Source organism: Somniosus microcephalus, chromosome 2 (assembly GCF_052327205.1).
Source record: "Somniosus microcephalus isolate GS21.2 chromosome 2, FLI_Smic_1.0, whole genome shotgun sequence".
Lineage (NCBI taxonomy): Eukaryota > Metazoa > Chordata > Chondrichthyes > Squaliformes > Somniosidae > Somniosus > Somniosus microcephalus.
This window is the reverse complement of record NC_140988.1, coordinates 155,227,245-155,299,333: the sequence shown is the minus strand read 5'-3', so window position 1 is coordinate 155,299,333 and position 72,089 is coordinate 155,227,245. Positions and strand designations below refer to the sequence as shown.

Here is a 72,089-nt window from a genome sequence, read left to right as displayed (position 1 = left end):
AATAGCTTAATTTTTTAATTTTCATCCTTGTTTTCAAAACCCTCCATGGCTTCACCCCTCCCTATCTCAATAACCTCTTCCAGGCTTACAACCCTCTGAGATCTCTGCGCTCCTCCAATTCTGGCCTCTTGTGCATCTAATCGCTTCATCATTGGCGGCTGTGCCTTTAGTTGCCTAGGACCTACGTTCTGGAATTCCCTCCGTAAGTCTCTACATCTCTCTCCTCCTTTAAGATGCTCCTTAAAACCTACCTCTTTGATCTTAAATAGCATCGCTTTTCAACTATGAACAAATTATACAAGAAATATAGAGAACCATAAACAAATGTTTTAGAATAAACTAAAAACTATTACTTCAGTTTGGTGTCCAAATCCTCCCTTAGTAATTGAAGGGTTAATAAATAGAATGCAAACAATACCCTAAGAGGGCAGGAGTCTCTTATCTGAGATGGTCATTACCTGCCCTTTGTCAGCCCAAGACTGGGTGTTGTCCAGGTCCTGCTGTAGGCTGACATTGGCTGCTTCATTTTCGAGCAGTTGTGAACTGAGCTAAGCACTGGAATCATCAGCAAACAGCCCCGCTCCTGAGCTTATGACGGAGGGAAGATTATTAATGTGTAGGGGGTGGCGGGTGGCGCGTGTGCCCAGTCAGTTATGCCCCTGACTGTCTGTGAGCGGTTCGAATCGCTCCCACACCCCTGGGTTCTAGACACCGGACTTAGGTACAGGCGGCGATACAGAAAACTCGAGTAGACAGGTGGTTTGGTGTAAGAAAACCAAGATTTTATTAAAACAGAAAATAAAACAGTCTTATGAGAAAGTCACTAGTATAAAATACAGGCAAATACAAAAATTATACTTATACAGGGAATGGGGAACACATGGCACATCGAGGGAAAAACGACATTAACAATCCCCTTATCCTTATCCCACCCCTATACCTAACTAGATTAAGCTATGAGGGGCCAGAATTAATGCTCACCAATCCAAAGCAAAGCCAGCTGTTTTAACGGATGCGGGTTTTGAGGTTTAGCCTTCTGTCCTTTTAGGTACCCCGTCGGCACGTGGTCTCAGGGCGCGCTGCTGGAGCTGCTGCTGCCACACACCTTTCTTCTCCTCAGCTACCGTCGTCTCGTCACGATGGGTTCTCTTCTTCTTCTCCCTCGGGCGGTCATCGGTGGTAACGTTGTGTCTATAGGACGGTTGGCAGTTTTTACTGCTTAGATTTTACTACCCAAGCATCAAACGCCTGTATATTCGTTGTGGCGTGGACACCTGCGTTTATTCGCAGTGTTCAACAAGATTCTTCCCCCCAAGCGCCAGCTCATAACTAGGCACTTGGCCTTTAGCGATACGTTTTTCACTGCACTGCTCTGCTCTTATCGAGTTGTTACCTTCTTCTTCGTCTCAACTCGTCTCGTCTCGTTTCACCTCGTTTCCTCTGCCCTCTCTCGTGGCCCGGGTGTCCTGGGTGACTTTGGACTCGGGTCTCGCCCCCCTCCCCTGCGCTTAGTATGGATGTCCTTGACTGCTGAAGACTTACTGCGGGGAGCGAGGAGAGAACCCGCCACGAGGCCAGGGCACGAGTACGGGCGGCGGCTGCCCAAGGCCCGACAAGAGGTCAGAGTCGAGAGCAGAGCAAGAGTCAAGAGCCAAGAGAGAACGATTCCTACTGAGGGCCTACCGTTATACTCCTTTCGATGGCCCTTATCTGCGCACCAAATCAGGTCGGTTCATTGTTTCAATTTTGGCGGGCTGTTTTAAATGATTATAGCAATCTAAACTAACTTTTTAGATGGCCGTTTATCGCACCTAATGGCCTGATGTCCGGGCTGTATTGTCATTAATGCGTTCTAATCGGTCTGTCCAGCCTTGATGGCTTCCATAAGCTGTTTCCGATTATTTATGTGGACAAACTAATGACCTCATGTATAGGCCTAACTGGGTTTGATCTGTCTACGATCTGACATAATGCATATTCAGTGTAGCTGTCTGGCTTTCAAAACACAAAGTCCTTTTCACAGAAAATGCATTTTAAGTTTCGATTTCCCAAAGCTGCTTGTGCTGCTACAGAGTCCAAGCTTTTTTAAAATCTTGCAGGCTTTTGGTCACGAGGTGCGGACGCCATCTTCTGGGTACCCTTTTTTTTAAATGTCTAGGCAGGGTCCCTTTTATTAATAACCTTGGGGGAATGTGGGAATTTTGCGAATCTTACACTCCCCCCTGTGATACTAAAACTTGCTTGAAGTATCATCCTTACAAGGTGAGCAAAATTTTCTGACCCACCATAGTCAACCTTCCCCTGTAATTACCTATCTAACACACCCATGACACATGCACTCCATTCCGCGAAAATGTAGTGTACATAAGCATACATAGAATAATTACAGTCTTTTACACACATCCAAGCATGGAGGGCGTCCAACACCCCTGCACCACTTGGTACACATACATCTTTATTAACAACGCGTCGTGAAAATCTTTATTAAAAACAACAAACACAAAAAAAAACAACAATCTTTAATCAAAACACAAGGAAAAAAACTCAAACAGGCGTATCTCCCTCCACCTTCACATAATGTTCCTTCCAGATCTTCTGGTTTCGGAACTCTAACAACTGACCTTTTCCCTTGCATTGAATGCAAATTAGATACAACACTATCCCTAACTGGCAAACCATGAGAATGTGGGAAGCCAGTCTGATCCACGAAGGGACATCTATGTTATTGAAAATGTTCCACCAGGGTGGAATCACAATATCCAATATCTTAGGCCCTATCTCTACTGTTTTCTGCTCTAGAGTGTAAAAATGTTTCTGTGAAACTATAACGGCTTTTAGTATTTTGGTAAGGTGTTCAGGAAGAGGGGGGATTTCGTAGCCAAAATGCGCTACGTACTTTTGCAAATTGGTAAAATTCTCCTTCACAGTGAGGTGAACAGCGGAGGGTTCAGAAATGGGGACAATTCGCTCCTGGGCCACTTGAACTTCTGCCTCGGGTTTAAAACAGAAACTGCTGTCACTAACCGGACACCAGCTATGCTGTCCATGCTGGTAGTGGGACGCGCCGGTGGTGACACAATATGTCCCACCTCCTATATATGCTCCCTGCAGGGGAACATGGCCTTGTGCCATTGCCTCCATGGTACAATTTATAGGTTTCGCACCAGCAGCTCTGAACCCGCACTGCGGTTTTGAATAGGCATTCAAGTGCTGGGGGCACAGGATTATGTGTGCTCCCTGTGGTAAACCACTTTTATCGTTCACTACCGTTACACTATGGTTATCACTGTTATATCGTTACACTATGGTTATCACTGTTTACACTGTTGTATCACTACACGAGGTCGCCTCTTGCCACGCTGTTATACCTGGGCTGACCACTGCTGACTCCGCCCATAGCTCCGCCTACTTGCCCAGGTATAAAGGTGGTCGACTGGCTGGTATTCCTCCTTGTTGGATCCGATCACCCACGAGGGTGGGCTCTGTTATTTAGCCAATAAAAACCTATAGTTACTTTCTTAACTCGTCGCTTTTCATTGGATGTATTGATAGGTATATCAATTTTATTGGCTAAATAACAGAGCCCACCCTTGTGGGTGATCGGATCCAACCTGGGAGAATCCGGCGTGCCTCAGAGATCCAAACTAAGAGTGCTGACCGCCCAAGTGAGCCCTAAAGTATTCGCACTCATACAGGACCTTACTACATACGAGGCCGCCATCAACCTGCTGAAACAGCAGTACCGGAGCCCGGTAAATTCTATGTATGCCAGACACCTCCTAAGATCCCGCCCGCAACAGCCAGGAGAGTCTGTAGATGAATTTTTACGGGCGCTACAAACACTCGGCAGGGACTGTGACTTTAAAGCGGTAACGGCTGCAGAAAATACTGAAGAGAATATCCGCGATGCCTTCGTGAAAGGCCTTCGGTCCGACTACTCACGGCAAAGACTGCTAGAATCAAAGGACCTCGACCTGAACACAGCTGCAGCCCTCGCCCGCTCCCTGGAAGTGGCCCATCGGGACCTCGAGGCGTATTCCAGGTACTGTACTGCGCGACCCTGGGACTCCGGCCCGACCCCGGCCGCAATACCCCTCGCAACGCCGCCTCCGGGACCTACCTCAGCGTCGGCGTCCCAGAACCGATCGGGACCGCCACCCCCGGTACCGGCTGCAACATCGGACCCCCGCGATCGGGCCGCCGGCTGCTTCTTCTGTGGCCAGGCGAAACACCCGAGGACGCGCTGCCCTGCGAGGAACGCGACTTGCTCCCATTGCCAGAAGAAAGGCCACTTCGCTAAGGCCTGCAGGGGGAGAGCCACAGACGCCAGCAGTGCCTCATGCGAATTGTGGGGGCGGCCATCTTTCATCCAGGCCACAGATGCCAGTATCCCCTCGTGTGAGTCGTGGGGGCGGCCATCTTTGATCAAGGCAACCGACACCAGCAATGCCTCATGTGAGTTGTGGGGGCAGCCATCTTATTCAACCTCGTAGGCGCCGCCATTTTGTCCACCACAGTCGACCGCCACCTTGTCGCCAGACCCGACCACCGCCTCACCCGCAGACTACAGCAGCTCGCTCAGCCATACACTAGCCTCCGTCACACTGGACCAAGCTCGCCCGCATCACCTGTCCAAGTCCATGATGGACATCAAAGTAAATGGCCACGCCACGACCTGCCTGTTCGACAGCGGAAGCACGGAGAGTTTCATACATCCAGACACGGTGAGCCACTACTCCCTCACTGTCCGGCCAACGCGCAACCGGATCTCGATGGCATCGAGGTCCCATTCTACAGACATCAGCGGCTACTGTATTGTGACCCTGTCGGTTAGGGGCACGGTGTATAAAAATTTTAAACTCCTCGTCCTGCCCCAGCTCTGCGCTGCCGTCCTACTAGGGCTGGACTTCCAATCCCACCTGCAAAGTGTCACTTTGGCATACGGTGGACCCCTCCCCCCACTCACAGTCGACAACCAGCAGCCTTTAAACCGCCCACCGCATACCACCTGCGGCCTATCCACCCTCAAGGTCCCGCCCCCCTCCCTGTTCGCTAACCTCACCCGCGACTGTAAACCCGTCGCCACCAAGAGCAGGCGGTACAGCGCCGGGGACAGAGCTTTTATTAGCTGTGAGGTGCAGCGTCTCCTGAAGGAGGGCATCATCGAGAGGAGCAACAGCCCCGGCGTGCCCAGGTCGTAGTCGTTAAGACCGGCGATAAAAACCGCCTAGTCATCGACTACAGCCAAACCATAAACCGGTACACCCAGCTGGACGCATACCCCCTTCCCCGCATATCTGATATGGTCAATCAGATTGCGCAGTACCGGGTATTCTCCACCATCGACCTTAAGTCGGCCTATCACCAACTCCCTATCCGCCCTGAGGACCGCCAGTATACAGCCTTCGAGGCGAACGGCCGCCTCTACCACTTCCTTAGGGTTCCCTTCGGCGTCACCAACGGGGTTTCAGTCTTCCAAAGGGAGATGGACCGGATGGTTGACCAGAACGGGCTGCACGCCACGTTCCCCTATCTAGATAACGTCACCATCTGCGGCCGCGACCGGCAGGACCACGATGTTAATCTGGAAAGATTCCTCCGTACGGCCCAACGGCTGAACCTCACCTACAATAAGGAGAAATGTGTGTTTAACACCTCGCGCCTTGCCATCATCGGCTGCGTAGTAGAGAACGGAGTCATCGGCCCCGACCCCGAAAGAATGCGCCCCCTCATGGAGCTTCCCCTCCCCCACTGTCCAAAGGCGCTGAAGAGAACCCTGGGGCTCTTCGCCTACTATGCCCAATGGGTGCCAAATTATGCAGACAAAGCCAGACCCCTCATGAAGTCCACCTCCTTCCCCCTGACGGCAGAAGCGTGCGCAGCCTTCTCCCTCATTAAGGGAGACATTGCTAAGGCCACAATGCACGCGGTGGATGAGTCTATCCCTTTCCAAGTGGAGAGCGATGCATCCGACTTCGCCCTAGCCGCAACCCTCAACCAGGAGGGGAGACCGGTGGCCTTCTTCTCAAGGACCCTCCAGGGCCCTGAGATCCGACACTCTTCGGTCGAGAAGGAGGCCCAGGCGATCGTGGAGGCTGTACGACGCTGGAGGCATTACCTGGCAGGCAAACGATTTACCCTCCTCACCGACCAGCGTTCGGTCGCTTTTATGTTTAATAACAAGCTGAGGGGCAAAATCAAGAACGACAAGATCTTGAGGTGGAGAATCGAGCTCTCCACCTATGATTATGATATTTTGTACCGGCCTGGTAAACTGAACGAACCCCCAGATGCTCTATCACGAAGTACATGCGCCAACGTGCAAACTGATAGACTGCAGACCCTCCACAACGACCTCTGCCACCCCGGGGTCACCAGACTTTACCACTTCATTAAGGCCCGCAACCTGCCATACTCCATCGAGGAGGTCAGGACCATGACCAGGAACTGCCAAACCTGTGCCGAATGCAAACCGCATTTCTTTAGGCCGGACAGAGCAAGCCTGATCAAGGCCACCCGCCCCTTCGAGCGCTTGAGCATCGATTTTAAGGGGCCCCTCCCGTCCTCTGACCGTAATGTGTACTTCCTCAACATCATTGATGAGTACTCCCGTTTCCCTTTTGCCTTCCCCTGCCCAGACATGACCAGCACCACGGTCATCAAATGCCTGAACGACCTCTTCGCCTTGTTCGGGTTCCCGAACTATATACATAGCGACCGGGGCTCCTCCTTCATGAGCGAGGAACTTCGCCAGTTCCTATTAGCGAGAGGTATCGCTGCAAGCAGGACCACCAGCTACAACCCCCGAGGGAACGGCCAGGTGGAAAGAGAGAACGCGACTGTCTGGAAGGCCGTTCTCTTAGCCTTAAAGTCTAAGGGCCTCCCAACCTCTCGCTGGCAGGAAGTCCTCCCGGCAGCGCTGCATTCCATCCGGTCACTGCTTTGCACTGTGGTCCTCCTGCACGCCAACCCCCAGTACGCCTACGTGGCATACCCAGACGGGCGGGAGGACACAGTCTCCTTACGAGACCTTGCACCCTCGGGCACCCCTGAGACACCACCGTTACCCCCCACCACCCCCCCAAATCCAGCCCAGGTAGACGGCATGCCAGAACCCCACGAGCCTTCGTCAACCACGCAGACACCAGCATTAACACCAGAGACTGCAACACCGCCGCCGCTGCTGCGCCGATCAGAAAGACTTACGAGGCCTCCGGACAGACTGACATACCCGAACTGGTAGTACACTTCACCCCGCCGGACTCAAATCTAAACAAGGGGTGAATGTGGTAAACCACTTTTATCGTTCACTACCGTTACACTATGGTTATCACTGTTATATCGTTACACTATGGTTATCACTGTTTACACTGTTGTATCACTACACGAGGTCGCCTCTTGCCACGCTGTTATACCTGGGCTGACCACTGCTGACTCCGCCCATAGCTCCGCCTACTTGCCCAGGTATAAAGGTGGTCGACTGGCTGGTATTCCTCCTTGTTGGATCCGATCACCCACGAGGGTGGGCTCTGTTATTTAGCCAATAAAAACCTATAGTTACTTTCTTAACTCGTCGCTTTTCATTGGATGAATTGATAGGTATATCACTCCCCGGCTCCGGCACCCTGAGAGGTCAGTACCTGTCATAGCGTGCTCCCACTTTATGACGTAAGGCGGGACCGTTGTGAAACGAATGTGTGCACCCCCTTGAATGACTCCAATGTTCTCCACCCTGTATACCGGTGCGGGTCGGGCTGTCCTACCCATGACCGGCATCCTAACTACTACTCCCATGATCGTGTGTTGGACTGCCCACTGGGACTGGGTAGGCTTCGGAAGCTAGCCGGAGTTGGTACGAGCTTAATGCATTCTCAAACGGATGGAGGGCTGCAAGGTGCTTGTTGCTTGTTGCAGGAGGGGACTAAACCCTGTTTTAAATCCTCCAGATTACTGCGGCCTTCGCCCAGCAACCACGCCCCATATAGCACGCACACCTCGTTCTGCGCAGCCTGGTCAGAAGAATTTCTGTCCTCCCTTATGAGGGCATTTACCGTCTTTGCGTGCTTCTCCAACTCAGCTATAATCTCTTTTAAATGGTCCGTCATGGCCTGGTCCTCGTGTAACTCCGAACCCACTACCTTGTTCTCATCCATTAATATCTTCCTTAACTGTGTTTTTAAACCATTTATCTGGGTCTGCAGCTCTATGTCATCCAAACTGTTGATGACAGAGGACCCAGTATTAAACGCAATAAAAACATCATTCCATACTCCCCTTCTTTGTCTCCCTGCATTACCCAAAAACTCTCGGTGTGTGGTGTACAGTTCGGTTTTGTCAACATGGGCGAAATCGAACTCATAAAACTTCTTGAACATGTCCTTTAATAGGGCCTGGTATAGCTGCTCTGGTTCTTTGGGACACCACTCCGGTAAATGTACCTCGTGAGATTTAAAATCACGGAGGCTACCGCGTAGTGTACCCCTGGTACAGTACCTGATCCGTAGGCACTAATACCAGCCCATTCCCTGGTCCCTTGGTGGTGATGGGGCACCACTCCCGGCGTGTCCTTGCTGCCTGCGTCATGGGCAAGGGCTTTCGGGCGCGCGCCACTAGCTTGGTGGCTTTAACCGGAGCTGGGTACCGCAGGACTATGCATGTGTGTAGGTGAGAATCCCATTCTACCCCCTTCCCCTTATCCTGCCAGGCTGCAGAGAAGATGATAGATACGCCCGTGGGGCAGGCCCTTTTCGACCCGCACATACAGACATAGATCCCCTGTTCCGATTCCCACCACTTGTCCCAACATACACTAGTCCCTTCTTGGGTCCTGGTGACCGTTCGGTGGGTATCGTTTCCCATCCGTTCCCAGTCGGCGGTGCGATCCCCCATGTCCGTGCTCAGCTTCCTGAGCCACCACCATCTTCCCAGGGGAATCTGTCCTGTGCAAGTCAGGCACACGCGTTTCCCCTCAGTGACCCCGATCCATGAGCCACAACCTGTACGCTGGAGCAGGGGAGGGAGGCCTCCCCGTAGGTGAATCCGGTCTGGCTGGAGTACCAGGTGGAGTTGGATCCCAACCACCCGGGCCATCTTCCCTCGTGGGCGTAGACGGCAGGTCCCTCCGTGCCTTGTTCGCTGCTCCCGGCAGTCACCACTGGAGCCTTTTCTCCCGAGCACCCGTAGATGTGGGAGTCCTCCACATCGCCTCACTTTTCGACGCTCATCCCTATCAGGGCGAATAGGATTACGCCCCCCTTCATCCTGAAATCCTCTCTGCAAAGAGATACAAAAACATGCAGCCAGGTCCCCAAAAGATTCTCTGGCTTGGGTGAAGCATAGTCGAGCCTTGCAGCCTCGACTCAAATACATGCACTCTTAGCAGATTACTACTTAATTAAAACTACCCATCACCTTACTTAACTTAAGCTAAAACACCCAAACTTAAGCTAAATACTTAAACTTAACAATAACCAAAACTTAAATTACCTAAACTATGTACATCCGCCGCCCGTCTCCGGGCGGCCAGGCAAAATCCTGAATAACAACAGAGAATGCTGGAAAAACTCAGCAGGTCAGGCAATATCCGTGGAGAGAAATTTGAGTTGACGTTTTGGGTTGAAACCCTTCTTCAAAACTGGAAAGAAAATAAAAAGATCGAAGGCAAAGCTGCGATCGAACAAAAGAAGAAAAAGAGACAATAAAAGGTATGCAAAGCCAGATGAGATGGTAATGGGCCCGTGGAGACAAAAGGCAGCTGAGATGAGGCTAATTCCTGGTTGGACTGCGGCACACCGCTACCTCCGGCGTGGCCGCACCGTCCTGCACTGTTGGTCCCTCGCCGCCCGTGGCAGCTAGCTGGGGACCTCTGTCCTTGGACTTCCCCCTAACTTGAGGGGCTGTCCCTTTAAACTGGGGAGCTGGTGACCATGGCTTTCTCGGCTGGGGCGTCCGTGGGGACCTTCTAGGGACATTGGCGTGTGGGGCTTTCCTGGCCGATGGGCCTTTAACCCGGACCGCTGTCCCCTCCGGCTTGACCTCTCCCGAACCTGGGCTAGGGGCAGGTAACTCTTCGCAGCCTGTTGCTGCAAGCTGAGAGTCTCCGCCCCCAGGTCCCAAACCTGGGTCCGGGGCGGGGTCTTCACCCTCGGGTCCCTCCTCGTCTGGATCCCAGAAGAGTGGGGAAGTGTCCCAATCGATGGGCGGGATGGCTCCTCCCTTTAAGCAAGCCACAGCGCCTGCCTGTGCAGTCTGTGAACTCGCTCCTGCTGCAGGCTGAGGATCTTTATCCTTAGACCTTACCCCAACTGGCTGTTTTCCCCTTTCAGGTTTAAACAGCTTGCACTGGTTGATATGAAACCATTTTGTACGCCGGGGCATCTTCACAGTGTATACCATGGGGCTGGCTGTATCTACAATACTGTAGGGCCCCATGTACAATGGTTCCAAACTCCCTACTCGGGCATAGTTCCTCACCATGACTTGATCTCCTACCTCCCACTCGTGGTGCCTTCAGGGTTCGAGCAGCAATCGGTTACTCCGATGCTGCCTTCCCATGTTCCCAGCCGCCTGCTCGTGGACCTGTTTAAGGTGCTCGAAGAGGGTTCGGGCGAACCTGTCCCAGTTTACCTCTCTGAGCTGACCCTCCGTGAGCACCGGGGCTAGTACATGGGTGGGGGTCCGTATAACCCTGCCGGTCATTAGCTCGTACGGGGAGTACCCCGTGCTTTTAGACTGGCTGGCCCGGACCCCCATCAAAACCAATGGTAGGACCTCGGCCCATTTACGAGGCGAGTCCACCGTTTCCTTCCTCAACCTTTCCTTTAGGGTCCTATTCATTCTTTCCACAACCCCTGATGACTGTGGGTTGTGGGCCACGTGCCATTTCCCCTCAATGCCTAGCAGCATGAGGGTGTTCTGCATCACCTGTCCGGTGAAGTGACTCCCTTGGTCGGACTCCACTTACTGTGGTAGTCCCCACCGTGAGAACACTACCCGGACCAGGATCCTGGCAGTACCCAGGGCTGTGGCTGTTCTGCAGGGGAAGGCCTCTACCCATTTGGCGAACACGTCTACCAGGACTAGGCAGTACTTATAGCCTCCCTGGGCGGTGGGCAGGGGCCCGATGTAGTCGACTTGTATCGACTGCCATGGTCCCTCTACCCTCCTGACGTGTCCCATGGGTACCTTCCTTTTATGGGGGTCAGGGTTATTAGCAGCGCACACAAGACAGCCTGCACAGAACTCGCGGACATCGTCTCTGAGTCCCGGCCACCATCCCGCCTGTTCCACCCGCTGCCAGGTGGTCTCAGGCCCGGGGTGTCCCGCTCCTGGACCCTCATGGGCCAATTGAAGGAATTCCCTCCGGTGCTGCTGCGGCACAACCCACTGTTCCCGCCGGAACAGCATACCCTCTTTGACAGAGAGGGTTGCTGTGCCGTACGGACCCTCTACCCCTTTTCCCTCAGTTACTGCGCTGAGGACTGCTTTGAGGACGGGGTCTTGGGCTTGGACCGTCTTAAGGTCCGGGGCTAACGCTACCCCTGCACTCCCTTGGATCCCGTCCCTACCTCTGACCGCCGCCATGGGTCTGGACCCAAATGGGTCCCAGAAAGTGCCTGTGCGGGCATCCTCCTTGGCGAGCAAGTCAGCCTGCTGGTTGCCTTGGCCGCGGGGTTCTGTGGAGGAATGGGCCTTCACCTTGTGGATGAAAACTTCCCCTTCCTCCCCCACTGCTGCCAGGATCTTTTCCAGCAGGGGTTTTACTGTGAGGGGTCTCCCGTCAGCGGAGGTGTATCCGCGGTGGGACCAGATGGCCAGGTACTCCATACACGAATTGCACGTGAACATGCTGTCCGAGCAAATCGTGTAGGGGGTGGGGAAGATTTCGGGGTGTGTAACAACGTACACCACCGCGGACAGTTCAGCCTGCTGGGCGCTCATGGTGCTGGACAGCTTAATTGCCAGGGCAATGTTTGCCGCTGGGTCGTAAACTCCACACCCCGTGAGACGCTCGTCAGCAGATACCGTGCTGGAACTGTCTACATAGATCTCACGGCCCGTGGGATGTATCCCGGCCCGTAAACCTATGTTCACTTCCGAAACCCCTTCAATGGAACACCGGTGGGCTGTTCCAGGATATACCAGGTTGGCTGCGAGCTTTGGCTCACAGAGACCCTTCACCTTAAGATCCATCTGTGAGAGGAGCAAGGTCCAGCGGGCAATGCGGGCACTGCTCACTGTTCCATCCTTGATCCTCCCGTCCAGAAGCAACTGGGTGGGTGTGTGATGGGAGAGGATGGTGATGGGAGAGGTGCCTGTGAAGATCAATGATCTTTTCACAGCCCAGTGTGTGGCCAAGAGGTGCCGCTCACAGTTGGAGTAGCTCCTCTCCACATCCGTGAGTATCCGGGAGGAGTAGACCACCGGCCTCAGCCTGCCATGCCGCTCTTGGAGCAGCACAGCACTCAGGCTGTCCCCGCTGGCTGCTACCTCTAGGAAAAACTCTTTCCCCCCATCTATGGCCCCTAGAGCTGGTGCGGTCTGCAAGTCTTTCTTGAGCCTGACAAATGCTGCCTGGCAGCCCTCATCCCAAAGCCACTCCACTCCCTTGTGCAGGAGTCGGAGCAGAGGGGCCGCTGTGGCTGCATAGTCCTCAATAAAGTCTCGACAGTACCCGGTTAGCCCTAGGAACGACCTCACACCCGTGACTGTGTTGGGGACTGGTAACTCTTGTACCGCTTCTCTCCTAGCCTTATCTATGGCCCTTTCTCCAGCGCGCATGGTCAGGCCGAGGAATTTCACCTCCTGCTGGCCGATCTGCGTTTTCTTGGGGTTTACCTTGAAACCCTTCTGCCCTAGCAGCTCCAGCAGTTCGGCCAATAGCTGGCCATGCTCCTCTTTCGAATCGGTGAACAGGAGCAGGTCATCCACATATTGGACCAACTGTCTGGGCTGGCTAAAATCCTTTAAACTGTTTGCCATGCACTGATGGAAAATGCTGGGGCTGTTGTGGAAGCCCTGAGGCAAGCAGTTCCACGTGTACTGTTGCCCTTTAAACGTAAAGGCAAACTTGTACTGATCCTCCCTCCTTACAGGGATGGACCAAAACCCGTTGGAAATATCCAGCACCGTGAAAGTGGTCGCGGATGCTGGAATACTTCCTATCAGGTCGGCAACTGCTGCTACCATGGGTGCACAGGCTGGGATATTACTATTGAGCACTCGATAGTCCACCGTGGCCCTCCAGGAATTGTCCGGCTTTCTAACCGGCCACAATGGAGAATTCACGTGGGTGGCTATCGGTCTCAGAACTCCCTGCTGCACTAACGAGGACATGGCTGCTTCCATGTCTGGCTCTGCTTCTCTGGGGAAGTTATACTGTTTCCGTGGTCGGGCCATGGGGTCCCCGTCTACGCTGACCTCAAACCCTGTGACCCTCCTGCAGTCGTGTTTGTGTGTGCCAAATGTGGCCAGGTGGGCCTGCACAAATGCCTGGAACTCCTGTGGGGTTTTACTGACCATAAGCTCGAGGTTGTAACCCACTTTGGGCTTCATGATGCACAGGGTCCCCTTCCCTTCCTTTCCAGGGATCACTACTACCTCACCGTTCTTTGCTTTACCTGCCCCCCACAGGCAATGATTCCACAAATCTACTAGGATCCCATGGCCTACAATAAAGTCGGCTCCCAGGACCCCTCTTCCACCCTCCACTTCCCATTTCATCAGGACACAGGTCCACTTAGAGCGGAGCGGTCCTAACCGAATGGCGAGTGGGTTGGAAAACGAGCCAGCCTGTTCTTTGCCTGTGAACTCCGACAGACTGTATGGGACTCCGTTAGAGAGAGGTGAGGTGGTGGGGTTAGCTGAGTAGACCACGGTGCAGGATGCCCCCGTGTCTAACAGATAGGTCCCCGTCACCTTTTCTACCTCCATCTCCAAAAGGGGTCTTTTCCATTCATCGTATCGGAGGGAACACAGGTAAACAGGCTGCGCTGGCTCTAGTCATGGCTGTGGGTTGGATGGGGCTGATGGGGTCAGAGCACCGGTGGCGGCTGCTACTCTCCCCATGCCAGTCAATAAGGACCTCATGGTGTCCAAAAGTGACTCGACCTCTGCGGGAGGGATTCCTGCCCCCGCCTTTTGGGGTGGGGCTGTGGAATTCTTTCCCTTGTTATCTTTCCAAGGGTTCTTGCACTCCTTTAGCCAGTGACCATCCTTCCCACACCCGTAACAATCTGTCTTTGTGTTGGGGGGGTTATTCCCTTCCTGGTGCCACTCTTTCCTACCCGGTCCGGGTTTTACCTCATGCACCTTCCCCTTAGGTGGGTGTGCATCGGTTCCCCTACCATATTTATAGGCTAGAGTCAACTGCCTGATCACCGCAAGTTCGGTGGTCTGGGGGTTCTTGGGGTCGAACCAGACTTCTGCCTTGGCCCGGACCTGTGGCAAGCTGTTCGCCACCAAGCAACGGAGCCAATGGGCCAGGAGATCCCCGTTCAGGAACCCCCGGTTCGGCGTCCCCGGACAGGCCCTCCGGTACACCGGCCGCAGCCGGTCTGCGAAGGCCTGCGGGGTTTCCCCTGGGAGCTGGACTGTCTTCACACAGGAGAAAGGACTTCCCTCATTCATCCCCATGGCCTCCAGAACTGCATCCCTGAGCTCCTCGTACCCGCACTGCCCCCTTTTACACTCGTCAGAGAGGGATTGGAGGAGACTACTCTCCAGGGAGAATAGCAGCATCTTGGCCTGCTCAGCGCCATCGCAGTCGTTGAAGCTGGCTGCCTGCTCTATGTCCCTGAAGTGGATCGAGGGGTCTCCCTTTTCGGAGAGCTTCGGGATATGGTTGACCATAGTCCTAAGCTGTTGGGTGCTCTAGGGTAATACGAACTGGTTTTGGAGGGGTCCCTCATCGTCGCCATTGACGGGTGGGCCGAACCTCCAATGCCGTGCTGGGCACATCGGTCCTGGCTCTGACCTCTCTGGCGGGGGTTGCTCTACCTCCGCCTCCACCTCTGGCTCCACCCCCACTTGCTGCCAAACCTCGCTGAAACTTGGCGCTACGGGTGGTGGTCGTGAGATCTCCTCTCTCTCAACTGGGTCGTCCCTGGGCACTACCGGTGACGTTGGAACTGTCCTCCCCTCGTTCCCCATAAAATCTGCCTGACCTGCCTTTGGGCTTATGAGGCATACCCTGCCTTTTGCCTTCCGGAGGGCCCGGCTCAGATTTTCTATCCGCTCTTTACAGGGGCTGTGGTCTGCCTCCTCAAACCCCTGTTCGCTCGCTAGCTTGTAAGCTGCCTTTACCTCCTGTACTTTCTCTTCCTGTTCCCTAATCTGCCTTGCCAAGCGGGCGTTCTTCTCCCGCAACCTTAGCTCATTTCCCTTGGCCTCGGTGACTTGGCACTGTAGGTATTCCAACTGGGCCTTGTGTTCTCCCATTAAATGCACTCTCTCCTGATTCAGGGCCTACAAAGTTACTAATAACTTCTCCCCTGCTAGAGCCTTATCCTGGATCTCCAGGGCTGACTCCCTTAACTCGACTGCCTGTGCTGCAACGAGCCTGTCCAAAAGCTGAACCTGCTTTTTGAAACACATCCGCCAGACTGCCTTCTCTAAGGATTTCTTGTGTTCCTTTCCCTCTGTCCACTTAGCTGCTGCATCTACCGGACGCCCAGCCCTTAACAGAGTGGTGATCCACTTCTTTGTGATATTCACCTTGCTAAACATATAATCAGAAATCCTTTCCTCCATCATGGTTTGCTCATCTGAACCATTGTCTACTGTATCGCAACCCTGTTGCTGGTGTCCTGCCGCGGTCGCCATTTTCTGTAGGGGGGTGGCGGGTGGCGCGTGCGCCCAGTCAGTTATGCCCCTGACTGTCTGTGAGCAGTTCGAATCGCTCCCACACCCCTGGGTTCTAGACACCGGACTTAGGTGAAGGCGGCAATACAGAAAACTCGAGTAGACAGGTAGTTTGGTGTAAGAAAACCAAGATTTTATTAAAACAGAAAATAAAAGTCTTATGAGAAAGTCACTAGTATAAAATACAGGCAAATACAAAAATTATACTTATACAGGGAATGGGGAACACACGGCACATCAAGGGAAAAACAACTACATTAACAATCCCCTTATCCTTATCCCACCCCTAAACCTAATTAGATTAAGCTATGAGGGGCCAGAATTCATGCTCACCAATCCAAAGCAAAGCCAGCTGTTTTAATGGATGCGGGTTTTGAGGTTTGGACTTCTGTCCTTTTAGGTACCCCGTCGCCACGTGGTCTCAGGGCGCGCTGCTGGAGCTGCTGTTGTGACACACCTTCTCCTCAGCTACCGCCGTCGTCTCGTCGCGATGGGTTCTCTTCTTCTCCCTCGGGTGGTCATCGGCGGTAACGTTGTGTCTATAGGACGGTTGGCAGTCTTTACTGCTTAGATTTTACTACCCAAGCGTCAAACGCCAGTATATTCATTGTGGCGTGGACACCTGTGTTTATTCACAGTCTTCAACAAGATTCTTCCCCCCAAGCGCCAGCTTATAACTAGGCGCTTGGCCTTTATCGATACGTTTTTCGCTGCCCTGCTCTTATCGAGTTGTTACCTTCTTTTTCGTCTCTACTCGTCTCGTCTCGTTTCGCCTCGTTTCCTCTGCCCTCTCTCGTGGCCCGGGTGTCCTGTGTGACTTTGGACTCGGGTTTCGTCCCCCTCCCCTGCGCTTGGTATGGATGTCCTTGACTGCTGAAAACTTACTGCGGGGAGCAAAGAGAGAACCCGCCACGAGGCCAGGGCACGAGTACGGGCGGCAGCCCAAGGCCCAACAAGAGGTCAGAGTCGAGAGCAGAGCAAGAGTCAAGAGCCAAGAGAGAACAATTGCTACTGAGGGCCTACAGTTATACTCCTTTCGATGGCCCTTATCTGCGCGCCAAATCAGGTCGGTTCATTGTTTCAGTTTTGGTGGGCTGTTTTAAATGATTATAGCAATCTAAATTAACTGTTTTTAGATGGCCGTTTATCGCACCTAATGGCCTGATGTCCGGGCTGTATTGTCATTAATGCATTCTAATCGGCCTGTCCAGCCTTGATGGCTTCCATAAGCTGTTTCTGATTATTTATGCGGACAAACTAATGACCTCATGTATAGGCCTAACTGGGTTTGATCTGTCTACGATCTGACGTAATGCATATTCAGTATAGCTGTCTGGCTTTCAAAACACAAAGTCCTTTTCATGGAAAATGCATTTTAAGTTTCGATTTCCCAAAGCTGCTTGTGCTGCTAGAGTCCAAGCTTTTTAAAATCTTGCAGGCTTTTGGTCACGAGGTGCGGACGCCATCTTTTGGGTACCCTTTTTTTAAAATGTCTATGCAGGGTCCCTTTTAATAATAACCTTGGGGGAATGTGGGAATTTTGCAAATCTTACAAATGAAGCAGCTGAAGATAATAAGGCAAAGGATGTTTCCCTGAGGATCTCCTGAGCCTCCGATGATTTGTATTTAACAACCACCTTTCCTTGCGTCAGATATGACTCCAACCACCGGAGACTTTTCCCCTTTGTCCCCTTTTGACCTGTTTTACTAGAGCTCTTTGGTGCCACACTTGGTCAAATGCTACCTTGATGTCAAGAGCAGCGACTTTCACCTTTCCTCTGGCATTCAGCTCTTACGTTCATGTCTGGATCAAAGCTGTGATGAGTTCTGGAGCCAAGTGGTTCTGGCAGAACCTGTTACTGGTGAGTAGGTTTTGTTTGATGGCATTGTTGATGATTCCTTGCTTCCTTGCCTTTTTTTTTACTGATGATTGGGAGGAGGCTGATAGGGCAGTAGTCAACTGGGTTAGATTTATCCTTTTTTTGAGAATCACAGAATCGTAGAATTTTACAGCGCAGGAGGCCATTCGACCCATTGTGTCTCTGCCAGCCGAAAAAGAGCTATCTAGCCTAATCCCACTTTCCAGCTCTAGGTCTGTAACCTTGTAGGTTACGGCACTTCAAACATAGAAACATAGAAGATAGGAGCAGGAGTAGGCCATTCGGCCCCTCGAGCCTGCTCCGCCATTCAATGCGATCATGGCTGATCATCCAAATTCAGTACCCTGTCCCTGCCTTCTCCCCATATCCCTTGATCCCTTTAGCCTTAAGAAATATATCCAACTCCTTCTTGAATATATTTAATGAATTGGCCTCTACTGCCTTCTGTGGTAGAGAGTTCCACAGGTTCACCACTCTCTGGGTGAAGAAATTCCTCCTCATTTCTGTCCTAAATGGCTTACCCCTTATCCATAGACTGTGACCCCTGGTTCTGGACTTCCCGACCATCGGGAACATCCTTCCTGCATCTAGTCTGTCCAGTCCTGTCAGAATTTTATAAGTTTCAATGAGATCGCCTCTCATTCTTCTAAACTCCAGCGAGTATAAGCCCAATCGACCCAATCTCTCCTCATACGTCATTCCTGCCATCCCAGGTATCAGCCTGGTGAATCTTCGCTGAACTCCCTCCATGGCAAGAACATCCTTCCTCAGATAAGGCGACCAAAACGGCACACAATACTCAAGATGTCGTCTCACCAAGGCCCTGTACAACTGCAGCAAGACATCCTTGTTCCTGTACTCAAACCCTCTCGCTACAAAGGCCAACATACCATTTGCCTTCTTAACCGCCTGCTGCACCTGCATGCTTACCTTCAGCGACTGGTGCACAAGGACACCCAGGTCTCATTGCAGTTCCCCTTCTCCCAATCTATTGCCATTCAGATAATAATCTGCCTTCCTGTTTTTGACACCAAAGTGGATAACCTCGCATTTATCCACGTTATATTGCATCTGTCCAATCACCCAACCTGTACAAATCATCCTGGAGTTTCTCGGCATCCTCTTCACAGCACACACGCCCATCCAGCTTTGTGTCGTCTGCAAACTTGGAGATATTACATCTAGTTCCCTTGTCTAGATCATTAATATATATTGTGAATAGCTGGGGTCCAAGGACCGATCCCTGCGGTACCCCACTAGTCACTGCCTGCCACTCGGAAAAAGACCCGTTTATTCCAACTCTTTGCTTTCTGTCTGTCAACCAGTTCTCTATCCAAGTCAATACCTTGCCCCCAATCCCATGTGCCTTAACTTTACACGCTAATCTCTTACGCGGGACCTTATCGAAAGCCTTTTGAAAGTCCAAATACACCACATCCACTGGTTCTCCCTTATCTATTTTACCAGTTACATCCTCAAAAAATTCCAGTAGATTAGTCAAGCACGATTTACCTTTTGTAAATCCATGTTGACTTTGTCCGATCCTGTCACTGTTTTCCAAGTGCTCTGCTATTACATCTTTTATAATGGACTCTAGCATTTTCCCCACTACCAATGTCAGGCTTACCGGTCTGTAATTCCCCGTTTTCACTCTACCACATTTTTTGAATAGTGGGGTAACATTAGCTACCCTCCAATCCATGGGTACTGTTCCAGATTCCATTGAATGTTGGAAGATGATCAGCAATGCATCTACTATTTTTAGGGCCACTTCCTTAAGTACCCTAGGATGTAGATTATCAGGCCCTGGGGATTTATTGGCCTTCAATCCCGTCAATTTCCCTAACACCATTTCCCTACAAATACTGATTTCTTTCAGTTCCTCCCTTTCATCAGACCCTATGTTCCCCGACATCTCTGGGAGGTTATTTGTGTCCTCCTTTGTGAAGACAGAACCAAAGTATGTATTTAATTGGTCTGCCATTTCTTTGTTCCCCATTATAAATTCCCCTGATTCTGACTGCAAGGGACCTACGCTTGACTTCACCAATCTTTTTCTCTTCACATATCTATAAAAGCTTTTACAGTCAGTTTTTACGTTCTCTGCAAGCTTACTCTCAAGTGTATGTCCAAGTACTTTTTAAATGTGATGAGGGTTTCTGCCTCTGCCACCTTTTAAGGCAGTGAGTTCCAGACCCCCACCACCCTCTGGGTGAAAAAAGTTCTCCTCTAATCCTTCTACCAATTACTTTAAATCTATGCCCCCTGGTTATTGACCTCTCTGCTAAGGGAAATAAGTCCTTCCTATCCACTCTATCTAGGCCCCTCATAATTTTATATACCTCAATTAAGTCCCCCCTCGGCCCCCTCTCTTCCAAAGAAAACAACCCCAGCCTATCCAATCTTTCCTCATAGCTAAAATTCTCCAGTCTTGGCAACATCCTTGTAAATCTCCTCTGCACCCCTCTAGTGCAATCACATCTTTCCTGTAATGTGGTGACTAGAACTGTACGCACAACTCTAGCTGAGGCCTAACTAGTGTTTTATACAGTTCAAGCATAACCTCCCTGCTCTTATATTCTATGCCTCAGCTAATAAAGGAAAGTATTCCATATGCCTTTTTAACCACCTTATCTACCTCTCCTGGTACCTTCAGCGATCTGTGGACATGCACGCCAAGGTCTCTCTGTTCTTCTGCACTTCTCAGTATCCTGCCATTTATTGTGTATTCCCTTGCCTTGTTAGCCCTCCCCAAATGCATTACTTCACACTTCTCCAGATTGAATTCCATTTGACACTTTTCTGCCCACCTGACCAGTCCATTGATATCTGCCTGCAGTCTACAGCTTTCTTCCTCACTATCAACCACATTGCCAATTTTTGTATCATCTGTAAACTTCTTAATCATTCCCCCTACATTGAAGTCTAAATCATTGATGTATACCACAAAAAGCAAGGGTACTGAGCCCTGTGGAACCCCACTGGAACCAGCCTTCCAGTCACAAAAACACGTGTCAACCATTACCTTTTGCTTCCTGCCACTGAGCCAATTTTGGATCCAAATTGCCACTTTCCCTTGGATCCCAGGGGCTTTTACTTTTCTGACCTGTCTGCCATGTGGAACCTTGTCAAAAGCCTTGCTAAAATTCATGTAGACCAGATCAAACACACTACCCTCATCAACCCTCCTTGTTACCTCCTCAAAAAATTCAATCAAGTTAGTTAGACACGATCTTCCCTTAACAAATCCATGCTGACTGTCCTTGATTAATCCATGCCTTTCTAAATGACAATACGGTTCCTCAGAATTTTTTCCAATAATTTGCGCATCACCAAGATTAGCCTGACTAGCTTGTAATTACTTGGTTTATCACTTTCTCCCTTTTTAAAAAATGGTACAACGTTAGCAGTCCTCCAGCACCACACCTGTAGCCAGAGAGGATTGGAAAGTGATGGATGTGTGGATGTGATGAAATTGTGGATGGTACATTCCTGGTCAATCTTCTATATTGTCAGGTAAATACCACTGTCATAGCTGGAGCAGCTTGGCTAAGAGAGTGGCTAGCTCTGGTGCACCAGCCTTCAACATTACAGCTACGATGTCAGCACCCAGAGCCTTTGCTGTGTCCAGTGCACTCAGCAGCATCTTAATGTCATGTGAAGTGAACCAAATTGGCTGGACACTGGAATCTATGGTGGGGACCTCAGGAGAAGTGCCCACATTGCACTTGACTCAAATGCTGGGCTTCACCATAGTTGGGGTTGGGGTGGCTCCGCCTCCTGTTAGTTGCCTGGTTATCCACCACCATTCTTGCTTTTCGACAGTTGCAATTACACTGCAGCTAAAGCCAAGCCAAAGCAGTATAAGGCTGCCTCATGAAGGTGGTCTTTGCATCACAAACTGTGTCATTCAAACGGGCTGACAGAGCATTCTAAAAGGTCAGTGTGGTCTTGAGTGCATAGGCTGATAAAACTCTGTCCACAGGTAGGTAATGTTCAGTATGTTAACATTCCACCTGTAATGTGGAACTGAATGTTGCAATGATTGTTCTTCCATAAATCACTTCTGGAAAAAACTATTCTTTTAAAGAAATTTAAATTTTATTCGCTACAGTGTGACTAAAATTTTATACAAAAAAAGCTCCACTTGTTTTACAAACATCTGCTGGTTTGATAGATTTATGACCTGAAAGTTGTCACTTCTAGATCCCTGCATATTTTGTAGGAACTGAAGTGTATTCACAGTATACATAACATTCTTTAGACACTCAGATTTATTAAAGATTGTTTATAGAAATTCTACATCTTCCAGCTGATTTGGCTTTGTTGATTCTGTGTGAATTGCTGTCAATAATCAGAAAGCATTAACATTTCATTTCAGATATGCTTCTTAAATGTCTGTGAATTAGTAAAAAAAATCATGTTATTTTTCAACATGTCACATATTAAATAGATAAAAATAGAACTCTCTTGGATCATAAAATTGATATGAATTTAACTTGAAATTAATGAGTTGATCTGTTAATTTTCCAAACCAAAAGCTTCGGAAAAGGTCTGGTAGCGAGCAGCGTAAACTCAACTGCATGCAGGTGCAAAGTATGTATGATATTTGTAAGAGCATCACATTAAGCAGAAAAACTGACAAATATCCTCCGATATTCCTCGATTGCCTTGTCTTGTAATTCAGTGCAGCAGTGTTATTTGTTTGACTGTTGCCTTCGACCTATCAATAACAACATAAAGATTAAAATACACAACACATTTGGGAAGAATACCCTAAGTAAAATTAGATCTCAACTTTACTTACCAACTTCCAAAGTATTATGCTTTATGTCCGAACCAATGTCCTGTAGTCATATGGCTGAGCAGCGCACATTAATGTTGTATAGACAGTCGAACTAAAATTTAAATGTCATTTTAGAAAACATCACCAGTGGTTTCATCTTATTGCACACACTTAATAACTACAACATAGTGTCCAGTTCAGGTATGATAATAATTAGAAAAAGTGATTGTTGGGAGCTTTGGAGAAGCTGTACCATGGTGCATGCATGTAACAGATTTCCCGCAGCCTAATATACACTCCAACAAGTTAACTCTGCAATAAAAAGTCTACATGCAAGGAACAAAAGATGTGTGTGTGTGTGTAGTCAGAAGGTTGTGGGTTCAAATCCCACTCCAGAGACTTTAGTACAAAAATCTAGGCTGACGCGCCAGTGCAGTACTGAGGGAGTGCTGCATTGTCAGAGGTGCTGTCTTTCGGATGAGACATTAAACCGAGACCCTGTCTGCTCTCTCGGGGACGTAAAAGATACCATGGCACGATTTCAAAGAACAGCAAGGGAGTCATCCCTGGTGTCCTGGCCATTATCTATCCTTAACTCAACATTACTAAAACAGATTATCTCGTAATTATCACATTGCTGTTTGTGGGAGCTTGCTGTGTGGAAATTGGCTGCCACGTTTCCTATATTACAACAGTAACTATACTTCAAAAGTACGTCATTGGCTATAAATCGCTTTGGGACGTTTTGAGATCGTAAAAGGCGCTTTAGAAATGCAAGTCGTTCTTTGACAGAAATTAATATACAGCACAAGTGTTTGTTCTTATGTAGGTTAACTTTGTTAAATTTTTACAGCAAATCAAAAAAGAACTGCAGCAGTTAAATAGATTTTATTTAACACACATACTGCAGGGTACAACAGCCAAGCATCTATCACTCCTCAAGGTGGTAAGCCCTCATCAATACTGTATGTTGGGAATAGATGAAATGAATTACATATACGCTTGGCATTATCAGCTGGAACCTGCAGCTCAAAATCTACAGCAGGCCATAAAGTATAACCAAAGAGTTTATGGCCCCAAAATTCCTCGGTGCCTTTTACAATGTAGATTCGCAGGAGGAGCAGAACTTCTGCCTGCTGGTGATGTCCATCACTGAACTTGTCAGAATTCATCGGGTCAGCTCATTTACATAAACCCTATGCAAAACATCAGTAAAGCAGAAGGGGTGGAATTAAAAGCCTGCAGCCACTTAAGGTGGCAGCAACGGGCAAATGTTTTCTCCTCCAGCTTTTGTCAGCATGTAGCAGTGTGCTAAATTCTTATCAAGGTATTAGTCAACCTCCTGTGACATTGTGCATGAAGAGTGAAGTGGGGTTAGAGGCCGGGGACAATTGGACCAAGGCTGTAGATATAATTCAGTCCCCACTTTAAAATCATACATTCTGTCCTTATTTTTATATTTTCATTATAAATTTCCATGTCCATATTTAGAATGGAAACTGCCACTGTAAACTTATCACACTGTAATTACACTCTCTTGCCAGTTGTGGTCCTGTAGTAGCTTCACTGGGGGAGGGTGTAATTACACTGTAACAAGTTAAAATAGGCAGTTGCCATTACAAATGTGAGTGAACATAGGAATTTATAATGAAAAATTGACAGAAAATATACCCAGAGGCAAGGTTTTTAATATATTACTAATGTATGACATGGTAAGTTGGAGAATATGGTCACTCTGCTGCCTGTTCTGCTGTTTGTCTCTCTTTCTCTTCTGCTCCTCTCCCTTACGCTTCTCTTTGCTTTTCTCTCTCTGTCCTCTTCTGCTTCTCTTTTTCTTCTTTTGTTTCAGGTTGGAGGTGGTGGGTGGGGTATGACTTGGTGTGGCGGGGAAAGGAGCCAACAACAGCTGCAGGCTGCATTGCGGTGGGGAGGTTGCAAACTATGTTTTGTTTTTCAAAATTATCACCATAACGTATTTGTACACTTCATGTATCAGCTTGTTTAATGGAAGATTACACTGAAAAAAATCCTCGAGTAAACCTTCCCAGTAACTGGAAAAATGTCCTTCAGTTTGGAGTCCAATGGGCTTTGTTTAGAGCATTCACAGGAAAGACAGCTTCAGGTTTACTGAATTACTGATGCACAGTTTATTACAATCTTACTGAAAAGGCTTATGTTTTTCAAAATTACTCGTGTCATTGTTGATACGTTTGACACTTGTGATGGACTTAGCATGCAGTATATATCACAGACTTTTCAAAAAAAATATGGGTTATAAGGATTTATCCTAAAAATTACTGTAACAGATAATTGAATACAGGTGTAATAAAATACTTTTTTTTAAAGGAACCAGCTGGCCCAGGATGTATAAAGTATTGTGGAGGCCGGCAGTCAAGTTTCCGCTGGCAATAACAACACAGAATATAGACAATAATACAAAATAATATATATGAAACAGCAATAAATAACTGCCACTTGCATATAGTCATTACCAAAAGTGCTTAACCTCTGCCTTCCCCCATGCAGTATGATTTCCCCAAATAATTCGGTGTATGATGAACTCCAACTCTTTATGACCTACAAACATGTCTACACTAAAGGCTTAGAAGGCTAGATTTTACAAATCTCTGCAGTGGGGGCACAAATTTGTAAATTTTATCCCGTCATAATATTCTAAATACCATTCAGTGCCTTGGACAGCATCCCCTTTAACATTCTCCAAATCAAATATGTTTAAAAATATACATTTAAGAGCAATACTCACTTATTTAATACTGGTTTAATCGAGAGAACCTACAACATAAATAACGCTCTGTTAGAACAGATGAATAAAAAAAAGCAAAATTCTACAGATGCTGGAAATCTGAAACAAAAACAAAAACAAAAACAAAAAGCTGGAAGTACACAGCAGGTCAAGTAGCATCTGTGGACTGGAGAGCACAGAACAGACAAGTTAACGTTTTGGATACTGATCCTCCTGAACTAAAAAACAAGTAGTAGGCAGGCATATTAATACCATCAGACAAAGGGGAGGGGAAAATTATATTAGAATAAAAGTAAAACACAGAACAAATTATGAATGAGATGATGTAGCAAATGATCTCCATCAAGTAATAGACTGAAGTATTAAGACATTAAAGAAACAAAGGATGTGCAAATCGCTAAGGAAATGGTGGGCTTGGGCTGTGAAATTAAAAATGGTGTCAAAATAAGAATATAACTAAAGTCTGAAGTTTACTAAAGTCAGTGTTCGGCCCAGAGGGTTGCAGGGTAACTAGGAGAAAGGTGAGATATTTTTCTTGAAGCTTGCATTGAGCTTTGTTGGAACAGTATATGAAGTACAATGACAGAGAGTGGGAATGAAAGGGGGAGTTAGTGGAATGCTACAGGTTGCACAGAACAGAGGTTTTTGGCAAAGCAGTCACCTAATCTGCATTTGGTTTTCCCCAATGTAGAGGGGACCATACCATGAGCAGCAAATACAGTATAATAGTTTACAGGAAGTACATGTAAATTGCTGTTTCACATGGAAAGAGTGTTTGCAGCCCTGGACAACTGTGTGGGAGGAGGTGAATCGGCAGATGTTGTTTCTCCTGTTTGTGTTCAGGAAGGGAAGATGGAAGAGAAGGTGTGGGTGTCATGGAGGGAATGGTCCTCCAGGAAGTTGAGAAGGGAGGGGAGGGGAAGATGCGTTTGCTGGTTGGATTGTGTTGCAGGTGGTGGAAATGGAGGAAGATGATCTGGCAAATGTGGAGGGTGGTGAGATGGAAGGTGAGGGCCCTGGCGTTTCTGTCACAGTTGAAAGATGAGGGAAGAGGGTCAGGGCAGCAGCATGGAGAATGCAACCAGCTCGGTTAAGAGTCTTGGGCCTAGAAATTCAGTTGGGCGCGCCAGCCGTTAGCGCCTTAGGAGGAGTAGATCTCGAGCGCTAGGCGCTTACCGCCCGGGCGCAGCGCGATCTGCGCCTCGCCCCAACTTCAGTACACATTTAGCGCCGGCGCAAAGTCTTAGCGCGCGCTCTGCTGCGCGCGCAGATCATGACGTCATTTACTAGTGCAACGCCCTTTGTGCGCCCCGAACCGGAACTTCACTCGCGCCGCCCCATTGTGCGCCGGGCAGCCCGAACGACTGTGAAGTGGAACGGTACACAGCTGAGGCGGGCCGCGGGGAGCGCTAATTAAAGGGCACTTACCCTGCACTATAAAGGGCAGCCATTTTGCAGCATTCACTCTTGTGCAACGGTTTTTTGGAGAGAGACCAAGGAGGAGAGCTTACTGGTTTGGACCAACACTAGGACAGGTATTTTTGGCTCAGGCCAGAGCTTAGCAATTATCTTTGCCTTCATTGAGAGCTCATTGTTTCCCAGCATATAATGGGGGCTGCATTGGGTGCCAACGCTGACTTTCAGCCTTATGCCAGAAGGGCTTACAGACGCCGTGAGAGAGTGGCAGCCCTGGCTAGACGCAGAGGGGGCAACAGGCGTCGCCAACTGAGGCCTTACCCACCCAGGGTATACCGCCAGCAGTCCTCCTATCTGACCATGTCTGCCGCGATGTGTGTAAGGAGGCTGCGATTCAGAAGGGAGGTGGTTGCAGACATCTGCCAGCTGCTTCAGAGATCTGCAGCCACAGCTGATGCGCAGGACGTCTCTGTCGGTGGCAGTGAAGGTGACAGTGGCTCTCAACTTCTATGCCACCGGCTCCTTCCAATCCGCTGCTGGGGGCATCGCTAACATCTCCCAGTTCGCCGTGCATTGCTGCATCCGCCAGGTGACCAAAGCCCTTTTCACAAGGAGACATCAATTCATCTCCTTCCCCATGACCCTGGACAAGCAGCAGCAGCGTGCAGTGGGATTTGCAAGAATAGCGGGCTTCCCCATGGTGCAGGGCGCCATTGACTGCACGCATGTGGCTTTGCGGGCACCTCTGGAGCATGCCGAGGATTACCGCAACCGGAAGGGCTACCATTCCCTCAACGTACAGCTGGTGTGTGACCACAGGCAGCGCATCCTAGCTGTCAATGCCCGCTTTCCAGGCAGCAGCCACGATGCCTTTATCCTGCGACAGACAACTGTGGCTGACATGTTCCAGGCACAGCCTCCCCCAAGAGGATGGCTTATCGGGGACAAAGGCTATCCTTTGTGTACCTGGCTCATGACCCCGCTCCGCGCGCCCACGACCCCTGCTGAAGAGGCATACAATGAGAGCCATCAAGCGACTAGGAACATCATAGAACAAACAATCGGCGTCCTCAAGCAACGGTTCCGCTGTCTCGATCGCTCCGGGGGAGCCCTCCAGTATTCGCAGGACCGAGTCTCCCAATTCGTCGTCGTTTGCTGCATGCTGCACAACCTGGCTATCCGCAGGACTCAGGCACTGCCACCTCACGTTGGACCCCCACCTCAGGAGGAGGAGCATGAGGAGGAGGAGGACAAGGAGTACCAGCCCAGGAGAGAGGCACAAGGTCCAAGGGCCGCCCGTCGGCGGCTTATTGAACATCACTTCTAGGCCCCCTGTCAGGGAATGGCTTGTGCCAATGAAAGAACATGATTGCAGCCGCTCCGCAAGCCCTCAGCCGGTTAAGGCAACAAACACTTCAAAGATCAAACATGGACAATGTTAATAAATAAAATGCTTTATTGTACAAACTCAGGGCCCTTCCCACATGAAAACCAAAAACAGACGAAACCCCCAAAAAACACTCAAACACATTACTCGCTCCCACAACCTGGAGAGGATTAACAAAACAGTGCAACTAAAATGGCCGTCATCCTCGGACTTCGTAAAATACAAACATCACATCCTCGGCCTTCAAAAAACACACATCCAATTCTCGGCCTCAAAAAACAAACACAACTGGCCACACATTCGACTTTTTGGCCCGCTAGGTTGATGCCTTGACAATCTTTGTGTGGCCCCTGCCCGCCCTGCTGCTCCTCCTCAAAGTAAGGCCATTGGCTGCTGCAAGGCTGGGGGCAGGCTCCAGAGGGGCACATGTCGTGACGGCAGATGCCCTTGGGGGTCGGCCTAGTCGAGGTCTGGCCGTCGAGCGGGCGGCTGTTGAATGCTGCAGCTGTGGCTGGCCAGCATCAGTCGCTGCAGCAGCTCCTGGCAGCTCCACTGGGGGAGTGGCAGTGGCGGCTGGAGGAATGGGGGCAAGCTGGCGGATGACAGGCGCTCGCTGGTCGCCTGAGACACTGGCACTCGCCCGGGCCAGCACTGCAGCATGCGCACCAATCTGCCGAGGGACAGACCGCTGTGCTGCTGCAGCGCGCCGGGTGCCCTGGCGATGCCTGGCTGACACAGCGAGTGTGGCAGCAGTGAGTGCCCGTGTTGACCTGTTCAGTGACCTCATCAGAGCACCCAGTGACTGCACGGCACCACTGATCAGCTGCCCACTCGCTGCCTGAGCTGCCCCGAATGCCGCACGACTCGCTGCCTGATCTGCCCCGAATGCCGCCCGACTCGCTGCCTGCTCTGCCCCGAATTCCGCCAAACTGATGGCCTGTGAGGCCCCGACGTCGGTGACACTCCGAGAGAGGGACTCGATGGCCTCAGGCAACCGTGCCACTACCCCCATGAGCTCCGTGTGCCGGCGCTCCGAGTCCGCGGACAAGTCCTCGAGGCGTTCCATCTCCTCGGCGAAGACCATCTCCGGACTGGAGGCCGGACTCTCCCTCTGGGGAGAAGGCCGCCGAGCTGGCCGACCCTTTCTGCGTTGCTGGAGGCCGCTGGGCCCAGCAATTGGACTCCCCTCCGACCCTTCCCCCCTCTGGGGAGAAGGCCGCCGAGCTGGCACACCCCTCCCGCGTTTCTGCAGGCCGCAGGTCCCATGAGCTCCCCTCCCCTCCGACACTTCCGCGACGCTCCCCTCCAGGGAAGACGTGTCCCCTACATTGGCATAGGTTGCCACGGCTGAGGGTTCCCCTGATGGGCCGCCTTCCTCTTGCTCCTCCTCCTCCTCCTCCTCTGAGGGGCTGTCACTGGCAAGTTCAGGGACCTCCTCCTCACCATCTGAAACCAGGAAGGCACAAGAGTAGCTTTAGAGTGAGGAGAGGGCGTCAGCGAGGGATGCATGAGTGGTGGCATTCAGCGCATTAGTCGGACAGTGGCAAAGGATGTAGATCTGATGCGCAAGTGGGATGAGAGAGGTCCAAACGTGGATGTCCTTACCATTGGTGCCCAGAACAGGGTCGGCATCTCCACATGCAACGGGGCCAATCACCCGGGCACCCATGATGCGCTCCACGCGATGTTGAAGCTCGGTGAGCGGCTGGATCTGGGGTCGGCCTCCCCCGGTCGCAGTCCGGCTCTTCCAATTATTAGCCAGCTTGGCCTGCAAGAGAAAGGACAGCCTCTAAGTAGTGTGTCGCCCTGATCTTGTGTGCACTGCCTCCCATGGTGGAAGAGCCTGGCCAGTGTGTCGCCCTGATCTTGTGTGCACTGCCTCCCATGGTGGAATAGCTTGGCCAGTGTGTTAAGTGCAGAATGTGCAATTGACGTTCATGCCTGTTCCATAGCTGCTGGATGAGGGCTGGCCATTAGGGCTTTCAGGTCCCTTTGCCCATAATGTGAGGTGCACATGCAAGGATGAGGAGGTCACTGGAAAGGGTACTCACCCTGACAATCCGCGTGAGGTCATTAAACTTTTTGCGGCATTGGACACCGGTCCTGGGGACCTCGCTGTTGGCTGACACCTTGCTGGCGACATGCCTCCAGGCTCTCTGGTAGGCGCGGAGCGGCGCCTTCCTGCCATTGTCCGGGTACAAAATATGGCGCCTCTTCTCCACACCACCAACCAGCACACTCAGATCACGCTCTGAGAAGCGCTGCGCTCGTTCACGGGCCCTCTGCATGGCTTCAGGCGCTATTTGGGTCCAGCAGCAGTGTTCAGGCCTAGCTGGAGGGCTCCACTATCCAGGGCGTGGCAGCAAAGTCGGCCCTTCCCCCTTAAGAGCTGGCCAGCGCCAGGGTGTCTGCTGTCAATCACGAGATGGCCGCACCTGCGCTGCGCCCGGCCTGGGCGCTCTCGCTCAGCACCTCCGGCTTAGCGCCTAAAGAGAGGCGTCCAGCACCAGTTTTAGCGCTCAAGCAAACTCTTAGGGCGAAGCTAATGAATATCGCAGAAGTGGCCTCGATTTGGCGGCGGGCGCAAACTTTAGCGGCCGCCCGACTTTAACGCCCCAAAAGTGGCTACAATGAATTTCTAGGCCTGGTTCCCTACATCAGAGGGGAATCCTTGGCTGAGGAAAAAGGAGGACGTTTCTGAAGCTCTGGTGCGGGAAGTAGAGATCTGCCATTTTCATCACCTACAACATGATCTCACCACCAAACACATCTTCTCCTCCCCGCTCTGTTTTCCAGAGGGACTGTTTGCTCCATGGCACCCTAGTTCACTCTTCCTCACCTCTACTTCCAGCTGCCCTTCCATTGCAAATGAATGAGATGCAACACCTTCCCATTCACCTCCTCTTACAACTCCTTCTATATGAGATAGTGATTGACATGTACTTCCTCTAATCTATTATACCATATTTGTTGTTCACAGTGCGGTCTCCTCTACATTGGTGAAACCAAATCCAGATTAGCAACCACTATGAGAAGCATTTCTGTTCTGTCTGCAACCTTGAGTTACCTGTGGCTCACCACTTGAACTTCCCCCTCCCATTCTCACTCAGACCTCTCTTATCATTGGCTCTGTACACTGTTGCAATATAGCTCAACATAAGCTTCAAGAACAATATCGAGTCATTCTCCTACACAATCACAACCCTCTGGTCTGAACACCAATTTCAGACTTGAGCCATATCATCATTTTCAAACCCGTTTTATTTCATATCCCAGGCTATTTACACATCCTTTGTTCATTAATGCTTCAGCCTATTTCGGAGATGACCAGTTACATCATTTTACTCTTGATTCCTCGCTGCATTGTCTGTTTATTTTTTCTTCTCCATCCCCTTTTTCTGATTGTATTAACATGCCCATCTGCCTCTTATTTTTCAGTTCTGAAGAAGGAGCCGCAACTGAAACACAAACTTGTCTGTTCTTTCCACAATGCTAACTGACGGCTGTGCACTTGACATCTGGTTTTTGTTTCAGGACACGTGAATTACTGGTTAAAATCATTACCGTGTAGAAATGACTTAAAAAAACAGCTTCCTTTTTTCCCCCCTTAGAGCAGCAGTTTTAAATTGTAGTTTTCACATTCATCAATCCTCTCTCCTATGCCTGACTGAACACATTAATCCTTTGGTATTTCCCTTTCTGGTTACAGGTAATTGTGACTGAATTAAATAAATATTCCCCCCAAGTATTGTGTAGAAACATTTTTCAATGTGATCTCAAAAATAAAAGCTCAGGAAATAGTTTGGGAGCTACCTGAAATCTTAGTATTACTTAATTTTGTAAATTTATTTGCAGTATAAACAGCAGTGATCATTAGAGAGGTGCCACAATTGGTCTTAGCAATCTTAGTAAAGGAGGAAAAGAAATTGGCCAGGGTTCTGATAATGATCCCTATTGCACTACCCTTGCTAGAAGTACATGTGGACCAATAGGGGCATGGTAGTTATGTTACTGGATGAGTAATCCAGCAGCCTGGACTAATGATCCATAGAACATAGCAGTTTGAGAATTTGCATTCAGTTTGAAAGAAAATCTGGTGAAAAACAACTGGTATCAGTAAAAGTGACCATGAAGCTGTCGAATTGTTGTTAAAAACCCAACTGGTTCACTAAAGTCCTTTAGGGAAAGAAACCTTCCGTCTTTACCTGGTCTGGCCTATATGTGACTCCAGTCCCATACCAACATGGTTACTCTTAACTGCCTTCTGAAGTGGCCTAGAAAGCCACTCAGTTAGTATCAAACCACTATAGCAGTTAAAAAAAAGGCCTGCCACCACTTTCTCAGGGCAACTAGGGATGGGTAATAAATGCCAGTCTTGCCATCAACATCCATATGCCAAGAATGAATAAAAAAATTTAATTGGTCTCGGCTCTGAAGTTCACTGTGAATAATGGCCACTTGGGTAAGGTACCAGAGGATGCTTGGTGCCTGTGGAACAGTAGGCCAGCATGCAGTTAATGCCTTTCATCGAAGAGAGAAAGATAAAACCAATTGGCAAGAAGAAAATTATACAGCTAGGAGAGTAACTTGTACCACAAGTACGCCCCTTGCCCCTCCCCTGCTTTCTTTCCCCTTTAATTGACATTTACACGTCATCTTTAGTGTCCATTGCAGCTGCTGTTACCCCTGTCAAGAAAATAAATTAAGTAGCAGAGTCAGATTCCACTGGCACTCACCTTAAACAGTGCATGTAGATTGATGTTGTCTTGTCCTGTAGCATTGAGAGCGCGGATAGCTGGTGTTCTTGAGAAAAGAGCGCAACATACAAAAACTAAAGCATTATGAAAAGCAGAAGTAGAAATGATATTTTTTGTTATATGGAAACAATTGTATAGACTTAAAGGTGTGAGAATGTTCACCTTCGGTCATCGGATGGAGGTGGAGTTGTCCAGTGATCATAGTTTGTCTCCACTCTGTACCACCTACGTAAATGAGGAAAAAGCACAATTCACCACAATATACAAAAGCAGGTGAATGAAAATAAAAGCAGCACAGCCGTCAACCTGCCTAGAAATGGAATATGAGCATAGAATTATCGAAATACTACTATCTAAACCCTCAATGCAACATTTATGATTCAGCCAGAACAATGAAATACATTACCCTGATCCAAGCATACATTATTCCTCACATACTGATATTTTTCAACATTTGGTACATTGAATATTGAGTGCTAATCCCACTGAATGTGGTAACACACATTTTTACTCACTTAATTAATTCTGATTCCCTTTAAAATAATTTAAAATGTCTCCACAAAATATGGCACCTCTAGCATTTACTTTTAGAAAACATTACAGGCTAAAATATTACATTTTTCTAGTGGCTGTTTTCACTGGTAAATAAACAATTTTAAAAAGGAGCGTTATTTATACATTCTCTACTTACTGTCCTTTCATAGGTATCAAAGGCCAGATGTCAACAGGCCCATTGAGGTTTCTTGTTATAATCACGCCTTCATTTGCTTTGACTCCACCTAAAATGTAGTACACATTTGCAGTGATCGGATTATTAGCCAACATCTTCAAAGCTGCTTGAAAATCCGCAGCTTGTAGGAGAGTCTGAGGAAATGGGAAACATTGATTGTTCTTTATTAGTTTAGTTTGACATTTTCCCTTTTATTGCCATTTCACTTCCTTTCTCTCCACCCCCGCCCCCCCCTCCGCCCCTTCCACCCCCCGCCCCCCCTTCCACCACCCCGCCCCCCTTCCACCCCCCCGCCCCCCCTTCCACCACCCCGCCCCCCCGTCCCCCCTCTTCCACCCCCCACCCCCCCCCTTCCACCACCCCAAACCCCCCCGCACCCTGCCCCACCCCCACAGTGCTGGAGCATAGTCCAGTTTTTGAGTGGACTAGTTGGAAAGTCTAAAATGTAAACTTGACATTAAAATGCTTGATTTTTAAAATACAAGTCAACTTTTTCCCATTTACTTCAGGTTGTCTTATGCTATTTAGGTTTCGTTATATAAATCTTCAATAAATTTTTACCCTCGTTAAAACAAATATGAGAACGTAAGCCATAGGTATCAGCCTTGGCTCAGTGGCGGCACTCTCACCTCTGAATCAGACGGCTTTTGGTTCAACTCCCACTCCAGAGACTTGAGCGCATAATCTAGGCTGACACTTCAGTGCAGTACTGAGAGAGTGCTGCACTGGCGGAGGTGCCACCTTTTAAATGAAATGTTAAACCAAGGCCCCGTCTGCCCTCTCAAGTGGATGTAAAAGATCCCATGGTGCTATTCACAGAAGAAGTAAGGGAGTTCTCCCGGCGTCCTGGCCATTATTTATCCCTCAACCAACATCATTAAACAGCTTATCTGATCGTTAATATCAGTGCTGTTTGTGTGGCCTTGCTGTACGCAAATTGGCTGATGGACAAAAAAAACAAAAATTACTTACATCTCTAATCAGCCAGCTGGGAGGAGGACTTCTCTTCAGAAGGGCAGCAATCATAGTTTTCCACCAATCGCCTCTAACTTTAATAAAAAGACAATTATATACACACGACTCTGGATTCTGTATAAAGGAGTCCTGTTTGAACCATACAGCAAGTACACCAGACTAATACATAATGAAGTGCAGGCAAGTTGCAAGAGATTTACACCAGGTCCTCTCTGGTATTAAATAACTTGTTTCGTGCTTCTGTAAACATTACATAGGAGATACAGCACAGAAACAGGCCATTTGGCCCATCCAGTCCATACCGGAGTTTATGCTCCATTCGAGCCTCTTCATCTAAATCTATCAGCATAAGCCTCTATTCCCTTCTCCTTCATATGTTTACCTAGCTTCCTGTTAAATCCATCGATACTATTCACTTCAACCACACCCTGTGGTAGCGAGTTCCACATTCTCACAAGCAGAAGTTTCTTCTGAATTCCCTATTGGATTTCTAGCTATCTTATTATATTGATGGCCTCTAGTTTTGCTCTTCCCCACAAGTGGAAACACTCTCTACTTTATGCCCTTGTTAACCTGTGTCGCTACTTTTAGTGATTTGTGTATTTGTACTCCAAGATCCCTTTGCTCTTCTGCCCCATTTAGATTTGTATTTTCCAAGTAATATGTGACCTCCCTATTTTTCTTACCAAAATGTAATACCTCACATTTATCTGTGCTGAATTTCATTTGGCAATTATATGCCCATTGTGCAAGTTTATTAATGTCTTCTTGTAATTTGTTGCAGTTCTCCTCAGTATTGGCTATCCCCCCCCCCCCCCAATTTGGTGTCATCTGCAAATTTAGAAATTGTGTTTTTGATTACAAAGTCTAAATTGTTAATGTAACTTGTGAACAACAGTGGTCCCAGTACTGATCCTTGTGGAGCACCACTTCCCACCTTCTGCCACTGTGAATAGCTACCCTTTACCCCATTGCTCTGCTATCTGTCTTGAAGCCAGCTAGTTATCCATTCTGCTACTTGTCCCCTGACTCCGCATTCTCTGACCTTATTCATTAATCTATTATGTGGTACTTTATCAAAGGCCTTTTGAAAATCTAGATAAATTACATCTACTGCATTACCCTTGTCTACTCTGTCTGTTACGTCTTCAAATAATTCAATGCGGTTGGTCAAGCAAGACTTTCCCTTTTGAAATCCATGCTGACTATTCATTATTATATTTTTGGTTTCTAGATGTTCTTCTATTTTATCCTTTAGTAAGGATTCCATTATTTTTCCTACCACCGATGATAAGCTGACTGGTCTATAATTCCCTGGATATGTTCTATCTCCCTTCTTAAAGATAGGTATTATGTTAGCTATCTGCCAGTCCTCTGGCACTACATCTTTTTCTAATGAATTATTAAATATGTGTAGTAATGCCTCTGCTATCTCTTCCCTAGATTCTTTTAAAATGCGCCGATATAATCCGTCCGGACCAGGGGTTTTATCCTCTTTGAGTTTGATTAGTTTTTAAAAATATTTCTCCTCTTTTTATTTTAAATGCAGTTATCTCATTTCTAATCTCATCATCCAATGTATTGTCCACCTGTTCTGTCTCCCTGGTAAATATTGAGGCAAAGTAATTATTTAATATTTCTGCCATCTCTCTATTGCTGCCAGTGATATTATCTTGTCCATCCCTTAGTGGCCCTATTCCCATCCTGACTTTACTTTTTTTATTTATGGGCCTGTAAAATATTTTACTATTTTGTTTTATGTTCCTTGATAATTTAATTTCATAGTTCCTTTTTGCCTTCCGAATTGTTTTTTTGACTTCTCTCCTAATCTCTTCGTATTCTCCCTTGTCATGCTCTCCCCTGTCATGCTCTCCCCTGCTGTCCATGTGCTTAGTGTATGCCTTTTTCCTTACCCTCAATTTTTCCCTTGTGTCTTTATTCATCCATGGTGCCTCATTAGTGTTTAGCTTGTTCTTGTTTTTTAGCGGAATATATTTTTCCTAAACTCTGTTGAAAACCGTTTTAAATATTTCCCACTGCTGTTCTACATCATTATTTGCCAATATTGTTGTCCATTTTATTTTCCCAAGTTCTATTCTCAGCCCCTCAAAATCGACTTTTCTCCAATCTATTACCCTGGTCTTCGTCATACTTATGTCCTTCTCAATTATTATGGCCCAGAAATTCAGGTCGGAGGCTTCCCGCGGGTGCAAGCCTCCGACCTGCACTTACCTAGCGCGCTGGCCGTTGAGCTGTGGGCCCACGTGGGATTCCGATCCTGGGCCTGCTCCAACTGCCGGCGCGCAGTACTTGCGTATCCCAGGGGCGCAGTTAGTTCGATGCGTCCCCTGGGATCACGTGGGCCATGGAGAGCCAATGGTAGCAGGGAAATGCCCATTCATAAAATTGATAGGAAGAGCTGTCAAAACCATAAATACTATAAGCCCCAAAACATAACTAAAACTTCAAATAATTTTTTTTTTTTAAATCACATTTTTAAAATAACTATAAATTATATAAAATAACTATTTTAAACAATAATTTAAATTTTTGAAAAAATTAATTACATTTTTTAACGGGGCTAAAAATAAACTTACCTTTCTTTAAAGTATTAAAAATAATAAACCTGTGGAAAAAATGTTTTAATTTTAATTAATTCACCACTTACCTTGTTAAAAGCAGGCCTTGCGCCTGCTTTTTATATGTGTAACTCCTGGAGACTTACCCTCCTGGAAAAAAAACGTAAGTTCAATGCGCACGCGCTGCCACTCCGGCACACGCGTTCCACCTCTGAACCCCTTCTTTCAAGGGAACGGAAGTTCCGGTTTCCCGCGCATGCACGAAACCGGCACTTCCATTGGGCTTACGGGCGAGTACCTGGGGAAACCCGAATTTCTGGGCCATTATCTTAAAGCATATTATATTATGATCACTATTCCCTAGATGTTCCCCTACTTTTACTTCTTTTATCTGCTCTGGTTCATTCCCCATTACTAGATCCAATAGCGAATCCTCCCTTGTTGGGCTTCTTACATATTGGGTTAGAAAGGTGTCCTTTACACATTGTAGCAACTCCATTCCCTTTTCCCCTTTACCTACCTCTTCTGGCCAATTAATACTGGGGTAGTTCAAAATCCCCCATGATTATTATTCTATGTTTTTTACTCATCTCCCTAATTTGTTTACATATTTCTTCCTCCACCTCCCTTCCGCTATTAGGTGATATGTAGACTACCCCTATTAGTGTGATTGATCCTTTATTATCTTTTATCTTTATCCACGTAAATTCCATTTTTGTCTTGCTGATAGCTGCATCACTTTTTTCTACTGCCATTATGTTATCTCTAATAATTGCAGCTACTCCACCTCCCCTTTTTCCCTCTCTATCTTTTCTAAATATGTTATACCCTGCAATGTTTAATTCCCAGTCCTAATGTTCCTGTAGCCATGTCTCAGTAATCCCTACTATGTCTGGTTCCTCGCAACGTATTATTGCCTCCAGTTTCCCTGTTTTATTACAGACACTGTGTGCATTGCTGTACAGACAGTTTAACTAATTTTTAATAGCAGTTCCTCTCACTTTATTTTTAACCATCTTTTTACACACCTGTTCTGTAACTCTATTTATTCCCTGGCCATCAATGTCCTCCCTTACTTTATTCTTTCCTATACTCTCCTTTCCTGTTTTGTTTATATTTAGGCTGGTTTCATTTCTTGTAGATCCATTGTAATTACCCACAGCCAAGTACTAAAATATGATTGCACTCTATCAGCTGCTGATATTTGAAAGAGCTTGAAACTGGGTAGTAATGCTGCACAGGGTTCTATTCTGGGACTGCTTTCCTTCACGGTCTACATTGAATTCAGTATCAGTCAGTGTAAGCTGGTATGTTTTGGTTAAAAAAAGTAATACGAACAATGATGGACAAGTAAAGACCCTCTGATCCATCGAGCCTGTCCCACACAATTGTGGATCACAATATATATATACAGGAAACTTTCGATTAACCGGCCACTAAATAACCGGAATGCTCTATCCACCGGCAAAATTCAGGAGTCGGTTCAGATAACTTTTTTTTACTTTTAGTTACTTTTTTTTACTCATTTGTGGCTATGCAAGCGTGTAGCTGAAGCTGTTGCTAAGCTACAGAGACGCTTGCAAGTTGTGCCGATTGTTTTGAAGCTGTTGCTACAGGGTTTGTTGCTTTAGATGGAGCTCTGAGCTCCGTATGTTTTAACTATAGCGTTCGGTTATCCAGCATTGTTGATGGACCGGCACCAGGTCGGTCCCGTCCGTGCCGGATACCAGAAAGTTTCCTGTACTCCACCCCACCTGAAATCATGTGATCTACTGGAAGAGGCAAAAAAAATTTTTTTTTTTTATTTTTTTTATTTTTTTAAAAAGGCCAATTTGGGGAAAAAATCTGGGAAATTCCTCTCCAACCCATCTAGGCAATCGAAACTAGTCCAGGAGATCCACATATAATATAATAATCATATTTTAAATAGGAAAAGGTTGGATGATGTAAAAAAGCAGAGAGATTTTGGGCTTCAAGTTTACACGACATTAAAAGCAGTACCTCAAGTAACATTTAAAAAATCTAATGGAATCCTGGCTAATCAAGGCACATCCACTAAGAACAGAGAATTATGATGTTGGTTGCTCCAAATGAGCATAGTATGTTGTAAAAATACCCACTAAAGACACTTGATTGGTTTGCTGACATTTTTGACACAGCTACATTTAAAGACAATTGTGATTTTAGCTGAGTTCAGGAGACCTTTTTACGGCAACCATAACTACCATAGTAATTGTGTTTGGTTGCTTTGGGAAACAGAATTGTTCTAAACAATTAAGTCAGTTCAAGCACAGAGGAATAGAATATAAAAGTAGAGATGCAATGGTGAATACATCAGTAAGTAAACTTCAGGAAGACCACAATGGAGTACTGTATGCAGTTTTGAGCTCCACGCTACAGAAAGGATGTTGAGGCAATAGAGAGGGTACAGTGCAAATTCACTAGAATTCTGCCTAATATCAAGAAATACAAATATGAAGATAGGTAGTTGAAGGAATGGGAGATAAAGAGTTATGGAAACAGGGAGGCACCTGCACCAGGACTATTGCTCATGTGAAGGATAAACACCAACATTGACTGGTTGGGGGCGATTTTCCAGTTTCTGTGTTGTACTTTCTACTTAATTGTATATTACTGCAAATAATGTAATATTGCTCCAATAATATGCAGTGGAAAGAACAGGGAGATCACTGGAGTTAAATCACATGATCCAACACCACTAGAATTCAAATCATGATTTAATCAAACAAAACTGCTGCCCACAAAACAAAGAAAACTTGTCAATATTAACTTCACTCATAAATATTTTTTTCCCATTCGTTTGTGGGATGTGGGTGTCGCTGGCAAGGCCAGCATTTATTGCCCATCCCTAATATTATGCAGGTTACAGATGTGTGTGTGTTTCAAAGATATCATGCTCTTCAGAACTGAGGCAACACTGGTAAAAGCTTGACAAACAAGTTCATAAAGCATTTATACAGCGCCTTTCATGACCACCGGACATCTCAAAGCGCTTTACTGCCAATTAAGTACTTTTTGAAGTGTAGTCACTGTTGCAATGTAGGAAAAAATATTCATTTCTCAGTGTGTTTCTGCCTTGAAAAACACCCAGCCTATGTGCTACTCGTTTTGTAAGAGGCCTATAGGATTAGTGCGACTTGAAACACAAGAATAAAACTTGGATGTCTGCATAGTTATCAGATATGCACATTTTTGGCCATATGTTGCAATGCACACATTGCATACATAGATTCATGAGGCAGAAGGAAATTCATAGGGCGAAGTTACATCTTAGCAAATGCTAATGAGATGCATTTAAAATGGGTCACTCTAATTTTCAAATGAGTTTGAGTTTTTTTCAAATAGTGTGTACCAGGCCTTGTTTAGTCATATATGACACAATGTTGTACATAGTCTCAATGGTATACTTTAACTGAACTTCTGACACGGCCCCGATTTTAACTCCAGGTGGAATCCCCGCTCAGACCCGAGTTAAAATTACAGTTGAGTCTCAATGATGTCATCGGGCCGCAAAATGCACATGTAAAGAAGGACCCTGTTGGCTCCGGGCGCGTGTTCTTGCTACCTGCTCAGGAGAGCAGGTTAAAATTGCAGATGTTGCGATCATGACGGCTTTTGGACAGGTAAGAGCCAGGACGATTTTAACTGCCCACCCGCCAGGTTTCTGCTGAGCGAGTAGGGTTAAAATTGTCCCATCCTTTTTGCCAGAGTAGCACTGCCATGGTTTGTACTATCTACCATAGGCTGCAGTGTCTGGGAGTATCCCATCATTCTTATTTTGAGCAATACTACTAATATTGTCATGGCCTGGTATGATTCTGTTAGTTAGAACCTGTGGAATTCCTCCCATGCTGTGGTGGAACTAAAGAAGATATGTTTTTGTAATATAATGTAATTAAATTTGTTTTACAGTCTGAGGGGCTAACTCACATCACTCCAAACATTTGAAAATTAACTACTTGACATATTTATCAAGTCCCAAAGGTAGCTTGCAGAGTCAGGTTTAAAATGTTATAATTGGCAATATGTCTAAAGAGTAGCGCAGGTATATTACTGTAACTCGGAGAAACATAAAGTTCAACATACCTTTTGCATTTCCAGAAATGGTAAACTTGTTTGCACTTTGCCCAGTCCATAAACCTACAAAACCAATGAATGTTGTTCCTGTGTAGACGATCTGAATGAAAAATTTAAATTAAAATAGACACACAGTTCAGATTTCAGCAGTGTAAAAACAGCATTTCACTGCAGAATACGAGCAATCAGCCCGACAAAAAAAACTGAACAGCTCATCTGCCAGGAGATAAATGTTCTAATGCAGTGAATGACTATTGGCAAGGGAGAGGAAGTCTAAATTAAGACAAAATAGTTAACTGTTAGATTTTACATTGTCCTGGTAAAGTGTGTTCCCTGTATTTAATTCCATCTCTGCCTATGAAAGTATTAAATACTACATTTTTCACTAAGAAAAATAATTCATACTTTAGAGCATTTTCGCAAACAAGAACAACATTTCAATGTTATATACACATTATATATAATATGTAAGAATGCTAGAGTTAACTATGCAAAGCAGGTAAAATAAACATGAAATGATCATGGATATAAAACAGATTACCAAATGAACATCAATGTGATATCATGCACTGGGATGATCAGATAAATGCAGGTTAATAATTTAGACATTATTTAGGCTTTTCAAAATTGCACTCACTCAAGCCCAACTGGAATTCAGTTTTCTGACTCAAGTACACATCCAGATTAAAGTCTAGCACTATCACCATTTTTTAGGCTATTCAAAAATTTTGATTCAAAAGTAATCTCAGCCTTTCCATTACAGGAATAGATGTGCAACTTGGTTTCAGAGGCCTGAGTTTTAACTCAGTTCAGACTGATGATTGAAATACTGTCATCTCTGCTGGATCCCAAGTGAAATAACTCAGTTACTAGTGGGCATTGGCCACAAAACTGCCCAGAATTCAGCAGAAATTGCCACTAAAATGTCAACCCCACTCAGCAATACCATAAGGATGTTTGATGTAGGAAGTGGAAAACTTCACACTGATGCATTACAGAATGTTCTAAAGTTAGAATTTAGGCACGTTGCTGGGCAAGGGTAGAAAGATCTTTACCCTTAATCTAGACATAGTGGGCTAGAAATTCAGTTGGTTGCGCCAGCCGTTAGCGCCTTAGGAGGAGTAGATGTCGAGCGCTAGGCGCTTAGCGCCCGGGCACAGCGTGATCTGCGCCTCGCCCCAACTTCAGTAGACATTTAGCACCGGCGCAAAGTCTTTGCGCGCGCTCAGATCATGACGTCATTTCCTCGTGCAACGCCCTTTGTGCGCCCCCAACCGGATCTTCAGTCGCGCCGGCCCATTGTGCGCCTGGCGGCCCTAGCGACTGTTGAGTCGAACGGTGCTCAGCCGATGCGAGCCGCGGGGAGCGCACATTAAAGGGCACTCCTGCAGTAGAAAAGGCAGCCGTTTTGCAACACTCCTTCTTTGTGAGAAACAAAGGTAGATTGAGGTGGTGGTGGAGCAGGAAGGAGGAGGAGGATTGGGAGGAGGATTGGGAGGAGGATTTGGAGGAGGATTGGGAGGATTGGGATTGGTGTGCCGGTACCACATAACAAACTGATGGATACACCAGTCTCGGCCTGTCAAACAAACAAATCCACCCTCCCCCTTTAAGAGCTCACCGGAGCCAGAGTGTCTGCCGTCAATCAGCAGCTCGCCGCACCTGCCTTGCGCCCAACTTCCGGTGTTAGCGCCCCGGCCCGCCGGCTTAGCGCCTAATGATAGTCGTGCATCGCCTGTTTTAGCGCAGCAGCAACCTCTTAGGGCGATGCGACTGAATATCGGCGAAGGGGGCTCGACTTTGCGCCGGGCGCAAACTTTAGCGGCCGCCCGACTTTACCGCCCCAAAAGTGGCTATACTGAATTTCTAGGCCAGTATACCTAACCTCGAGGTGTTCTATTCCCCAGCATTCACATTCACCATAGAATCAAATTTTGTAACAGCGCAGAAACAAGCCATTTAGCCCATCAAGTCTGCGCCAGTGGTTTTTCTCCACGTCAACCACCTTTAATCCCACCCTCCTGCTCACTTCCTGTACCCTTGAATATTCTTCTTTTTCAAGCAACTATCAAATCCCCTTTTAAACGTACTGACAGACTCTGCTTCAATACTGATCTATCACGAAGAATTCCATGTTCTAAGCACCTCCATGCAAAAAACCTTTTTTTCTAACTTCCCCATTAATTCTTTCATTTGTGCCTTCTTGTTACCCATCTCACCGACCAATGGAAACAATCTATCATGATGTAACTCATCATAGCCTTTCATAAAATTGAAGATCTCTTTCAGATCACCCTTTAACCTTCTCAGCTTTAAGAAAAAGCTCTAATTTATTTTAAGTCTCATCTGTTTTTTTTTATCTTTTCCATTGATGAACACAGAAATTCTCAAAATTTATCTGAAAAATGTAAACACGTATTTTATTCCTAGTGTACCAAACTGAGATATTCCACTATATTTTTCTTTTTAAAGTCCACATGTTGTAATTTTAATGCATCACCTACCTGACCATTCTTTACAAATTGTAGGTCAACTGTCAAAGATCTTAAAATATCACTGAAGTCATAGTCCAGATTTCTACCGTGGTAAATATTTCCTCTTGAGTCTTGAGCAACAATGCTAGTGCAAAAGCTGAGAGCAGTGACATGAGTTACACATCAGTTCAGAGACCAAACCTATCAGTAGTGACACAACAACAACTTGCATTTATATGGAGTCTTTCATGTAGGAAAATGCCCAAAACCCTTCCGAGGTGCAATTTAAAAAATTGATGCACAAGCAAAAGGAGATATTAGGATAAAAACAGAAAATGCAGGGAATACTCAGCAGGTCAGGCAGCATCTGTGGAGAGAGAAACAAGAGTTAACGTTTCAGGGCGATGACCCTTCGTCAGAACTGGAAAAAGCTGGAGATGGAACATCTCTTAATCTCTCTTAATGTCTCTTAATCTCTCCTACCTTCCATCCTATCACAGACCTTCCCTTTTGTTCTTTCCTCCCCTCCCCCCTTTCCCTGCCCTTGCTTAAAAACCTGTTCCATCTCCAGCTTTTTCCAGTTCTGACGAAGGGTCATCGACCTGAAACGTTAACTGTTTCTCTCTCCACAGATGCTGCCTGACCTGCTGAGTATTTCCAGCATTTTCTGTTTTTATTTCAGATTTCCAGCATCCGCTGTATTTTGCTTTTGTATGAGATATTAGGATGGGTGGCCAGAAACTTGCTTAAAGAGGTGGGTTTTAAAAAAGGTCTTAAAGGAGGAGCGGGAGGTGGAGAGGTAGAAATGTTCAGGCAGAGTGTGTGACCTAGGTGTCACTAATGGTGGGGCAAAGGGAGGGGGTAATGCACGACAGGCTAGAGTCAGAGAAACAGAGGTTCCATTTTATTCAGCGTGCTCAGAGTCCATTTTATTCTAGGAGCTCATAAGTATTTTCCTACAAACAGGGTGATACAAGGAGAAAGTGAGGAAGAGTTAGTAGCCTAAATTTTCCAATTGATATTGTTTTAAAACTGGTGTTAATCCATTTATATGAAATGGGTTAATGCTGGTGTTAATATACCAACTGGAAAATCTAGGTCAACATAAGCTACCTCTACAGGGCTCTGCTTGTTCATATCGCACTTTTTTTCTTAACTTTTATACTGCAAGGTATTTTCTCTGAGGCCATTAGTATTATCTGACATTCTATAGTTTTTTTCTGTCTGGGACGAAGACTTCAATGGAAAAAAAAGTGAATGTTCCAACATAAATTATTCCCGAGTGACTATAGTTTCAACTCCTGGTCTATTTGGATAACAGCATCAGATTGCATGACTTTCTTCACAAGACAAACTGAAGTAGTTAAGGTGTAAAATGTATCAAAGTTTAACAGCTTTGACTGTTAAGTCATTGGCCCAGAACTTCGGGTCTCCACGGGTGAGTACGCGCGGGGTACTCACCCATAGGCCCGATGGAAGTGCCGGTTTCCTGCATGCACTGCGCATGTGCGGGAAACCGGCACTTCCGGTCCTCTGAACGAAGAGGTTCAGAGGTCGAACGCGTGCGCGGCTGCGCGTGCGCATCAAACTTACGTTTTTTTTACAGGTTTCTCCGGGAACGTAAGCCTGCAGAAGTTAGAAATGTAAAAGGCCTGCTTTTTACAAGGTAAGTGGTGAATTAATTAAAAGTAAAACATTTTTTCCACAGGTTTATTATTTTTAAATACTTTAAAGCAAGGTAAGTTTATTTTTAGCCCCATTTGAAAATAAAATTATTTTCTCCAAAAATTTAAATTGTTTAAAATAGTTATTTCATGTAATTTATAGTTTATTTAAAAAATGTGATTTAAAAAAAAAATTATTTGAAGGTTTAGTGCTATTTTGGGGCCGTAGTATTTATAAGTCTCGACAGCACTTCCTGTCAGACTTATGAATGGAGCATTCCCTGCTCCAATTGGCTGCCCATGGCCCACGTGATCCCAGGGGACGCATCGAACTAACTGCGCCCCTGGGCTATGCAAGCACTGCGCGCCGGCAGCTGGACCAGGCCCCAGATCGGAATTCCTCGGGGGCCCACAGCTCAACGGCCGGCGCGCAAGGTAAGTGCAGATCGGGGGCTTGCACCCGCAGAAAGCCCTCGACCCGAATTTCTGGGCCAATATGTGTCAAAGCACGTGTCAAAGTACACTTACCCAGAAATTTCATAAGCAAGATTTATAAGAAGTCCTTCTCCAAGGCTTAAACCAAGGGCTTTACTTATTCCTTGAATTTCTGCTTCATAGGGCTGTGGTATTATCAGGCCTAGCTCGGCTGCTAGCTGTTCAATAATGGGAATCACCCACTCTGGAGCGACAGAACTGTAACACAAAGATTCAATTGTTTCATGGGTATTTTTCATTATTTTTCTTAATACACGATTGAAAAATAAACCTGTATGAACAATTACATTTGTTAAATAGAACAGCTTGCTCACTGAATGGTATTAACAGGGATTTACATAAACAGACTTTGTCCCTGACAATACAAAAGCTGTATCTTTCCTATAACCTGCCCTTAGCAAAGGTGCATGGCCGTGGATTACGGATTATCCTACTTGCAGCACTATGCTTATTGATTTAAGTTGCCTTGTGCTCTCCTGCCAAACTCTCTTTGAAACATGTGTTACGTACAGACCAAAATAAAGCAACAAAATATTAATTTACAATTAATTCAAAATATGAAGCACAAATGCTTGGGAAATACTGAAAGCATAAAACATACATACTGTACTAGGAAAGTCTGTAATGGCTCAATTACCTTTTCTAACAACTTCTTCAGATAGAATATAAACATCTCTTGCTTTGAAAGACAAACTTCTGGTTAAAAGGTGACAAATTCAGTTGGATTTCATATTTTTGTAATCCTTCTGTTATTAATGTAACATATCGGCCTAAAATTTCCTGTGGCTGGGCAACGAATGGCGCCCGCTGTTAGTTAGACTGGTCTGTTTAATCTTGACGATAATCTGTGCTGCAAGTTGCTGCAAGTGTGAGATGGAAACGACGCGGCGCCCTCTACAGGGCATCTGGGATCCGAGTGAACAGGTCAAGCAACTGTGTATCTTATTAACCAATCAGATTGAAGGAGTGTGAAATTAACAGTGCAAGGACTGAAAAGGTGTAAATGCTTGAAGTTGCTGTGGCATTTGTGCACAAATAACGGCGAATGCTAATAGCCTTGCCGTTATTTTGACAGCAAATTTTGGGCCATTAATGTATTACTCATTGTTGGGAGCAAAATGGAGATTTCCATCTGCTCACATACCAGAATTTCAAAAGAGCTCAAGTCCTGTTATAATCTCCAGTATTTAATCTATTACATGTCAACATTTTACACTTCTATTAATTATTTGAAGCACAGTTTTCAGACAACACTGACAATGCATATAAATACATTATGTAATTATTGACCATGACAGAATTTACAGAATACAACAAAATTGTCCAAAATATACAAATCTATAGAATGGAACAGACAAGTAAAAGGTACTTTGAGGGAAACAAACCTATCTCATCATTTACTCAGAATACACAATCTGATTTATGTAATGAGTCAAATAATTTCAAACTCTGGGTTAGTAACTGTCATATACGATCCCTAATGAATCATTCTCTAGTCATGTTTAATATCATCAAGTTTAGCTTCTGAAACTATAGGCAACTAACTATATAAAAAGACTTGCATTTATATAGCGCCTTTCACGACTACCGGACATCTCAAAGCACTTTACAGCCAATGAAGTACTTTTTGAAGTGTAGTCACTGTTGTAAAGTAGGAAACGTGGCAGCCAATTTGCGCACAGCAAGCTCCCACAAACAGCAATGTGATAATGACCAGATAATCTGTTTTAATGATGTTGATTGAGGGATAAATATTAGCCTGGACATCGGGGATAACTCCCCTACTCTTCTTCGAAATAGTGCCATGGGATCTTTTATGTCCACGAGAGTGCAGATGGGGCCTCGGTTTAACATCTCATCCAAAAGACGACACCTCCGACAGTGCAGCACTCCCTCAGTACTGCAATGGAGTGTCAGCATAGATTTTTGTGCTCAAGTCTCTGGAGTGGGAACATATTTTTTTTAATTTTTTTTATTCATTGATGGGATGTGGGCGTCGCTGGCTAGGCCTGCATTTAGTGCCCATCCCTAATTGCCCTTGAGAAGATGGTGGTGAGCCGCCTTTTTGAACCGCTGCAGTCCATATGGTGTAGGTACACCCACAATGCTGTTAGGAAGGGAGTTCCAGGATTTTGGCCCAGCGACAGTGAAGGAACGGCGATACAGGTCCAAGTCAGGATGGTGTGTGGCTTGGAGGGGAACTTGTAGGTGGTGATGTTCCCATGCGTCTGCTGCCCTTGTCCTTCTAAGTGGTAGAGGTCACGGGTTTGGAAGGTGCTGTTGAAGGAGCTTTGGCGAGTTGCTGCAGTGCATCTTGTAGATGGTACACACTGCAGCCACAGTGCGCCGGTGGTGGAGGGAGTGAATGTTGAAGGTGGTGGATGGAGTGCCAATCAAGCGGGCTGCTTTATCCTGAATGGTGTCGAGCTTCTTGAGTGTTGTTGGAGCTGCACTCATCCAGGCAGGTGGAGAGTATTCCATCACACTCCTGACTTGTGCCTTGTAGATGGTGGAAAGGCTTTGGGGAGTCTGGAGGTGAGACACTCGCCGCAGAATTCCCAGCCTCTGGCCTGCTCTTGTAGCCACAGTATTTATATGGCTGGTCTAGTTCAGTTTCTGATCAATAGTAACCCCCAAGATGTTGATAGTGGGGGATTCAGCGATGGTAATGCCATTGAATGTCAAGGGGAGATGGTTAGAGTATGTGAATATATGTAAACAGGACTAAAGAAAATTGCATTATGTTAATGCCTAGTTTATTGTTTTGCGTGGGGGTGGGGGCGGGGGCGGGGGGAAAGAATGCATGAGACTACGGCCCAAAATTTGCGGATGCCTCCGACCTGTAAAAAAATCTACGCATTTACCTGGTGGTCCGGGAGGTATGGAGGCTTGCGATCCTGGGCCTCTCTGGGTACACGCGGGCAGAGGTCCATGTATCCCAGGCGCACATGCGGTTTGCAAGTGCCCCTGGGATCACATAGGCCGGCCCAACCAATAAAAGAAGGGAATCCCCATTCATACTTTTGGGAGTTCGTACGGAAACCCCATAAGTATGAATGGGGATCACTTAAAAAATACACAAACACATGAAATTAAAAATAAATGTTTTAACGGGGCTAAAAATAAACTTACCTTATTGGACAGGGTTTTTAATGTATAAATGAGTGATAACATTTTATTTTTTAATTTTTTAAAACTCTTACGCTGGAAAAAACAGGCCTTATGCGTAAGAATTTCACGGGCATTCAGCGGGCGGAGGTTGGGCAAATCGCGCAGCTCTCCACCCGTGGAAGCTCTTCTCCCGGGGATGCAGAGGATGCCTAAACCCTGAATTTGCGCGGCCCCGCTAAGCGCATACACACCCATAGGGGTCGCAAAATACGGCCCAATAAGTCTAGGGAAGTAGAAAAATATGTAACAAATGTAGGTTAATAAAAACAAATGTGAAGTGGTACATTCTGGCAAAAAGAGGAGAATGGAAATATATCCTAAATGGTAAAATTCTCAATGGAGTGGAGGGATAGATCGAAGAGTACAGATACACCGGTCTTTAAAAGCAGGATTATAGGTGAAAGTCATAAAAAAGGAAAATGTAATTCTGAATTTTATATTTAGCACTGATTATAAAAGCAAGAAGATGATGATGAATCTGTACAAAGATTGGTTTGGTCACAGTCGGAGTATTATATGCAATTTTGGGCACCATATAACAGAAAAAATATTGAAGCCGTACTTTGTAGATTCACTGATACCAGAGATGAGAAATTATTGTTATTATTATGACAGACTTGAAGACTAAGGCTGTAACCACTGGAGTAGAGAAGTTCATGGGAAGTTCTTTTAGACGTGTTCAACATGATTTTTTAAAATTCGTTTACGGGATGTGGGCATCACTGTCAATGCCAGCATTTATTGCCCATCACTTATTGCCCTTGAGAAGGTGGTGGTGAGCCACCTTCTTGAACTGCTGCAGTCCGTGTGGTGAAGGTACTCCCCACAGTGCTGTTAGGGAGGGAGTTCCAGGATTTTGACCCATCGACGATGAAGGAACGCCAATATACTTCTAAGTCAGGATGTTGTGTGACTTGGAGGGGAACTTGGAGGTGGTGGTGTTCCCATGCGCCAGCTGCCCTTGTCCTTCTAGGTGGAAGAGATCACAGGTTTGGGAGGTGCTGCCGAAGAAGCCTTGGCGAGTTGCTGCAGTGCATCGTGTAGATGGTACACACTGCAGCCACGGTGCGCTGGTGGTGGAGGGAGTGAATGTTTAAGGTGGTGGACGGGGTGCCAATCAAGCAGGCTGCTTTGTCCTGGATGGTGTCGAGCTTCTTGAGTATTGTTGGAGCTGCACTCATCTAGGCAAGTGGAGAGTATTCCATCACACTCCTTACTTGTGCCTTGCAGATGGTGGAAAGACTTTGGGGAGTCAGGAGGTGAGACACTCAACATAGAATACCTAACCTCTGACCTGCTCTTGTTGCCACAGTATTTATGTGGCTGGTCCAGTTAAGTTTCTGGTCAATGGTGACCCCCAGGATGTTGATGTGGGGGATTCGGTGATGGTAATGCCATTGAATGTCAAGGGCCGGTGGTTAGACTCTCGCTTGTTGGAGATAGTCATTTCCTGGCACTTTTGTGGCGCGAATGTTATCTGCCACTTATCAGCCCAAGCCTGAACGTCGTCCAGGTCTTGTTGCATGCGGGCATGGACTGCTGCATTATCTGAGCAGTACAGCTATCGACAGATGAAAGTGTAAATAGTGAATGATTATTTCTACTGGTCAGCAAATTGGTAACTAAGCACATTACATAGGATTACATAGGATATACAGCACAGAAACAGGCCATCTGGCCCAACCAGTCCATCCCGACGTTATTGCTCCACTCAAGCCTCCTCCCGTCTTTCCTCATCTAACTCTATTAGCATAACCCTCTATTCCCTTCTCCCTCATATGCTTGTCTAGCCTCCCCTTAAAAGCATCTATACTATTCGCTTCAACCACTCCATGTGGTAGCGAGTTCCACATATTTTAGGTGTGGTGCTAGAAGCCTGAAAAGGAGGAAGTTAGATTTTTTTTCAGTCAAAGGGCTAATAGAATATGGAGTGCAATACCACAACTGACAATTGGAGCCAATGTTTAAGAGGGAATTAAATCAACACTTGGAAGATATTAGAAGGAATAGGGAAATAACAGGAAATTGGGACAAAGCAGCTAGTTCTGGCATAGAGATAGCAGTGGCACAGGCGTGATGTGCTAAAATGGCTTGCTCTGTGCTTTTTGATTTTGGATTCTACTTTCTAAGCAGGTGGTACTTCATGGAAAGTAAGCTAAAACGGGTCATTAGCATTTTGCAGTACATAATAACACAAACATAAAAAAGATGATACTGACTATGAATCAACTAGCTTAAAGAGGACTTCCATTCAGTGTAAACAAATGCTTTTAGCTGTAACCCTAAATTTATGTCCTCTTACTACCAATTCACTAACCAGTAGAAAGAACTGTTCGATAGCAAAATACTGCAGATGTTGGAAATCCGAAATAACAACAGAAAATGCTGGAAAAACTCAGCAAGTCAGGCAACATCCGTGGAGAGAAATTTGAGCCGACGTTTCGGGTTTGACCCTTCTTCAAAACTGGAGAGAAAAGGAACTAGATCGAAGGCAGGGCTGCGATCGGACAAAAGAATAAAAGAACCAAAAGAAGTAAAAGAGATTAGAAGCTAGACGAGATGGTAATAGGCTGTGATTAGGTGTAAAGTGTACTGGCAGGGCAAAAGATAGCTGCCAGGTGTGAGAGAGAAACAAAAGGAAAGGGGGGGGGGGAAAGGAAAGGAGTGGAAAAATATAAGTGAAAATGAAATAGGGGCCGAGGTTATGATCTGAAATTGTTGAACTCGATATTGAGACCGGAAGGCTGCAGACTGCCTAATCGGAAGATGAGGTGCTGTTCCTCGAGTTTACGTTGAGCTTCCGTGGAACAGTACAAGAGGCCAAGGACGGTGAGGTCCGAGTGGGAATGGAGCGGTGAATTGAAATGACAGGCGACCGGAAGCTCGGGGTCACCCTTACGGACTGAACGGAGGTGTTCCGCAAAGCGGTCACCCAATCTGCGTTTGGTCTCCCCAATGTAGAGGAGACCGCATCGTGAGCAGCGAATACAGTATACTAGATTGCGAGAAGTACAAGTAAATCGCTGTTTCACCTGGAAGGGGTGTTTGGGGCCCTGGACAGTGGGGAGGGGGGAGGTATAGGGGCAGGTGTTACATCTCCTCCGCTTGCACGGGAAGGTGCCAGGCGAAGGGGAAGGGCTGTTGGGGGTGATAGAGGAGTGGACTAGGGTGTCTCGGAGAGAGCGGTCCCTGCGGAATGCTGAAAGGGGAGGGGAGGGGAAGATACGTTTGGTGGTGGGATCACTTTGGAGGTAGCGGAAATGCCGGAGGATGATCCGTTGAATGTGGAGGCTGGTGGGGTGAACTGTTCACTATTTACCTTCTTAAATTCTTTCATAATTTTGAACACTGCTATTAGATTTCCTTTAAACATAGGAAAAATGAATGCTACTGGTGAACTGTCACAATATATTACTAATCAACTCTACCAGCACAAACAACTTGGCCCCAATTTCTCTTGATCTGTTATCAGTACCTGACTTACCTGCATGCTACCTTTTAGCATGGAAGATATCACAGAATAATACCAAATGAACTTTGGAAACATGTTGCTACACACCAACACAGGCAGCAAATAATGCTTAGCAACATTCCACTCCAAACAGGTACAAATTCTAGAGACTTTAGGAAAATCAAATCAAAAGCATAACAGTCCACAAATGTGAGTTGGTACCATGTATAAAACATATATGAAAAATAAAATGAAGAGATGTTACACTGTAAGAACAACCTAACAGAAGAAAACAAATGGTACAAGTTGCAACAAATGGGAATCAATAAAATTGCATTACAACACAAAAACAATGAACACCTTACCAACATAAATTAGAGAGGTCAGGGTGGCTGAATGTGCCAAGTATAAATACATAACCATACTCAATGACAAATATCAGAATTTCTGATTACACCTGAACATCCATCCAAGTGCTCTTGCAGAGAGCTGGCCCGGGCTCGATGGGCCGAATGGCCTCCTACTGTGCTGTAACGATTCTATGATTCACAAAAAAAAGTTACCGAACTCCCATATTCTTGAGTAATTAGTGAATGATTATTTCTACTGGTTGGCAAATTGGTAACTAAGCACATTACATAGGATATACAGCACAGAAACAGGACAGTTAAATAGAAACAAAATAGAAATAGAGACAAAAAATATTGGCCCGGAAATTGCGGTCAGCGGCGAAGCGACGGCGATCACCGCTGACCTCGAAGAAAGCTGCCCACAGAGATCTTGCGATCTTTGTGGCCAAAACATTAGCTTTCAGGACCTTAATTGATTGCAGCGCTGTCAAAAGGGTATCACCAGCGTAAAGCAGCAGCGATGTCATCAATACAAAAGCAAAATACTGCGGATGCTGGAAATCTGAAATAAAAACAGAAAATGCTGGAAATACTCAGCAGGTCAGGCAGCATCTGTGGAGAGAGAAACAGGTCGATGACCCTTCGTCAGAACTCAGTGATGTCATCAAGCTGTCTAAGCAGCCAATCACATTGAAGAATTCTCACAGACAGCAAAGCAGGAAATAAAATGCATTGATTCAATTCACTTTTTAAAAATTTTTCAGAGAGCGAAATAAAGATTGGGACATACACATGAGACTAAGGTAGAAGCTGAAATATTAAACTTAAAAAAAAAAAAATTATTTAAAAAATCTAGTAATTTTTATCACATTGGAGAAATTTGACATTCCCCAAATATAAAATTAGTTTTTCAAAGCCAGTACGGTTGTTCAGCAGTCAATACGCCGTTGTAAACCCAGTTACACCTCTTTCAACAAGGCTTAACTTTTTATGGGGTGTTTAACAGCGATATTAGAAAAGGGAAGCTTTCGTCAGTTCAAGTGATTTCACTCATTTCCAGCTATGGGGAGTTCCATAGCACAGCTTGCAACTTCCATGTTTATCTGCGCATGTGCTAAATACAGTCAGTGTCAGAGGGGTAATGCGGTGAACGCTGACAGTTTTGACATCATTACCACCGCATAAGAGATTAGCGTGCAAAATTAAGGCACATGGGATTGGGGGCAAGGTATTAACTTGGATAGAGAACTGGTTGGCGGACAGAAAGCAAAGAGTTGGAATAAACGGGTCGTTTTCCGAGTGGCAGGCAGTGACTAGTGGGGTACCGCAAGGATCGGTCCTAGGACCCCAGCTGTTCACAATATATATTAATGATCTGGACGAGGGAATTGGATGTAATATCTCCAAATTTGCAGACGACACAAAGCTGGGGGGGAGGGTATGCTGTGAGGAGGATGTCGTGAAACTCCAGCATGATTTGGACAGGTTGGGTGATTGGGCAGAAACATGGCAGAAACATGGCAAATGCACTATAATGTGGATAAATGTGAGGTTATCCACTTTGGTGGCAAAAACAGGAAGGCAGATTATTATTTGAATGGTAATAGATTGGGAGAAGGGGAAGTGCAAGGAGACCTGGGTGTTCTTGTGCACCAGTCGCTGAAGGTAAGCATGCAGGTGCAGCAGGCGGTTAAGAAGGCAAATGGTATGTTGGCCTTTGTAGCAAGAGGGTTCGAGTACAAGAACAAGGATGTCTTGCTGCAGTTGTACAGGGCCTTGGTGAGACCACACCTTGAGTACTGTGTGCAGTTTTGGTCGCCTTACCTGAGGAAGGACGTTCTTGCCATGGAAGGAGTGCAGCGAAGATTCACCAGGCTGATACCTGGGATGGCAGGAATGACGTATGAGGAGAGATTGGGTCAATTGGGCTTATACTCACTGGAATTTAGAAGATTGAGAGGGGATCTCATCGAAACCTATAAAATTCTGTCAGGCCTGGACAGACTAGATGCAGGAAGGATGTTTCTGATGGCCGGGGAGTCCAGAACCAGGGGTCATAGTCTAAGGATAAGGGGTAAGCCATTTAGGACTGAAATGAGGAGGAATTTCTTCACCCAGAGAGTGGTGAACTTGTGGAATTCTCTGCCACAGAGGGCGGTGGAGGCCAGTTCATTAAGTATATTCAAGAAGGAGTTGGATATATTTCTTAAGGCTAAAGGGATCAAGGGATATGGGGAGAAGGCAGGGACAGGGTACTGAATTTGGATGATCAGCCATGATCTTATTGAATGGCGGAGCAGGCTCGAAGGGCCGAATGGCCTACTCCTGCTCCTATCGTCTATGTATCTATATGCAAATTCCGGGTCATTAAAATCCAGGTCACATGTAGTAGTATCAACTGCACTGCTGCCTTGGACCCCACTTAGTCATAGAGCCATAACGGCACAGAAGGAGGCCATTCGGCCCATCGAGTCCATACCGGCTCTCTGTAGAGCAATCCAGTCAGTCCCATTCCCCCGCTCTTTCCCTGCAAGTCTATTTCCCTCAGGTACCTATCCAGTCTCCCCTTGAAAACATTGAGTGTCTCCGCTTCCACCACTTCCATCAGCAGCGAGTTCCAGGTCCTCACCACTCGCTGCGTAAAAAAGTTTTTGTCACATCCCCCCTGTATCTCTTGCCCAAACCCTTAAATCTGTGTCCCCTGGTCCTTGTACCATCAACTAGTGGGAACAGCCTTTCCTGTCTAGCCTATCCAAACCCGTCATAATCTTCTACACCTCTATCAAAACACCCCTCAACCTCCTTTGCGCTAATGGAGGTCACCACAGGCCCTGCATGATTAAGCAAACAGGCCAGAAATAATCCAAGGATTTATTTTACCAGTAGATACGGGGGGTGGGTGTCACCGCATCGGTGGAGAGGACGGGTGAGTTCAGGTTTGTGGTGGTGTAGACTCTTCACCAGGAACGATGCTTCTGACCAAGGGTCCACATACCTGGAGCCTGGACTCGACTACCTCTTCTCCCCGGATGCTTTTGATTTTTTTGTTTCACATTTTGCTCAGCCCACTAGTCCGGGAACAAAGAATACAAGAAAAAGACAGCGAGAATGTGGCTGCGGAGAGCAGCGTTCAGCGCCAGTCCTCACCTGATAACCAGGCGCACGTTCCTCCGGAGCTGCGCCGCGTCGTAATGTCTCAGCAGCGGCTCCCAGCGCTGGGCGGCCGGCGTGTCCAGGCTCACATTGAAACGCGGGGGAGAAAAATCGCCCTGGCCGGCAGTGAATAAACAAAGAATCAGGAACTGCAAACGGAGCAACATCTTAACAGCGACAGGAAGGAGAATGCAATAACTTCTGTTCAGCAACTGGGAAGTCACTTGAGTGCATGATCTCCAGTGCCAGGAAGTCCAACCCCCTTCTGGCACCAGGACAGATTCAAAATCTAATCTCTTCATGTCACACATTTCAAAGAAACTCTCCACTCTCTTCGATTGTCCAAGTTACTGCAAAATCAAGAGTTGCTGTTTGCTGCATATGGAGTACACACTCTTGGTGTGATCCCACCTGCTGCCTACTGTACATGGTCCATGTCTCTGAGGCATACAGCAGGGCGGGTATCACTGCTGCTCTGTAGACCATGAGCTTAGTGCCGAGTTTCAGGTCCTGGTCTTCAAACACTCTCTTCCTCAGGCGACCGAAGGCTGCACTGGCACACTGAAGGCGGTGTTGGACTTCGTTGTCGACGTCTGCCCTTATTGACAGTAGGCTTCCAAGGTATGGAAAGTGGTCCACGTTGTCCAAGGCCTTGTCTTGGGATCCAGGAGGTAGTGGTGGAGGAGCCGCAGCCCTTGCACTTGTCCAACAGGTTCGAGGCTCTTACTCCCTGTGAGGATGGGAACAGGGACTGCGGGGAGGATGAGCAACCTGACCACAGCACCGTGGAGCAGGGGGCCATTTAAGTGGGGGGAGTTAAAAGAAATGTTGTAGTGGTAGGGGATAGTATCGTTAGGGGGATAGATAGAGTTCTCTGCAGCCGAGAGCGAGAGTCCCGCAGGCTGTGTTGCCTGCCCGGTGCCAGGGTTAAGGACATCTCCTCTGGACTGGAGAGAAACTTGGAGGGGGAGGATCCAGTTGTCGTGGTCCATGTTGGTACCAACGACATAGATAGGACAAGGAAGGAGGTTCTGCTGAGGGAGTTTGAGCAGCTAGGGGCCAAATTAAAAAGCAGAACCACAAGGGTAATAATCTCTGGATTATTACCTGAGCCACGAGCGAATTTGGCTAGGACAAATAAAATTAGAGAGTTAAATACGTGGCTCAAAGACTGGTGTGGGAGAAATGGGTTTTGCTTCCTGGGACACTGGCACCAGTACTGGGGCAGGAGGGAGCTGTTCCGTTGGGACGGGCTTCACTTGGCCAGTGCTGGGACTAGAGTCCTGGCGGATCATATAACTAGGGCTGTAGAGAGGGCTTTAAACTAACTAGTGGGGGGGAGGTTCCTAGAGAGCAAATAATAAAAATGACAACAGAGAAGGTCATAGACTTAGGTAGCAGTGGGGAAATTAAAAACCGGAGCGTGTCAGGAAGGGGCAGAAGGTATGGTAAAGTAATAAAAAGGGTAAAAGCAGGAACTAAGTGTCACAAAACATATTTGAAAGTTCTCTATCTGAATGCACGTAGCATTCGTAACAAAATAGACGAGTTAATGGCACAAATAACTACATATGGGTATGATCTTGTGGCCATTACAGAAACATGGCTGCAGGGTGACAATGCCTGGGAATTAAACATACCAGGTTATTTAACGATCAGGAAGGAAGGGGAGGTGGGGTGGCTATGTTAATGAAGGAAGGAATCACTGTAATACAGAGAAATGATATTGGGTCAAAAGATCAGGATAATGAAACAGTTTGGGTGGAGGTAAGGAATAATAAGGGGAAAAAAACACTAGTGGGCGTAGTCTATAGGCCTCCGAATTGTGGCAACTCTGTTGGACGGAGTATCAATCAGGAAATAGTTGAGGCTTGTAATAAGGGAACATCTATAATTATGGGGGATTTTAACTATCATATTAATTGGACAAATCAAATTGTGCAGGGCTGCCTTGAGGATGAGTTCATTGAGTGTATTAGGGATGGGTTTCTTGAGCAGTATGTAACTGAACCGACCAGGGGGCAAGCAACCTTAGATCTGGTCCTGTGTAACGAGACAGGATTAATTAAAAATGTCCAAGTAAAGGATCCCCTTGGAATGAGTGACCATAACATGGTTGAATTCCATATTCAATTAGAGGGTGAGAAGGTTGGATCTCAAACAAGCGTGCTTGAATAAAGGAGACTATGAAGGTATGAGAGCGGAATTGAGTAGAGTGGATTGGGAAAATAGATTAAAGGGTAAGACGATACATGATCAGTGGTGTACATTTAAGGAGTTATTTTACAACTTCCAAAAAATATATATTCCACTGAGAAGAAAAGGGTGTAAAAGAAAAGACAGCCATCCGTGGCTAAGTAAAGAAATTAAGGATAGTATTCGACTAAAAACAAGGGCATATAAGGTAGCCAAATCTAGTGGGAGGATAGAGGATTGGGAAAACTTTAAAAGACAGCAAAAAATAACAAAAAGACTGATTAAGAAAGGGAAGATAGATTATGAAAGTAAATTAGCAAAAAATATAAACAGATAGTAAGAGTTTTTATAGTTATATAAAAAGAAAAAGGGTGGCTAAAGTAAATGTTGGTCCCTTAGAGGATGAGACCGGGAAATTAATGGTGGGAAATATGGAGATGGCAAAAACACAATGAATATTTTACATCAGTCTTTACAGTAGAAGACACTAAGAATATCCCAACACTGGACAAACAGGGGGCTAAAGGGGGGGGAGGAGCTAAACACGATCAAAATCACTCAGGAAGTGGTACTCAGTAAAATAATGGGACTCAAGGCGGATAAATCACCTGGACCTGATGGCTTACATCCTAGGGTCTTGAGGGAAGTGGCGGTAGGGATTGTGGATGCATTGGTAATAATTTTCCAAAACTCCCTGGACTCGGCAAAGGTCCCGGCAGACTGGAAAACTGCTAATGTAACACCCTTATTTAAAAAGGGCAGTAGACAGAAGGCTGGAAACTATAGACCGGTTAGCCTAACATCTGTGGTAGGTAAAATTTTGGAGTCCATTATTAAGGAGACAGTAACAGGACATTTGGATAATCATAAATTAATAGGACAAAGTCAGCATGGTTTTATGAAGGGGAAGTCATGTTTGACAAATTTGCTGGAGTTCTTTGAGGAAGTAACATATAGGGTGGATAAAGGGGAACCAGTGGACGTAGTATATTTAGACTTCCAAAAGGCATTTGACAAGGTGTCACACAAAAGATTATTGCTCAAGATAAAAAATCACGGGATTGGGGGTAATATTCTGGCATGGATAGAGGATTGGCTATCTAACAGAAGGCAGAGAGTTGGGATAAATGGTTCATTCTCAGACTGGCAATCAGTAACTAGTGGTGTTCCACAGGGGTCAGTGCTGGGTCCCCAACTCTTTACAATCTATATTAACGATTTAGAGGAGGGGACCGAGTGTAACATATCAAAGTTTGCAGATGATACTAAGATGGGAGGGAAAGTAGTGAGTGAGGAGGACATAAAAAACCTGCAAGGGGACATCGACAGGCTAAGTAAGTGGGCAGAGATTTGGCAGATGGAATACAATACTGGAAAGTGTGAGGTTATGCACTTTGGCAGGAAAAATCGTAGAGCAAGTTATTATCTTAATGGCAAGAAACTGGAAAGTACTGAAGTACAAAGGGATCTGGGGGTCCTGGTGCACGAAACTCAAAAGGTTAGTATGCAGGTGCAGCAAGTGATTAAGAAGGCCAATCGAATGTTGGCTTTCATTGCTAGGGGGATAGAATATAAAAATAGGGAGGTATTGCTTCAGTTGTACAAGGTATTGGTGAGACCGCACCTGGAATACTGCGTACAGTTTTGGTGTCCATACTTAAGAAAGGACATACTTACTCTCGAGTCAGTACAAAGAAGGTTCACTCGGTTAATCCCGGGGATGAGGGGATGGACATATGAGGAGAGGCTGAGTAGATTGGGACTCTACTCATTGGAGTTCAGAAGAATGAGAGGCGATCTTATTGAAACATGTAAGATTGTGAAGGGGTTGTATCGGGTGGATGCGGGGAGGATGTTCCCGATGATGGGTGAAACTAGAACTAGGGGGCATAGTCTTAGAATAAGGGGCTGCTCTTTCAAAACGGAGATGAGGAGGAACTACTTCACTCAGAGGGTGGTAGGTCCATGGAATATGCTGCCCCAAAAAGCTGTAGAAGCTACATCATTACATAAATTTAAAACAGAAATAGACAGTTTCCTAGAAGTAAAGGGAATTAAGGGTTACGGGGAGCGGGCAGGAATTTGGACATGAGTCTAGGTTCGGATCGGTCATGGCCCTGTGGGTAGCGGAGCGGGCCCATGTAGCCTGATCCTGCTCCTATTTCGTGTGTCTAATTTTGTTAGATTCAGGAGATGGTTCTGTGATAGTGGATTGGCGGTTAGGATCAGATCAGCCATGATCTTATTGAATGGCGGAGCAGGCTCGAGCGGCCGATTGGCCTACTCCTGCTCCTATTTCTTATGTTCTTATGTCATGGATTTTGATAAGCGGGGGGCAGTACTGTGTGGCGGGGGCAGGTTGGTAGAGGACCTTTGTCTTACGGATGTTTAGTGTAAGGCCTATGCTCTCGTACGCTTCGGTGAAAGTGTTGACGATGGTTTGGAGTTCAACCTCCGAGTGAGCACAGACGCAAGCGTCGTCTGCATACTAATTTTTAATGTGGAAGCAAGTCATCCTCGGTTCTGAGGGACTGCCTAAGAAGAAAAGATCCCACCATCTGCTCCCGCATAAGAGATTAGCGTGTAAAGTTAAGGCACATGGGATTGGGGGCAAGGTATTGACTTGGATAGAGAACTGGTTGGCAGACAGAAAGCAAAGAGTTGGAATAAACGGGTCTTTTTCCAAGTGGCAGGCAGTGACTAGTGGGGTACTGCAGGGATCGGTCCTTGGACCCCAGCTATTCACAATATATATTAATAATCTAGACAAGGGAACTAGATGTAATATCTCCAAATTTGCAGACGGCACAAAGCTGGGTGGGCATGTGTGCTGTGAGGAGGATGCCGAGAAACTCCAGGATGGTTTGGACAGGTTGGGTGATTGGGCAGATGCAATATAATGTGGATAAATGTGAGGTTATCCACTTTGGTAGCAAAAACAGGAAGGCAGATTATTATCTGAATGGCAATAGATTGGGAGAAGGGGAAGTGCAACGAGACCTGGGTGTCCTTGTGCACCAGTCGCTGAAGGTAAGCATGCAGGTGCAGCAGGCGGTTAAGAAGGCAAATGGTATGTTGGCCTTCGTAGCGAGAGGGTTTGAGTACAGGAACAAGGATGTCTTGCTGCAGTTGTACAGGGCCTTGGTGAGACCACATCTTGAGTACTGTGTGCAGTTTTGGTCGCCTTATCCGAGGAAGGATGTTCTTGCCATAGAAGGAGTTCAGCGAAGATTCACCAGGCTGATACCTGGGATGACAGGAATGACGTATGAGGAGAGGTTGGATCGATTGGGCTTGTACTCGCTGTAGTTTAGAAGAATGAGAGGGGATCTCATCGAAACTTATAAAATTCTAACAGGACTAGACACTGGAAGGATGTTCCCGATGGTCAGGGAGTCCAGAACCAGGGGTCACAGACTAAGGATAAGGGGTAAGCCATTTAGGACAGAAATGAGGAGGAATTTCGTCACCCAGAGTGGTGAACCTGTGGAATTCTCTACCACAGAAGGCAGTAGAGGCCAATTAATTAAATATATTCAAGAAGGAGTTGGATATATTTCTCAAGGCTAAAGGGATCAAGGGTTATGGGGAGAAAGCAGGGACCGGGTACTGAATTTGGATGATCAGCCATGATCGCATTGAATGGCGGAGCAGGCTCGAGGGGCCGAATGGCCTACTCCTGCTCCTATCTTCTATGTTTCGAGGGCAATTAGGGATGAGCAATAAATGCTGCCCTTGCTGGCAACATCCAGATCTCGTGAATGAATTAAAAAAAACTAATCTAAATTTAACGTATTTCAGTTACATATTAGGTTCAATTAGTGTATCCAGCCGTTAATCCTTGGATTTCACACATTATCTTCCTATAAAGTTCAGAGATTAACTACCAGCACAGTAGGAATTAAATCAAATGCAATCTCTCTTAGTTTCAATTGATTAGTGCTTTTCATCAGAATGCTTGTTAGCCAATAATTAAACAGTTTTGAAATCCTGTCATGAGAATCAAACTCCCAACTGAAACTTATCAGCAACAGTTGATAAATTTCATAATTTCTTTGACCTCAGTAATTTTTTTAATTTAAATTTTTACCCCCCAATTTTCTCTCCTCCTCTCTTCAAGGCATGGTTTTTGTTGGGCGACAATTCCTCAGGCGCTGGCAATCAGGACATCTTCCAGTATCTTGCTTTTGAGGAGGACCAGAGGATGATATTTTATGATCTCATGGACCAGCCAGAAGGACATTTTCTGGCCCTTTAAGCTCCTGTTTTCTTCATATGCAAGGCTTCAAGGTGTTTGTAAGACATGCGATCATAGGGACATAAATCCACGCCTGCCCCTGCTCTCACCAGATTTTTAAAGACAAAAACTTTCCATGAGGAGTTGCCGGACAGCAATTAAAAGAAAAATCAGGGAGGACTTCCTTCTTCTCCCTACCCCAGTGTACCTCGGCCAACGGTAGCTCCCCTACTGCTTTTCCAATAGTGGTCAGCTAATTTAGCACAGATTGGGGACTGAACCTGGTCAGTATGCTTCAGCACCACACCACATGGTGCATTTACCCACTAAACCATCAGGAAAGAATTACCTCAGAAGTTTAAACATTCCCTACAAGTTAATATGGGTTAAACATTCCCTACAAGTTAATATGGGGCAAGCAAAACTCACATGATCAAGTAGCTGGCTCCTAAAATTTGAATCCCTGGGCGGCTTGTCATTTCTTTATTAAACCCAAATCATTGTGAATTTTGTGTTATTCAAGGTGTAGCCTTTAGCCCTGGGAAATTTAACACTTATGTATTTCAGGCAATTGATGGCAGCATCAAGTTCAGGTATGCATTGGTAAGATGAAGGGTAAACTCCCTCTAGTCTGGCCTAACATGCCTCCGTTACAAGCTCAGAAGAGCACCATGCTACACCAGTGTGACATTTCCATCACCCCCCTCCCTGTGGTCTCCCTGAGTAACACTGCTCACCTAGTGCAAATTAGTGCCACATTTCAGTGCTCATTAGAAAATTGATGGAGACTGCCCCAAACTCACTTTACATTGGACCCCTATGTTCAACAGAGACTTTAATCCGAGCAATCTGGGTTGGAATTGGTACAAAAATGAAAGGCCACTGTCCCCATCAGCACTTCTCTCTGCAATGGATCAACACTTATTAACTACTGCATTTCTTTTGTAGACAATGGTACAGGAAAATAATAGTATGCACCAATTATGTTCACAGTTGTGATTTGGCATCATTTTTTTATTTTATAGATCAGTTACTGTACAAAGTGTTATGAGAATATACTCAAGTCTTTAAAAATGTCCTCCACAGCGGTGATATTTTGTTTGTTGGTTTTTTGTTGTAACATCCTTATGTGGATTAGGAAAAATAAAATTCTGTAAATGTCCTAAAGTTCCTGGACTCACTTCATCAACTGTTTCTTTCTTTTCAAGAGAGCATCCCGCAGAGCAATCTGTCAAAAGAAATATAACTTCTAAGTACACAGACAGTCCATGTGTAGTGGTCTTCTTGCTCTAACATTATGAGCCATGCAATGACATTTTATACTATTTTCAAAAAATACAACATTTAAATATGCACAGCATGTTCCGTACCTTATCCTTGGTAAAGATTCTGCAAAATGTAAAAGTGTTTTGTGCAAGTTCTGAAAATAATTAATTTCCAAGTTTATTTTTTATTTCCTTTAAACTAGCCAGTCCTTAAAAGAATTCATGTGCATTTAAAACATGCCTTTTGTTATAGATCCTTTAGGAGATGGAGCAAAGCAGCAATCTGATGAAGATACACAGATGTTAGAAACCCTGACAGGAGATCCCTGACCTAAAATAAATTCCACTAATGATTGTCAATTTTCACTTGATGAACTTAAAAGTTATTACTTCACAATTATTAATGCTTCAACGTGGACATCATCATGCACCAATCACACGGAGTGTCCTTCCCATCAATGTCCACCATGATAGCCACCAAAAGCAGGGGAAAAAACCCTATTCCCACCACTTTCTCAATTGTTATATAAAAACAGTGTACAGGCAACGAGTGATTTCCAGACAAAAATGTAATTTTGGGATTAATATATTTATTTATATTTAAAAAGCCACAAGCATAAAATTAAATAGTTTATAGCCACCATCTCAAACCAGAGGTGAAATTACTGCACGATAGTAGCTCATTAGTATTATCTATGCAATTACTTCAAGGTATCTTCTATATATTGTAAGATATAACACTAAAGTTCACAGGGGCTGTTCTTATTAGGTTTGGACCGACGATGAAGTTATCTGCTAAATATTGGTGATGCATACCAATTTCCAAACTGAAGGATTAAGTTAATTATCAGTAAATAATATTCTATATGGAAAGTTAGCATTTTGATTCTCTTTTGCAGACGTTGTACACATAGTGTGTTCTTTTCCTTGCACCAAAAGCAGAACTAAAAAAACAAAGTATTTGTAAGCCAAACGTGTAGGCAACATGGAGTTTGCCACTGAAATAAACACACCCTGAATTCCAGGTTCCCTGCTCCGCCACCCAAAGTACGGCAGAACAAGAGTCCTGGTCGCCGCCTATGTCCCTGTAATTTCTTTTGGCACTGCGCGGCCACTTTAAGGAACTGCGCAGGCCATTCAAAATACCGCACATGCACGGTTTTCACATTGAAATGCCAGCTGTGCGGGTTCCCTGGAGCAGTGCGCACTGGTCGCCACTGGACCCAGGCATCGATCCCGCCCCAAATCCATTGTCGGGGTGAGCAGCTGTACAATACCCAATGTGGCCGCTGTTATCGGAACAGAACCACGCTACTCCGACAGAGACACCAAGGCCTGGGAACGGCCGAAGAAAAAAGGAAGTCAATATTTCTTGAATGTTGCTAAGGGAGCAAACAGGAAAAATTTCCAAGATAATCAATGCCTCTGGGAATTACCTTGCTCTTGAGCAGTCTTGGGGCCTCTGAAGACAATAGGAGCGTAGGTCCTGCTTGACCTATCAGATGGCGTCCTGGGCGGAATTCCTAGGATAGCCCGAAACAGGCAAAGACGTGTCCTCAAAGTCTCTACCAGGCAGATGGGGAGTGAGCAGAATATTCCCCCCAATTGCAACCACAACTTTGGACAAAGTGGAAACGCAGCAGATCCAGGTTAAGCTGTAAATTCCTGCCCCACGCTGGCAAAAGCACCTTGTCTGCCATGCCAAACACAAGAATTTTGGCTCCTACACTGTTTGTTTAACAACTTAGCATCAGTTGTACACAAACACATTTGATTGTATTGAAGAACAGAAGAATGAAATGAGCAGTCAATCAGCCCATCAATCCCATTCTTTCCAAATGGATTCATGTGTAATTTGCACCTACCCAATTTATTTAATCTGATGAGAAACCATGGATATAACTAGAGCCATGCTGCCAGAGTGTTCAGTAACTTATTTCTGTACCTATCCTTATAACCTTCAATACTGTTTATAACCAGATATTAGGGCTCTTTTCATGAGTAATGGGCAGATGATGAAACCATTGCACAAAACAGTTGCTGTATCAGCAATAGCTCAACACACTATTCATATAATTAAGTAACTAACAGTCAGACATCCATCCTAATATCACTTCTGCTATTTAATCATCATCTGTTCTCCACATAAGCACTTTGCAGACAGCTCTACTTCCATTCCTTTGTGTAGTTGTGTTTTATTTTCTCCTTCCCCTTGTTCTGTTCCTTTTTAAATGCTGTTCAGCTCTACAAACTTCCCATTCTGATGAAGGCTCCATACCCGAAACATCCACTTGCCTGTTTTCTCCGCAGATGTTACCTAGCCCTACTGAGTGTTTCTAGCATTTTCTGACCCAAGAATAATTAATTACCTGCTTGTCTCTGAAGGAACGTTTGCCTTTTGATCTCACATTACGACTGTATCTCATCATCATAAAGTTCTTTTTCTTTTTCTTGTCCTGGTTGGTTGTGCTTGCATATGGATTCAGCTTGTTTCTCTTTCTCACAAATTCATTTCTCTCAGATCTCCCAGCCTGGCCGATTAAAAAAAAAAGTGAATCACACGAGGAACACTACAGAGCATCCTAATCACCAGGGAAAAGCCATTCACTTCACATACCACAGAAGTCATGGGGTAACATTTCTGCCGATCTTCTGCCAAAGTTATGGTAGACCGCCTATAGAAATTACTGCCGACAATTCTTCATAAAGTGAGCCATCACCAATTTCCCATGTCTGGCACCCAATACAGTAGTTTGCTACTGCGGAGTTGTTAAACTTAGAGGTTTACAATACAGAAGGAGGCCTTTCAGCCCAATCTGCTGCTGCAACACATTTTAATCAGTTGCTAACAACTGTCATTTATCCATTAATAGACTAACATCTAATCAGGGACCAATGGACTCTTTCAGTTGACTGCTACTATTAGGGTGTTATAACTGTTGTCAGTGAGCAAAAAATGGAACATTAAAGCTGTAAAAATTAACACGAAGTATTTGTAAAACACAGCCCGAAGCTCCCCTCGTGAAAAACTAGACATAACTAGAGCCATACTGTAGTGTATGTACCTTTAAGAGGAACTATGTTTTTGAAGCCCCTGTGTACTGTAGTACCAGTAGTGACCACTCGGGTATATAAGCCTGTGTAGCGTCTTGTGTAGTTAGTTCACCTCCAGACTTTGTTCAGTAAACACTTGTTAAATCAACTCCTGCATTCCGTGTCTCCATTAACACACGGATCTAACAGTGGCGACGAGTTAGAAACGAACTTACCTGCAATTCGGCAGCACCTCAAGGGGATCGATTCCTCAGACAAAGGTCGAAGCCAGAAGCAAGAAAAAAAAACTGTGGTTTCACCAGCTAAACAGGCTGGTGGCAGGTAGTGCACTGATCCTTCCTGGGCTGCGGCGGGCTAGAGCTCGATCGGGTGGCTCTGCAACGGGGCCGGGCAGCGAGTCGGGAAGCAGAAGCAAAGAGAGAGGGTGGAGCACTCAGGGTGCGGCCGGTGCTGCAAAGCAAGTCGGCGTTCGGACCAAGCAGAGGGAGGGGAAAGTCCCAGAGGGTCCGCTCCACGACGGGAACGGTTCTCCAAGTAACGGAGAAACTATTGAAGCGATATATAAAACGTTGAATAATGATAAATCTGAAGAACAGAGAAAAATTCACATCTGTGGGGACTTCAAGGTGACTGTAAACCCAGTTCTTCACACGGTATAGTATCCTCTTCCGAGGATAGAAGATATTTTCGCCTCACTATCCGGAGGGAAACGTTTCACCAAAATTGACTTAGCACAGGCATATCTACAGATGGAGGTTGAGGGGGCCTCTAAAAAGTATCTCACGATAAACACACACAAAGGCCTGTACCAGTACAATCGACTGGTTTTTGGAGTGGCATCAGCTCCGGCTATCTGGCAAAGAGCTATGGAGCAAGTCCTGCAAGGGATTCCGGGGACTCAATGCTACCTAGACGACATCCTTGCAACAGGAGAAAACGACAACGAGCACCGTGCCAACTTGGAGCAGGTGCTCACGAGGCTGAGAGAACGGGGCCTACGAGCAAATCGCCCCAAGTGCGAATTTTTCCAGAAACAAATATCATATTGTGGCCATGTCATTAACGAAGAAGGGTTGCATAAGTCACCTGAAAAAATTGAAGTGGTCGTAAAGGCCCCAGCGCCTGAAAATGTCTCACAATTAAGGTCGTTCCTGGGATTAGTAAATTACTATCATAAATTTTTACCAAACTTGTCGACGGTTCTGCACCCTCTTAACGCACTGCTACAAACGGGAGTAGTTTGGAAATGGAGCGAAGACTGTAAACGTGCCTTCCATAAATGCAAAGGCTTGATCACGTCCAGGGAAGTGTTGGCTCATTACAACCCATCACTGCCAATCAGACTGGCGTGCGATGCATCCCCTTACGGCGTGGGAGCGGTATTATCGCATAGATTCTCTGATGGCTTAGAGCGGCTGATAGCTTTTGCGTCACGCTCATTGAACTCAACTGAGCGTAACTATGCCCAGATCGACAGGGAGGCACTCAGCCTGGTGTGGGGGGTGAAGAAATTCAACCATTACCTACACGGACAAAAATTTACCTTGTTGGCTGACCATCAACCCCTCGTCTCCATATTCAACCCTAAAAAGGGCGTTCCCATTATGACAGCGCAAAGGCTACAGAGGTGGTCCCTTTTCCTAGGGGCACACCAATATGACATAGAATACAAAGGAACAAAACAGCATGGGAATGCTGACGGGTTATCGCGCCTACCGTGGCCAACGGTGGAAGAGGCGCCTACAGTGGACATGTTCCACTCAACCATAGTGGAATGTCTACCGGTGACAAATTCTACCATTGAAAAGGAAACGCGAAATGACCCGACTCTCTCACGAGTCTACGATTTAACGGTGAAGGGATGGCCAGCACATGGCGAACCACTGTTGCCAGCATTCTCGCAAAGAGGAGAACAGCTGTCAGTGTGCCGAGGAACCTTGATGTGTGGATCCAGAGTGGTGATTCCACCCAAACTCAAGGATAGAGTGCTAAAGGAGCTTCACGAGGGGCATCTGGGTGGAGTGAAAATGAAGAACTTAGCCAGAGCGTTTGTGTGGTGGCCAGGTATCGATGGAACATCGAAGAAATGACCAATAGCTGTCTAGGATGCCAGATGGTCCAAAACGCCCCGCCACAAGCCCCTCTACATCCATGGGAGTGGCCCTCATCTCCATGGCAAAGGGTACATATCGACTTTGCTGGTCCATTTATGGACTCAATGTTCTTAATCGCGGTGGATGCACACTCCAAGTGGCCGGAGGTAATAAAGATGTCCTCCACCACCACGGAAAAAACCATCACAGTATTAAGGACCACATTCGCCAGGAATGGGCTGCCTGAACAGATCTGTTCTGATAATGGACCGCAATTTGTATCCGAAGAATTCAGGAAGTTCTTAAAAAACAATGGGGTTAAGCACTACACGTCCGCCCCATACCATCCCGCCACCAATGGATTGGCTGAAAGGTTTGTCCAGACCTTCAAGAAGGCCATAAAGGCCATGGGTAATGAAGACATAAATCTACAACATAAGGTAGATAACTTCTTGTTTGCGTACAGGAATGCAACACATGTGGTTACAAACCAAACCCCCGCCATGATGTTTTTCAATAGAAGCCTAAGATGCCGGCTGGATTTGGTCAAGCCAAACGTCAGAAGGGACGTAGAGAACCGGCAATTTGAAAGCATGAATGAAAGGCCAACTAGAACCTTCCAGATAGGTCAACCAGTTTTGGCCCGGGACTACCGTACCAAGAAATGGCAGCCTGGAACTATTTGCACACGACTAGGACCGCTGATGTATACCGTGGACATTGGAGAAAGCATAATAAGGCGCCATGCTGACCAGATCATAGAGTCATCCGAAAAAGGACAACCTACACCACAACTCTATACGCCTAGTGATGAAGCAGAGATACCCATAGTATCTACCTCCGATCCGGTGATACTGGAACCAGATGAACCCGAAACTGGCATTGAAGCCGAATCGACCTTGCCAAAAGAACCTACTACACCACCGAGGCGTTATCCGGACCGAGTCAGGAAGCCTCCAGAGAGACTGAATTTGTAATTGATTAACTTCAGCAAATGTGTATATTATTGTTCTTGTAAAAATGTTATTTAATGATTACTTAAAATGTTATGTACTATTTATCTAAAAGGGGAGGAATTGTAGTGTATGTACCTTTAAGAGGAACTATGTTTTTGAAGCCCCTGTATACTGTAGTACCAGTAGTGACCACTCGGGTATATAAACCTGTGTAGCGTCTTGTGTAGTTAGTTCACCTCCAGACTTTGTTCAGTAAACACTTGTTAAATCAACTCCTGCATTCCGTGTCTCCATTAACACACGGATCTAACACATACTGTCTCAGACCTTTCTGTATAACTTTCAATTTTATTTTAATCAGATATTTATCCAGTTGGGTCCCGTTTGATCGCTGATTTGTGCGGCACTAGATTATACTAGCTGGGGTGGTAGAAAATAAAAATCAGACAGGTTCCTTTTTCTAATTGCCATTTGCCAAAAGAGATGTACATGTCAGGATGTTGCCAGAGATGAGGGGTTTAGAATTCCACTTATGATTCTAGGGCTTTTTCACTGGAGCCAGCACACACACGATGGGCTGAAAGGCCTCCTTCTGTATTGTAAACCTCTAAGTTCAAGGTGAAGGGTGATCTGATACAGATTGTGAAGGATTATGATAAGGTAACTAAGTGACAGATTGTTACAGTCTTGGAAATTAAATCCTCGTGAATCCATGTTCTTCAAGGTCTTTAATGGCCAAAAAGAAATAGGGCAAGAAGTGAACTATTAGCTGCATGTGGCTTTTTAAAATTGCCTAATTTATATTTTAGTGCACTTTGGGCACAGTGGTGCTTTGAACTGGCGTGTCTAAAATACAAAACATATGTACATAACTAATTTTTAAAATCAGAGCTGTCCCCAGGTGATGCATAACCCAGGGAGAAAATAAGAAAATACTGTCAGAGTAGCAAAGTGTTTTTTTTAAATAAAAATAAAATTAGAATATGGGGAAGCTATGACTATAAAAATAAACCTCTATGGCAATATCTATGATTAAGTGTCAGCCGTGCCTCAGTTGATAGCACCCTCGCCTGAGTCAAAAGGTAGCGGGTTCAAGTCCCACTCCAGCACAAAAATCTAGGCTGACACTCCAGTGCAGTACTGAGGGAGTGCTGTACTGTCGGATGAGACGTTAAACCAAGTCTGCCCTCTCGGGTGGATATAAAAGATCTCACGGCACTATTGTGAAGAAGAGCAGGGGAGTTATCCTGTGTCCTAGCTAATATTTATCCTTCAATCAACATCACTAAAACAGATTATCTGGTCATTATCTTATTGCTGTTTGTGGGAGCTTGCTGTGTGCAAATTGGCTGCCGTGTTTCCTACATTACATTACAAAAGTGATTACACTTCAAAAATTACTTCATTGGCTGTAAAGTGCTTTGAGACGTCCAGTGGTCGTAAATGCAAGTCTTTTTTTTCTTATTAAAGAATATTCACCAATTTCTTACCATTGCTGTTGCTAGTCGAGTTTCTTTATCCGATTTAGGTTTTTTATGCAGTCGTTCTATATTTCGCAGTGAAAGCAGCTCTCCTCTGCAAGTTTAAGAGTTTTACAATTAAATGTTGAAAACTGAAAAGACAGATCCATTAGAAGGGGAAAGGCAAGGTTTTTGATGCTTTCAGCAGGGATTAAAAAAGTAGTCTAACAATTGGCTTGGAGAACAGATCGTACAATGAACCAGATGCCACCAACGATACACAGCTGACTTGCCACAAGATTCCCCTTGTCTGAATATCATCTCAGGGACAAGTTGGAGGAATGCTATCCTGGATCATTTTGATTACTTTTGAACAAAGAAATAAGATATTGGCCCGGAATTTGCGGTCAGCAGCAAAGCAAAGGCGTTCGCCGCTGGCCCCGAAGTAAGCTTCGCACAATGATCTTGCAATCTCTGTGTCGAAAAGTTTGGCTTTTCTGATGTGTGATTCAAATCAACGTAGTATAGTGGGAATCCCATAGTGCGAGGTGTTGTGACGTCAACAAGCTGTCTAAGCAGCCACTCAAAGTGCAGAATTCTCGCAGACAGCAAACCAGGAAGTGGGTAAGCTCTTAAAATTCTAACTTTTTAAAAAGTTTGGAGCTCTCACATGGGGAAAAGGCAAACCTGAAATAAAGGTGAACAAACTTATAAAAAAACTTTTTTTAAAAGTTTCTTAAAAATATTAATTTTTATTAAAGTCAATAAATTTGACACTGCACAAAATTAAAATGAATTTTTCAGGTCCATAACCTTTGTTTAGCAGTCAATATGTTG

The 72,089-nt window shown here is 46.0% G+C and overlaps 2 protein-coding genes across 4 annotated transcripts in view; both read right to left on the bottom strand.

The window, feature by feature from the left end:
- Positions 1–21,820: 21,820 nt before the first annotated feature.
- Positions 21,821–56,243, bottom strand: LOC147123039 (N-acylethanolamine-hydrolyzing acid amidase-like). Its single transcript, XM_085964118.1, has 11 exons — positions 55,986–56,243; positions 45,900–46,064; positions 43,738–43,864; positions 41,243–41,333; positions 34,554–34,630; positions 33,543–33,715; positions 33,014–33,076; positions 32,831–32,897; positions 25,292–25,320; positions 22,549–22,639; positions 21,821–22,464 (listed from the first exon to the last, which is right to left on the bottom strand). The coding sequence occupies exons 1-10, from the start codon at positions 56,156–56,158 to the stop codon at positions 22,570–22,572; spliced, it is 1,035 nt and encodes a 344-aa protein (XP_085820244.1). The 5' UTR covers positions 56,159–56,243; the 3' UTR covers positions 21,821–22,464; positions 22,549–22,569.
- Positions 56,244–63,405: 7,162 nt separating this feature from the next.
- The window catches only part of sdad1 (SDA1 domain containing 1), a 72,461-nt gene continuing 63,777 nt past the window's right edge, over positions 63,406–72,089 (bottom strand). For all 3 annotated transcript variants that reach the window (XM_085964041.1, XM_085964033.1, XM_085964049.1), the window contains 3 exons: positions 71,283–71,367; positions 66,059–66,220; positions 63,406–63,652 (listed from right to left, as the gene is read on the bottom strand). In XM_085964041.1, the coding sequence (XP_085820167.1) occupies positions 63,602–63,652; positions 66,059–66,220; positions 71,283–71,367 (298 nt within the window). In that variant the 3' untranslated portion in view covers positions 63,406–63,601. The remainder of the gene's footprint in view (positions 63,653–66,058; positions 66,221–71,282; positions 71,368–72,089) is intronic.

Bases quoted from the DNA above. Each gene is read 5' to 3' on its own strand.
- LOC147123039 (XM_085964118.1), bottom strand. From the start codon at position 56,158: ATGTTGCTCCGTTTGCAGTTCCTGATTCTTTGTTTATTCACTGCCGGC. The intron at 46,065-55,985 runs GTGAGGACTGGC...TTTGTGTTACAG, and splicing joins AACGTGCGCCTGGTTATCAG to TTCTGTCGCTCCAGAGTGGG. The intron at 25,321-32,830 runs GTGAGTGCCAGT...TTTATGTTGTAG, and splicing joins ATCTACATGCACTGTTTAAG to GTTCTCTCGATTAAACCAGT.